Genomic DNA, 72,089 nt, shown 5'->3' on the forward strand with positions numbered 1-72,089 from the left:
TTCAAAGAACTAAAATACATTCAGAATTCTCTGAAGGCAAAAATAATTTTTCACATTTCAGAAAAATATGTATATTTGAGATGTTGAGGCAGAACACACTGTGCTTCATTGTTCATTATCAAATCAACAACTTAACTACCTTTTTGTATAGTTTCCTCTGCACAACCCGGGGAGAAACTGGGAATTACATTCCCCAGGAATCCTTTAGTCTCTATGGTTTCATGTTAGAGCCAGTCAAGAAGAGACATGGGATTTGGAAAAGTAAGAGCAGGAGAAGCCATTAATCTCTACAGGAAGTTGCTGGCTAATGAGTAGACAAATAATATATAAAATAACTCTCAGCTTAGCTTCTTGAGAACCACTCACATTCATGTGGCAGACTGAAATAGTCTTCCCTGACCTTCATATCCCCCAGCAATTTCAATGGTGATGTAAGCCTATAACTTCTGTATCAAGACCCTTCACAGTTAAATACTTAAATGCATACAGTGACATTTGTTTCACTAACTCAATGTATGTATACATATATGTATATGTATATGTGTATATGTGTGTATGTATATATATATGTGGATATATACATATACACATATATACACATATATATATGAAGCTATGGGTAATTCTAAGGGAAGAAATCCAGCACTAAATTCTTTTATTTACCTGTTATGATGTCACACACCAATAACAATTTACATAGCAAGAGAATATTTAACTAAAATGGCTTACTAACAAAAATGTTATTAATTCTTAAGCTCCAGTTAGATCTAGTGAAGCTGGATATATTAAAATTATACAAAAATGAAATTAGGAAGGCCATGATTAAACTTTTCCTCCTCTTCTAAATGAGCATGAAACTGGACAAAGTACATGAGGCAAGTGTTTTTAGGCACTTGGAAAACAAGCAATGATGAAGTGTGATGCTTAAAAGAAAGGAAACTGAGTAAATTAGGCTTGTTAGGCCTGTTTTCCCAGACTTTCTGCCAGGGACACTTTCTAGACCACAGTCCAAAGAAGTGGAGCTCAAACAAAGCAAGTCAAATCATTAAGCTAAAAAGACAAATATTAGTGCTCAGACTGTGGAGTATGAAATTTGTGGAGAAAGTTGGGTAAAAAAAGTCAAGTATAGAAAGAAGATAGTCAGAATACTGTGAGGTGTTCCTCACAAGTTTTTGACCAAAGACTGTGCTGTCCAAGTCCTTGGTCAAGACTAATTTGTACCTATGTGAGGTGATGAATATTAACTAAACTTATTGTGATAATCATGTCATGATATATACATATGTCAAATAATTATGTTATATAGCTTAAACTTATATAATGTTGTATGACAATTATATCTTAATAAAACTGGGAATTTTTTTTTTAAATACAGACTATAAGGTTGTCAAGACTTGATGTCAAGACTATATAGGACTCATAGCTAATAAGAGATAACATTAAAGAGATTATGCAGAAAGTAATTGTTTAGAAACTTCATAGTGAATCTCAAGCACTCAGCTGAGACCCCCCAAAAAGACCATGCCTTAGCAGTGACAGCTATGGCCTAAACTAAAAGAACAAAAATTAAAGAAAACACAAAGTTGGGGCGATTGGGTGACTCAGTCCGTTGAGCATCTGACTTTGGCTTAGGTCATGATCTCACGACTTGTGGGTTTGAGCCCCACATCGGGGTCTGTGCTGATAGTTCAGATCCTGAAGCCTGCTTCAGATTCTGTGTGTCTCTCTCTACCCCTCCCCCGCTCATGCTCTGTCTCTCTCTGTCTCAAAAATAAATAAACATTAAAAAAAATTTTTTTTAAACCACACACAAAGAAAAAAGAAAAGAAGCCAAGGCTTACCAGATTAAAATGATTCAACAGTAATTTAACTGCTTTCCAGGAAAAATAAATAAATAAATAACACCATTTAGAGGACAACTTTTTAATCCAGACTCACTATAATAAATCATGCATAACACCAATCAAATAATTTAAAATTACCACACATATAAAGAAACAGGCCATTGTGACCCAAAATCAAGGAAATAAGCAATCAGTAGAAACAGATGACAGAGATATCACAATTCACAGAAAAGGACCATAAAAGAGGTTTTATAAATATGTTCAATGATTCAAAGTAAAAGATGGATGTAATTGAATAAAAGAAACTCAGAAGATAAATATAATCCATAAAAAGGATCAAGCAGAAATTATAGAGCTGAAAATTACCTTAGCTGATGTAACACATTCACTTTGTGTGCTTAAGAACAGATTAGAGATACATAAGGAAGGGCTAATAATCATGAAGACAATATTACTACAAATTATCCAGTCTGAAAATCAGAGAAGAAAGATAACAATAAAGAATGAACAGAGACTTAGTGGCATATAAGAAATATTAAGCAGTATAGTATATGTATAACTGGATTCCCAGAAGGTCTAGAGAAAGCTACTACAGGAGAAAAATATTTTTTTAAGGAAATAATGGTTGAAAATATTTGCAAATTTAATGAAACCATAATCTTATTATAGATTCTAAAAGCTCAATAAACTCCATACAGAATAAATAAAAATATATTCTTTTCAGCAATAAATAACATTCACATATTTGTCAAAAACCATTTCACTGTATATTTTTATATTTATTTTTGGATTCCCTTGTCTTTCCTTATGCCAGTATCACACTTGAATACCACAGCTTTACAGTAAGTTGTGAAATTATACAGTGAAAATCTTCAATTTTGTCTTACATCTTCAAGATTACCTTAGCCATTCCTGTGCCTGGCATTCCCATATACATTTTAGAATCAGCTTGATGATTGGCCATTTCCCTGGAGTGCTGTGGGAAAAGACAAAGCCTGCCTGTGTATGCCACCCCAGGGGCTTGCGGCAAGGGCGGCATCTCTCGGTGTGCAATAGGAGAAGGCTGTCCTCCCTGAAGTGCAGCGGCACAGACAAATCCAGCTGGGACCACAAATTGGGCCACACTGAGAGGCGCTTCCCCAGTGCCAGAGCACATGGAGCGGGACTTTGAATCCTAGCCAAACGCAGAGTCAGGGGAGTTGGTGGAGCAAAAAGGACCGGCCAGTCTGCACCCACAGGACAGTGAGGACGACTCAGAGTCCACTGGGTCCAGCTGCATGGAGAAGAGACTGGGGTATCACCATTCTCCCCCTCCCCCACCACCAATACCAAGGCAGGGCCTCAGGGATCACCCCTGGGGCTTATAGTGGAGGTGGGTCCAGACTACACCAAACCACACCCCTTTGCACTGGGTAACTGCGTATCCACCCTAATGGCACAGACCCTGTGGACAGCTACTCCCGACAAGCGATGCAGCATTGTCTGGATTAACTCTAGGTCAATTCTGAATATATAGATGTATTCTCCCCCCACCCCCCACCCCCATTTCTCCTCCTTATCTCTTCCCTCCCCTAGGCTAGTTACTCTGGTTATTGGTCTGTCTAAACAGACATATTTAATCCATTGTCTTGATATATGTTCTACACCTCCTTCTTTACACTCCTATCTCTCTCTCTGGATTAATCAAGCCATACAGTTTCTTTCTCTCTGGGTAACTTTATCTTCTTTCATTTTCCCCGACTCCTTCTTTATTTTCCTTTCTCTCTCTCTGGATTAAGCCTTTTGGTCACTCTGCCTAGTCAATGTTTGTTTTTTCTCACCCCGCCCCACACTCCACTCTTGTCATTCCTCTCTTTGAATATGCTCTTCCATCAGCACTGCCTCCACCCTCTTCTTTATTTGTAGTTGGTGTTTTTGGGTTTTTTGTTTTTAGTTTTTAGTCTTTAGGTTTTGTTTGTTTGTTGTTTTTGTTTGTTTAATTGTGTTATTTGTGTGTTTGCTTGTACTTGTCTCCTGTTTGTCTCTGTTTTCCCTTACAGGGCTACTCCAAGCAACAAATTGAAGCACATCTGGTGGAGGGTCCAAAATATCACTACGAGTAGGGTAATGAAATAACCAAAGTCACAATAACAGAGAGTAAGTAACAATCTCCGAGAAACACCTCCCGAAGGGCGAGGCCCTGGACAGTGTATAACCCTCCTTTAATATAGCAGTGCTCACAGGTGTGGAACGTACAACAAGCTTTTAAAATACATAAGGGACAGAAAACTAGCCAAAATGACAAAACAGAAGAATTCTCCTCAACACAAATTACAGGATGTAGCGACAGTTAATGAATTGATCAAAACCGAATTAAGCAATAAAACAGAACAAGAATTTAGAATAATAGTAAGAAAATTAATTTCTGGGCTTGAAAAAAGGATAGAAGACAGCATAGAATCTATTGCTATAGTGATCAAGGGACTAAAAAATAGTCATGATGAATTTAAAAATGCTATAAATGAGGTGTAAAATAAAATGGAAGCAGCCACGGCACAGATTGAAGAGGCAGAGGGGAGAATAGGTGAATTAGAAATTAAAATTATGGAAAAAGAGGAAGCTGAGAAAAAGAGAGATAAAAGAATCCAGGAGTACAAGGGGAGAATTAGAGAACTAAGTGTTGCAATCAAACAGAACAATATCCATAACACAGGAATTCCAGAAGAAGAAGAGAGAGAGTAAGGGGCTGAAGGTGTACTTGAACAAATCATAGCTGAGAACTTCCCTGATCTGGGGAAGGAAACAGGCTTTGAAATCCAAGAGGCACAGAGAACTCCCTTCAGATATAACTTGAATCAATCTTCTGCATGACATATCATAGCGAAACTGGCAAAATACAAGGGTAAAGAGAGAATTCTGAAAGCAGCTAGGGATAAACAGGACTTAACGTCCAAAGGTAGACACATAAGAGTAGTAGCAGACCTATCTACTGAAACTTGGCAGGCCAGAAAGGAATGGCAGGAAATCTTCAATGTGATGAACAGAAAAAAATATGCAGCCAAGAATACTTTACCCAGAAATTCTGTCATTCAGAATAGAAGGAGAGATAGAGGTTTTCCAAAACAAAGACTGAAGGAATTCATCACCACTAAACCAGCCCTACAAGAGATCCTAAGAGGGATTCTGTGAGTGAAATGTTGCAAGGACCACAAAGTACCAGAGACACCACTACAAACATGAAACCTACAGACAATGACTCTAAACTCATATCTTTCAGTAATAACACTGAATATAAATGGACTAAAGGCTCCAACAAAAAGACATAGGGTATAAGAATGGATAAAAAAACAAGACCCATCTATTTGCTGTCTACAAGAGACTCATTTTAGGCCTGAAGACACCGTCAGATTGAGAGTGAGGGGATGGAGAACTATTTATCATGCTACTGGAAGTCAAAAGAAAGCTGGAGTAACCATACTTATATCAGACAAACTAGACTTTAAATTAAAGGCTGTAACAAGAGATGAACAAGGGCATTATATAATAATTACAAGGTCTATCCATGAGGAAGAGCTAACAATTACAAATGTCTATGCACCGAATTCTAGAGCACCTAAATATATGAAAAAAATTAATCACAAACATAAGCAACCTTATTGATAAGACTGTGGTAATTGCAGGGGACTTTAATACTCCACTTACAACAATGGATAGACAATCTAGACAGAGAATCAATACAGAAACCAGGGCCCTGCATGACACACTGGATCAGATAGACTTGATAGATATATTCAGAATTCCAAAGCAATGGAATATACTTTCTTCTTGAGTGCACATGGAACATTCTCCAAGATCACATACTGGGTCACAAAACAGCCCTTCATAAGTATAAAAGAAATGAGATCATACCATGCACACTTTCAGATCACAATGCTATGAAACTTGAAATGAACCACAGGAAAAAGTCTGGAAAACCTCCTAAAGCATGAGGGTTAAAGAGCATCCTACTAAAGAATGAATAGGTCAACCAGGAAATTAGAGAAGAAATTAAAAAAAAAATATATGGAAACAAATGAAAATGAAAATACAACAATCCAAACATTTTGGGATGCAGCAAAGGAAGTCCTGAGAGGAAAACACATTGCAATCCAGGCCTATCTCAAGAAACAAGAAAAATCCCAAATACAAAATCTAACAGCACACCTAAAGGAATTATAAGCAGAACAGCAAAGACACCCAAAATCCAGAAGAAGAAGAGAAATAATAAATATCAGAGCAGAATTAAACAATATAGAATCTATAAAAAAATAGTACAGCAGATTAATGAACCAAGAGATGTTTTTTTGAAAAAATAAATAAAATTGATAAAACTCTAGCCAAGCTTCTCAGAAACAAAAGGGAGATGACCCAAATAGATAAAATCATGAATGAAAATGGAACTATTAAAACAAATCCCTCATAAATACAAGCAATTATCAGGGAATACTATGAAAAATTATATGCCAACAAACTGGACGACCTGGAAAAAATGGACAAATTCCTAAACACCCACACACTTCCAAAACTCAAATGGAAAGAAATAGAAACTTTGAACACACCCATAACTAGTGAATAAATAGAATCAGTTATCAATAATCTCCCAAAAAATAAGAGTCCAGGACCAGATGGCTTCTCTGGGGAATTCTACCAGACATTTAAAGTAGAGATAATACCTATCCTACTCAACCTGTTCCAAAAAATAGAAAGGGAAGGGAAACTTCCAGACTCATTCTATGAAGCCAGCATTACTTTGATACCTAAACCAGACAGAGATGCAGCAAAAAAAGACAACTACAGGCCAATATCCCTCATGAATATGGATGCAAAAATTCTCAATAAGACACTGGCAAATCAAATTCAATAGCATATAAAAAATTATTCACCATGATCAAGTGGGATTCATTCCTGGGATGCAGGGCTAGTTCGATATTCACTAATCAATCAATGTGATACATCACATTAATAAAAGAAAAGATAAGAACTACATGATCCTGTCAATAGATACAGAAAAAGGATTTGCCAAAATTCAGCATCTTTTCTTAATAAAAACCCCTGAGAAAGTCGGGATAGAAGGAACATACTTAAAGATCATAAAAGCCATTTATGAAAAGCCCACAGCTAATATCATCCTCAATGGGGAAAAACTGAGAGCTTTCCTCCTGAGATCAGGAACACGACAGGGATGTCCACTCTCCCTGCTGTTGTCTCACATAGTGTTGGAAGTTCTAGCATCAGCAATCAGACAACAAAAGGAAATCAAAGTAATCAAAATTGGCAAAGATTAAGTTAAGCTTCCACTGTTTGCAGATGACATGATATTATACATGGAAAACCCAATAGACTCCACCAGAAGTCTGCTAGAACTGATAACATGAACTCAGCAAAGCCACAAGATACAAAATCAATGTACAGAAATCAGTTGCATTCTTATACACTAATAATGAAGCAACAGAAAGACAAATAAAGAAACTGATCCCATTCACAATTCCACCAAGAAGCATAAAATACCTAGGGATAAATCTAACCAAAGACGTAAAAGATCTGTATGCTGAAAACTATAGAAAGCTTATGAAAGAAATTGAAGAAGACACAAAGAAATGGAAAAACTTTCCATGCTTATGGATTGGAAGAACAAATATTGTTAAAATGTCAATACTACCCAAAGCTATTTACACATTCAATGCAATGCCAATCAAAATTGCACCAGCATTCTTCTCGAAAGTAGAACAAGCAATCCTAAAATTTGTATGGAACCACAAAAGGCCCCGAATAGCCAAAGTAATTTTGAAGAAGAAGACCAAAGCGGGAGGCCTCACAATCCCAGACTTTAGCCTCTACTACAAAGCTGTAATCATCAAAACAGCATGGTACTGGCATAAAAACAGACACATAGACCAATGGAATAGAATAGAAACCCCAGAATTAGGCCCACAAACGTATGGCCAACTAGTCTTTGACAAAGCAGGAAAGAATATCCAGTGGAAAAAAGACAGTCTCTTTAACAAATGGTGTTGGGAGAGCTGGACAGCAACATGCAGAAGAATGAAACTAGACCACTTTCTTACACCATTCACAAAAATAAACTCAAAATGGATGAAGGACCTGAATGTGAGACAGGAAACCATCAAACTCTAGAGGAGAAAGGAAAAAACCTCTCTGACCTCAGTCACAGACATTTCTTACTCAACACATCTCCAAAAGCAAGGGAATTAAAAGCAAAAATGAACGATTGAGACCTCATCAGGATAAAAAGCTTCTCCACTGCAAAGGAAACAATCAACAAAACTAAAAGGCAACCTATGGAATGGGAAAAGATATTACAAATAACATATTGGATAAACGGTTAGTATCCAAAATCTATAAAGAACTCACCAAACTCCACACCCAAAAAACAAATAATCCAGTGAAGAAATGGGCAGAAAACATGAATAGACACTTCTCTAAAGAAGACATCCAGATGGCCAATAGGCACATGAAAAGATGCTCAGTGTCACTCCTCATCAGGGAAATACAAATCAAAACCACACTCAGATACCACCTCACGCCAGTCAGAGTGGCTAAAATGAACAAATCAGGAGACTATAGATGCTGGCGAGGATGTGGAGAAACGGGAACCCTCTTGCACTGTTGATGGGAATGCAAACTGGTGCAGCCACTCTGGAAAACAGTGTGGAGGTTCCTCAAAAATTAAAAATAGAACTACCCTAAGACTCAGCAACAGCACTAACTAGGAATTTACCCAAGGGATACAGGAATGCTGATGCATAGGGCCACATGTACCGCAATGTTTATAGCAGTGCTTTCAACAATAGCCAAATTATGGAAAGATCCTAAATGTCCATCAACTGGTGAATAAAGAAGATGTGATTTATATATATAGTGGAATACTACATGGCAATGAGAACGAATGAAATCATTCCATTTGCAGCACATGAATGGAAGTGGAGGTTATTATGCTAAGTGAAATAGTCAGAGAAAGATCCACACATGAGTGAGAAAGATATATCTGTCTTTCTCTGACTTACTATTTTCTCTCTCTCAAAAATAAATTAATTAATTTAAAAAATAAAATAATTTTATTTTTTTTTTTAATTTTTTTTTTTCAACGTTTATTTATTTTTGGGACAGAGAGAGACAGAGCATGAACGGGGGAGGGGCAGAGAGAGAGGGAGACAGAATCGGAAACAGGCTCCAGGCTCCAGGCTCTGAGCCATCAGCCCAGAGCCCGACGCAGGGCTCGAACTCACGGACCGCGAGATCGTGACCTGGCTGAAGTCGGACGCTTAACCGACTGCGCCACCCAGGTGCCCCAAAAAATAAAATAATTTTAACTAATAAAAGTGAGAAATCTACATCAAAATCTGTTAGGTAACTAAAATAAACTGAAAGGAAACTATATAGCTGCTTGCATAAAAAAAAAAGAATATATACTCAAATTCATACATTAGAATAAATTTCAGAAATAGCTGTTATCTAAATAATTTTGGCAGTTGTGAATTAACACTATCAGATATTAAAAAATACATTGAAGGTCACTATGATAAATATGGTACTAAACAAACAAAAAAAATGAATTCAATTCTCAGAAACAGCTGAATTTATAAGCAAACTTGATAGATTTTAGAGTGACACACATCTCAGTATGGAAAGGATATTTACTAAATAATGTTGTAAAAACTTACAATATTAAAAAAATAAAGATAGGAGCAACTGGATGACTTAGGTGGTTGAGCATCCTAGTTTTCATTTCAGCTCAGGTCATGATCCCAGGGTCATGGAATTTGACCTCAAGTGAGGATCTGCACTGAGCCTGGAGCCTGCTTAAGATTTTCTCTCTCTCTCTCTCTCTCCTTCCCCTCTCTCTTGCTCATGAACTCTCTCTCTCAAAAATAAAATAAAATAAATAAAAATGAATAAAAATTTAAAACATAAAGTTGGATTCCTCACATGATAAACATGTGAACTCTAGATGTATTATAGCTCTAAAAAAAAAAAAAAAAGGTAGAATTACAAAGCTAAAAAAAAATGTAGGAGAATCCTGTATGTTTGTGACTTGCGGGTGAATAAGGATTTCATAAGCACAAAACAAAAGCAATTTTTTGTCTGTGTATGATTACGTCAAAATGAGGTATTTCTGATCAACAACACACATAATGGATAAGTGACAGACTGGGAACTGATATTTGACGTGAGTGACATCAACATGAATAAAGACCCAGTAATCAAAGAAACACAGATTAATACAAGAAAGCCTTATCTCTTTACATGAGTGAATCTGGCAGAAATGAGTATAGTCAGTACGTAAGGGATAGGAAAGTTAATTTTTTGTGGGGAGGGGATGTAGGTAGGGGACTTTCATGGACTAATGGGGAGTAGAAATGTTGCAGCTATTTTGAAAGTAACCTGGCAATAAAAACAAACATAAAAACACTACCAGAATAAGAATCATGTGTAAAAGCACAATGCCACAATATAATTTGCACAAACTAAAATACAATGAAACAGCACAAACTTTATTTAAGATCATACACATACAGCATACAAACACTGAGGTAATAAATCGTAACTGCAACAACCTATAGGGGAAAGGAGATAAGAAGTAGAAACAGATGATCAAGGGGAAAATAAAAATAATAATATAATAAAACTAAGAGATAGCCCTTGCAATGATAATGATGAGAATGTATTGTATAGTGAGTAGGATAATGCCCCTTAGAAGTGTGATGCCACTGACGTTAAGAAGAAGAAGAAGAAGAAGAAGAAGAAGAAGAAGAAGAAGAAGAGAGAGAAGAAAATTCAATGTATAGTCTATTCAAACATTTTTATCAACTCTTAATTATCTGTTGGCTCTGCATAAATTAGTTTCAGTATTTTTATCACTTTAAAAATATCAATTTGGGGCGCCTGGGTGGCGCAGTCGGTTAAGCGTCCGACTTCAGCCAGGTCGCGATCTCGCGGTCCGTGAGTTCGAGCCCCGCTCGGGCTCTGGGCTGATGGCTCAGAGCCTGGAGCCTGTTTCCGATTCTGTGTCTCCCTCTCTCTCTGTCCCTCGCCCGTTCATGCTCTGTCTCTCTCTGTCCCAAAAATAAATAAACGTTGAAAAAAAAATTAAAAAAAAAATAATAAAATAAAATAAAAAAAATAAAAATATCAATTTATTTCAGATTCACATTGGTCTGGGGAATGTTGGACAGTATGTATACTACAGTGTCTAGACAGGATTATTATGATTACAGGAAATTTCAGTATGGTTTTTGCCACCAGCTGTTTGCTTTTTGTAAAAATAATAAAATAATTACTTACATGGTTATTAAACTTTTTCAGAACACCCAAAGTATAACTTATAATCAATCAGTAATGAGAATATTTTAAATTTCTACTAAACACCAGCAGCTATAGTGTTTTTAAATTAAATCACACAAATCAGCTACAACATTTAAAATTATTCATGTATTGGTAGTAATAGCATTTATGGTGTTAGCTGTCTTGACTTTGAACTGTCATTTGCAGAAATTTATAACACAAATTAGAGGCAATAGTCCATACAAGAAGAGCCTTTTGTTATTTAATAGAGCCCTTCAATTGCAAAGAGCAAAGAACTCAACAATGTCAAATAGTCTCATAAGCAATTGGGATATATATCTTGTAGAAGCTGAGTACTTCATAGTGGTTTCCTATTTGTCTCTGACAAACAACTATTATAAATGAACTCCTTCATCATCATAAACGGTAGTTGTTTCTCTCTAAAAATATTTTATTTCTTATTATAGTCTTTTTCATTTTAACCAAGTGTATTCTTTTTTTTTAATTTTTTTATTTTTTAAATTATTTTTTAACGTTTATTTATTTTTGAGACAGAGAGAGACAGAGCATGAACAGGGGAGGAGCAGAGATAGAGGGAAACACAGAATCTGAAACAGCCTCCAGCTCTGAGCTGTCAGCACAGAGCCCGACACAGGGCTCAAACTCACGGACCATGAGATCATGACCTGAGCCGAAATCGGACGATTAACCGACCAAGCCACCGAGGCACCCCACCAAGTGTATTCTTTTTACTCTTTGCCTTGAACACTGTATTATATAATATCAGAAAGGGTTGAGGCTATTTAGAAGATCAGATTTACAAAAAGCTACAGAAAATTTAGTAATAATGGAGCTTTGTTGGATACTAAACTAACTATTCTCAGTTGGTCTAAATAATTTTTAAAATTATTAATGCAGAGGGGCGCCTGGGTGGCTCAGTCGGTTAAGCATCTGACTTCGGCTCAGGTCATGATCTCACAGTCCGTGAGTTCGAGCCCTGCGTCGGACCCTGTGCTGGCAGCTCAGAGCCTGGAGCCTGCTTCGGATTCTGTGTCTCCTTCTCTCTCTGCCTCTCACCTGTTCATGCTCTGTTTCTCTCTCTGAAAGACGAATAAATGTTTAAAAAAATTTTTTTAAAGTTATTAATGGAGAAATCGCCACAATGGGTTGTAGCCATTCCCTCTATCACCACAGCTATCTTTAAATCTCTCTTTACTTTTGTTCTCTCTTGGTTGGGCATCTCATGAATATTTGTTATCAATAATGATGATTAAGCACTTTTTAAAAATTTCATCTTTCTCCCTTTTCTACCTTCGGTAAGGGAATAAAAGAAACATAAATCTATCTACAAAAACAAAGATGAGGCTCCAAGATAATGACAGTGGAAAAAGAGATACACACAAAATTTGAAAGCTCAAAAGTAGATATAAGAGTGGTAATAGACCTAACTGACAAAGGAAGCTGACCCCTAAATATCACTGAAGGCAGGTGTGTAAGTGTTAAGAGCTGGAGGATTGTTTGAGTCTTTATAGGTAGTAGTGAGATTCCCAAAATGCCCATCCAACACAATCAGGCAATTCGCACCTTTCACCACCATAACAGAAGACCAGAGCTTTACTCTCTAGAGCACTTGAAGTAGACAGACTGGACTCTGAAACAAAAGTCACAGCAGAAGGAGGTGGGTTTAAATGGGTTGTAGTACTCAAAAGCCTAGGATTAAGTGGAAATTGACCTACTGAACATTGAAAACTATAGTCTATCTTAACAGACTGACTACAAGAATGCTGGGTGGTCACATTTACAAGTGTACAGGCAGGAAACTGGAAGAATCCTCTCTGACTTGCCTCAAAGAAAAGATCCACAGATACTCACATTTAAGAATACTCTCATCAGGGGCGCCTGGGTGGCGCAGTCGGTTGAGCGTCCGACTTCAGCCAGGTCACGATCTCGCGGTCCGTGAGTTCGAGCCCCGCGTCGGGCTCTGGGCTGATGGCTCAGAGCCTGGAGCCTGTTTCCGATTCTGTGTCTCCCTCTCTCTCTGCCCCTCCCCCGTTCATGCTCTGTCTCTCTCTGTCCCAAAAATAAATAAACGTTGAAAAAAAAAAAAAAAAAAAAAAAGAATACTCTCATCAAACGGACATATTCCCTACTGCTAACACTATAATAAAGTCCAAAACAGCGTTTTAATGCCTCAAGGATAAGTATAAACAAACAAAAAAGAAGATCACACAGATTTGAAAAAAAGGTTTGTTATTCTAGAAAAAGACCAAAATAAAATTAAATAAAGGAAGTCAATTTTAGAGTTTAGAAAACAGATACAATATAGGGAACGATAGAAAAGTAACTAAAATCTTCAAAAGAAAGAAGATACATATACAAAAGATAAAAAAATTGGTTGTTAATTTGTTTTAAATGAGAGTGTTCAAAAAACAAAAACTAGTTTCTAAAAAATATTGGTCTTATAAAATAAATAAAAATTTAAAAGTTGAGGAAATTTTCCAGATACTAGAAACAAACAAACAAACAAGAAAAAAAAAAGTGGGAAGTTGGAGAGAAAATATTTAAAAATTAGAGAACCTGTTAAATCCAAATAATAAGTTAGGTGTTCCAGAAAAGGAAAACCTAGATTCATTGGGAGTAATTGGGTCCTGGGGTAACAGGAGCCAAGTGAAGGGACTCAACTGCCGGGGCAAGGTGGTTGGGTTACCGTGATGGACAGCAGAGTCAAAGCAGCAATCAGAACAATCTGACTTGTAGACCTATATAGCACTGGCTAGTTAATCCTGATATTCTTAGAAATGAAATGGATAAGAAGCCTACCAAATTCTTACTTGATCTGTATAAGTAGAAAAGTTCTAGGTCAAGTAAAACAAAATCTAACTTGAATCACAGAAACAAAGTCATGGTTTCTCAGTCAGTTTTCGAACTTGAGGCAGTTTATAGACCTAGAAAACCTTTGAATGAAGGGGAGGCCTGGTCCCCTTGAGGAAGGACTTGAGTAAACTACCAAAAGTATATACTGTTACTCTTTCTCCCAGCCATTTCCCAAAGGGATCCAAGGCCTTTAACCAAAAGAACTATATATCAAGGAGAATGAAATAATCTGATCTTTCTGGGATTACCACATACTTGCTCTGAAACAACGCTGATTCCAAGGGACCCAAAATATTGCTGTGGCCTTCAGTTAGAGTAGGGGTTTATGGAGATCTGATAATCTGTGGAGTTTTCACTCAGGTACATCTCACAGCGAATCCCAGAATCTGTCCTGTGGTTATTTCCCCAGTTCTACAATGCATAATTGGAATAGACATACTCAGCAGCTGGCAGAATCCCCACACTGGTTCCTTGACCTGTGGAGTAAGGGTTGTTATGATGTAAAAGGTCAAGTGGAAACTATTGGAACTGCCCTTACCTGGGAAAATAGTAAATTAAAAGCTATACCACATCCCTGGAGGGATTGCAAATATTAGTGCTCTTATAAAAGATATTCCAGAGAGATCCCTCTTACCTTCCACCATGTGAAAACACAGTGAAAAGATGGTTATCTGTGAACCAGTAAGAGGCTGTCACAAGACACTGAATCCGCCAATGACCAGAAGAGTTTTAACGTGCATGCCGGAAAAGCCTAGATTGCCATGAATGGACCTTTAAAGTAAGGGCTCAAAATATATTCTGGTTTCTCTTCAGATCGTATAAATCTTTCGCCTTTTACTAAAGTAAGGGTTCAAAGATAGCAGCTACAGAGAAAACTTCAATATTATTCTTAGAGAACAAATACCCACATAGTCCTGAACAGAATCTTGGTCAGAATATGTACCAAAGTCCATTCTGATGCTATCTCAGATGGAAATGAGGAGCATGTTATTGGACACTGGAGGAAAGGCCATTCTTGTTTTAAAGTGGCAAGGAACTTGACTGAATTGTGTTCTTGTTCTAGTGTTTTATGGAAGATAGAACTTGCAAGCAATGAAGGTGGATATTTAGCTAAACCTATCTCTATTAAAAGTGTTGAAGGAGTAGCCTGGCTTCTCTTGTCTGCTTACAGTAAATTGGGAGAAGAGAGAAATGACTTAAAGTCATAGGGTTAATCAAAAAAGAAACATAACTTATAGATTTGGAAAACCCTAAGTATATCCATGTTATTAAAAAAAAATGACAAAGTATGATCAAAACTTAACACTAAGGGTGTGGCCAAGAGACTGTTTGATAAGATCAGTATGGATCAGCCATCTCTACAGAGAAGCCAGAAGCTATTTCCAAGACTATGGAAGAATGACCTTGAAGGAGTCTCAGAGTTCAGCAAAGTGGTTTCAAAGGAGAGGCTGCTAGCACCTGTGGAGCACTGTTACCCATCAAGGGCTTTACTCCTTGGTGTGGTTTCAGCAGGACTAGGTGTAGCAAGGGCCACGGTGGCTACCCTTCTAAAGAATACACGTGGTAATGACACCTAGGTGGCTCAGTCAGTTAATTGTCCAATATCAGCTCAGGTCATTATCTCACAGTTTGTGGGTTAGAGCCCCACATCAGTCTCTGTGCTGACAGCTAAGAATCTGAAGCCTGCCTCAGATTCTGTCTCCCTCATTCTCTGCCCTTTCCCCATTCACACTCTGTCTGCCTCTCAAAAATGAATAAACTTTAAAAAAATTAATAAAAAAAAAGAATACAGATGGTAAATTTTGGCAGCATCCATGAAATGCCCTTTCTGCCAGTGTGCAGAGTACCCAAGCTGAGGAGTGTGTGGTTGCTTTAATTTGGATCTCAAAATATGCCCAGCAGACCTACAGGCAAGGGACCCTGCTCTGGGAAAGTTGTAAGCCAGGAACCCCAGCTGGCATGGGTAGGGCCTGGATAGAGAGGGACTGCTGGCTGATCCAATCAAGCCATAAGGGCAGGGATTCCCAGAGCCTTGAGGGACCTAACAACCACCCAGCAATGTGGTGGGGGCAGGACTTCTGTCCAGTGGGGCCACAAGGTGGGACCTCTACTCTAGTCAGAAGGCAGGACTCCCACTTCAGTGTGCCCAGAAGGTGGAAACTTTGCCCCAGTGGACAAGGTGGCAGAGCATCAAGCCAAAAATTAATCTAGAAATTTAAAGTCTAAAGAAATTTATGCTGTTAGGGTTTGGATTTGCTCAGAACCTATCACTCCTTTCTTTTTTCCTGTTTGTCTCTTTGGATTGGGAATTTCTATCCTATGCCTATCCCATCATTGTATTTTGGAAGGACATAATATATTTGATTTCACAGGTTCACAGCTGGAGGGGAATGAATCATACTTTGAGGCTCACTGATATGTGATTTAGAGGATATTTAGATGAGACATTGGACTTTAGACTATAAATTGATACTAGAACTAGCTAAGACTTTGGGGTTATTGGGATAAAATGAATGTGTTTTGCATGTGAGAAGAACATGAATTTTAGGAGTTATAGTTAGGATGCTAAAGACGAAATGTTTGTGCCCCCCCCCCCATTCATATATTAAATCCTAATGCCCAGTGTGATAGCAGGAGGAGGAGGAGGCTTTGGGAGGTGATTGGCTCATAAAGGTAGAGTTCTCATGAATGGGATTAGTGCCCTTATAAGAGACCCCAGGGAGTTTGCTCACACCTTCTGCCATGTGAAGATAACACAGAAAACAGGGCCACCTACAAATCAGGAAGCTGTTTCTCATCAGACACTGAATCTGCTAGTCTCCACTTCCCAGCCTTCAGAACTGTGAGAAATAAATTCTTATTACTCATAAACCACGCAATCTCTGGTATTTTGTTATAGCAGCCCAACAGACTAAGACAAAGATCAAGGAAAATACTAGTTTCATCAAATGCATTTAAGGAAACTATAGGAAACATTTTAATTCCTAATTTTGTAATATGTCAGGAACTGTGCCTGTTCAATGAAACTATTAGGTGCAAAAACTAGAAAACTAAAAAAATAGAAGTATGAACATATTCTTTAGATATATGGAGGTACATTCCAAAAAATACATCAGAAAAATTGGAAAGTGATTGCCTCATCTGGAAGAAATGGACAAATTCCTAGAAACATATACACTACAAAACTAAAACAGGAAGAAACAGAAAATTTGAACAGACCCATAACCAGTAAGGAAATCAAATTGGTAATAAAAAATCTGCAAAAAAAAAAAAAAAAAGAGTCCAGGGCCAGATGGCATTCAAGCGGAATTCTACCAAACATTTAAGGAAGAGTTAACACCTATTATCTTGAAGCTGTTCCAAAAAAAATAGAAACAGGAGGAAAACTTCCAAACTCTTTCTATGAAGCCAGCATTACCTTGATTCTAAAACCAGACAGAGACCCCACTTAAAAGGAGAACTATAGACCAATTTTCCTGATGAACACGGATGCAAAAATCCTCACCAAGATATTAGCCAACCAGCTCCAACAATACATTAAAAAAAAATATTCACCAAGACCAAGTGGGATTTACACCTGTGAGGCAGGGCTGGTTCAATATCCACAAAATAATTAATGTGATTCATCACATCAATAAAAGAAAGGACAAGAACCATATGATCCTCTCAATAGATGCAGAGAAAATATTTGACAAAATACAGCATCCTTTCTTGATAAAAACCCTCAAGAAAGTAGGGATAGAAGGAACATACCTCGAGATCGTAAAAGCCATATATGAACGACTCAACATTAATATCATCCTCAGTGGGGAAAAAATGAGAGCTTTCTCCTAAGGTCAGGAACAAGACAGGGATGTCCACTCTTGCCGCTGTTATTCAAGACAGTATTGGAAGTCTTAGCCTCTGCAATCAGACAACACAAAGAAATAAAAGGCATCCAAATCGGCCAGGAGGTCAAACTTTCACTCTTTGCAGATGGCATGATACTCTATATCAGAAACCCAAAAGATTCCACCAAAAAACTGCTAGAATTGATCCATGAATTCAGCAAAGTTGCAGGATATAAAATCAATGCACAGAAACCGGTTGCATTCCTATACACCAACAATGAAGCGACAGAAAGAGAAATCAAGGAATCGATCCCATTTACAGTTGCACCAAAACCCATAAAATACCTAGGAATAAATCTAACCAAAGAGGTGAAAATCTATATGCTGAAAACTATAGAAAGCTTATGAAAGAAATTGAAGAAGACACAAGAAAATGGAAAAAGATTCCATGCTCCTGGATAGGAAGAACAAATATTGTTAAAATGTTGACACTACCCAAAGCAATCTACATATTCAATCCAATCCCTATCAAAATAACACCAGCATTCTTCACAGAGCTAGAACATATAATCCTAAAATTTGTATGGAACCACAAAAGACCCTGAATAGCCAAAGCAATCTTGAAAAAGAAAACCAAAGCAGGAGGCATCACAATCCCAGACTTTAGCCTCTACTACAAAGCTGTCATCATCAAGACAGCATGGTATTGGCACAAAAGCAGAGACATAGACCAATGGAATAGAATAGGGACTCCAGAATTAGACCCACAAAAGTATGGCTAACTAATCTTTGACAAAGCAGGAAAGAATATCTAATGGAATAAAGACAGTCTCTTCAGCAAGTGCTGCTGGGAAAACTGGACAGCAACATGCAGAAGAATGAACCTGGACCACTTTCTTGTATCATACATAATAATAAACTCAAAATGGATGAAAGACCTCAATGTAAGATAGGAAGCCATCAAAAGAGAAAGCAGGCAAAAACCCCTTTGATCTTGGCTGCAACAACTTCTTACTCAACACGTCTCCAGAGGCAAGGGAAACAAAAGCACCTCATCAAAGTAAAAAGCTTCTGCACAGTGAAGGAAACAATCAGCAAAACTAAAAGGCAACCGACAGAATGGGAGGAGGTATTTGCAAACGATATATCAGATAAAGGGTTAGTATCCAAATTCTATAAAGAACTTATCAAACTCAACACCCAAAAAACAAATAATCCAGTGAAGAAATGGGCAAAAGACACGAATAGACACTTTTCCAAAGAAGACATCCAGATGGCCAATGGACACATGAAAAAATGCTCCACATCACTCATCATCATGGAAATACAAATCAAAACCACAATGAGATACCACCTTACACCTGTCAGAATGGCTAACATTAACAACTCAGGCAACAACAGATGTTGGCAAGGATGCGGAGAAAGAGGATCTCTATTGCATTGGTGGTGGGAATGCAAGATGGTGCAGCCACTTTGGAAAACAGTATGGAGGTTCCTCAAAAAACTAAAAATAGAACTACCCTACAACCCAACAATTGCACTACTAGGCATTTATCCAAGGGATACAGGTGTGCTGTTTCAAAGGGACACATGCACCCCCATGTTTATAGCAGCACTATCAATAATAGCCAAAGTATGGAAAGAGCCCAAATGTCCATTGATGGATGAATGGATAAAGAAGAGGTGGTATGTGTGTGTGACACACACACATATACATATATACATATACATACATATATACATATACATATGTATACATACATATGTATGCATACATACATATATACATATATATACATATATGTGTATATATATGTACGTACACACACACACACACACACAATGGAGTATTACTTGGCAATCAAAAAGAACGAAATCTTGCTGTTTGCAACTATGTGGATGGAACTGGAGGGTATTATGCTAAGTGAAGTTAGTCAGAGAAAGACAAAAATCATATGACTTAACTCATATGAGGACTTTAAGAGACAAAACAGATGAACATAAGAGAAGGGAAACAAAAATAATATAAAAACAGGGAGGAGGACAAAACAGAAGAGACTCATAAATATGGAGAACAAACTAAGGGTTACTGGAGGGGTTGTGGGAGGGGTGATGGGCGAAATGGGTAAGGGGCACTAAGGAATCTACTCCTGAAATCATTGTTGCACTATATACTAACTAATTTGGATGTAAATTAAAAAATAAAATAAAATAAATTAAAGAAATTAAAAAAACTATAATCGTATTATCAGCAAAAAAAAAAAAAAAAAAAAAAAGATCAACTGATTTGGGACCTTAATTACATGTGACAAATCCATTATGCCACTTAACATATCATCATGTTTATAATCCTAGGAATCATACAGGGTGTGTACATCAAGGATCAGGAATCTTGGGGGCCATATTTGAATTTGCACCATCACTCATACTAACAATATAATAAACTGTAATAAATAATAAAAAAAGGAAAGTGATTGCCTCTACAAATAGGAATCTGGCACTAGAGAGCTGGGGATAGAGTTGCTGGTTTTCATTATATTGTTATTATAAATATTAAAATCGATAACCCTGTATTATTATACAGCATAATTTATCTCCTAAAACTATGCACAAGTATTGATTTGATAAGGATGAAAAATAATTAGAAAATTAATTTTTAAGAAGTATGGGAAGAGCCTTGATACCACGAAGTTGGATGAAGCTCTATGGCTGTATCTACATTTCTAGTAAAGCAACAGGTTCTCATGCACAGTATATGACTAATGTTGTAGGTGACAAGGAAACTCCAATCTTACCAAAGACAGCAAAAAGTCACAGAACCTTAGGCAAGTCACAAACTTGGAATTCAGATTCTACATTTGCAAAAGGAGAGAGTTGGACTAAATGATGTCTCTATTTTTTTCAGTTCTATTATGTAAACGTTTTGTGATTATTCTGCAGTGGTTGGTATTTCTGATAGACTAGCTTGACACTCTACCTCCTTTTTTTCCTTCATATCTGAAGTATTTTATGTGTATGTGTGCATATGCATTTTATTCTGTTTATTGTCTGCCTCCCTCCCAATGTAAGATCTGTGAGGGCCTGGAATATCTCTCATTTATTTGTCACTGTATTGTATATCTTATTTATCATGATACTGTAAGGAACTAGAATAATGCCTAACACATAGTAGGCACTCCAAAAATATTTGTTGAATAAGTACATTTTCTCAATTTCAAAAGTGTGGTTGACACTACCACTGCATGACATTCCATTTTCTTTGCTTAAAACATTGATAACAATGGAAGAAGATATAAGGCAATTTGTGACTGAAGCTTTGCAAATGAATAAGCTAGAAAAAGTAATGTATGCAAACATACATCTCATTCGTTTCAGCCTTCTAACATAATGTCGATAACTTAATTTGATTGCAAAATATTTATCTTTCCTGAACACACCTCAGTCCTGTGTGCAATATTCTTACAAAACAGTATTCAGGTTACCCTACGGTTTTTGCTTCACCTTGTCTTTCTTTGCTTTCAGCTTCCTTAGCTTTCAGAAGAATTTGGTAAGGAACTCTGCTACATGGTCAAAAGTTAGATACTTCAGCTATTAGCTTTAAATTCTATTTAATATCATTTATTACACAATAGAGAAGACAATTTTAATTTCATTATGTTCTATCAACTGGGAATCAAATAAAAATGCTCTGGATATCTTTGATGTGCTGAAAAAGAGCCTCATATTCCTGAGTGAATACAACTCAAAAAATCAAAAGTCAGTATTCTGGATAGTTAACATTAATGCTTGAATATCATTTAAACAAAATTTATGACATTAAAATGAGTTAAGGATAGTCCTAGGTATACCAGATATCTATCTCTAGAGATTTATGCAGCTCTGATCAAATTGTAAAGGGAAAAATAATGATTTGGAGATAAACTGCATGAATTCTCAGATCATTTCACATGACATTGGCCTTCATTATTAATCAAAGACCTGAATCTTGCTCTTTGGGAAGATGTTTTTTTTTTTTTTTTTTAATATTATATATCTAGTCTGATCCAATTAAAACCACTCAAAGAAAAACTGAAAGTAAAGCTGTTGTTGTTTTAATCAAAAGTGTTTATCCATTAAAACACATAGACACCCTCCCTTTCTTCCTTCTTTCCTCTCTCGCTTTCTTCTTTGCGTTAAGTTAGTCAAAAAGCCATTAGCAACCTTTCACGTTGACTCTTTTCTTTGTCATTCGCTTTCTCCAATACTTGCTGGAGGCAGCTGAGGGAGTAGACACCATTGCAAAATGACAACCAGGCAAGATTCCGGACAAGTGCTCTGTGCATTTAGGTGTTTTAATTTCAGAGGTATTAAAAGCAAGCAAATGGAAGTCAGGATTCTCACTTTCAGAAAAGGGAACTGAAAATATGGTAAGAAGAAAAGCTAGAATGAATTCTGTGAATATGAACTGGAATTACAGGTATTGTGGGGAACTTAAGATACTGATGTGAGTTTAAGATGTAAGAAAGAGAAACAGAAGTGCAAGGATGTACATATGTGCATGTATATACATATACCACATGCATGTTATTTTTTTGCTAGTTTAATTAATTGACCAGTTGAGTAGGACTACAAATAGTCAACTCAAGTATCAAGCACACTCAGGTTATTCCTCCTTAGTTTCTAAATGCCATTATCCACTAACAGGAAACAGGGCTCATCAGAGAAATGGCTTATTCAAGGACTGAGGCAGGAAAAATACAAGAAAATCTAGAACATATTGATGTGTTGGAAAATAAAGGAGCCCTCAAAGAATGATAGGGAAATAGAAAAATGACCCAGAAACCAGCTACTGTTGTTCCACTGGCCAGATTTGCAGCAATTTGAGCATCAAAATAAAGAATGGCACCATTAGTTGTCATTTTATACAAAGAATAATGGAGGTTAAAAACCACCATCTGGCAAATATCATAGTAATAAGTGTGTCAGGCAAGAATCTTCAACAGATGCTAAAACTAGTGGGTGGAAGTTTGATAAGGAGAACTAAATTCGCAATGCTCTCAAAATGCTTTACCACAAAATGCAAAGTAATTATTCATTACAAAAGAAAAATAGTAACTTTACCAGGGAGACATCACTTTAATCAAGTGACCGGAGTTAAAATCACCAGTAATGACAATGGGAATATCGTTATTGGAGCCACCTACCAGATGTAGTATAATAAAAAGAACACAGCATTGCTTAGGTGATATTCCTGCCAGATACACAGCTATAAATAGGCGGGAAAGTAGAAAGAGATGTGGGTAGAGGATATAACAAAATGAATGAATGAATGGGGTTCAGTGTTATCAATTATGGAATCTAGGTCATCTTCTGTACTATACTTACAACTTTCCTGTAAATTTGAAATTATTTTTAAACAAAAAGCCAAAAAAAAAAGCTATAGCTGCAAATTCTCCTTTAGAAAATGACAAAATAGTTTTACATAAAGGAAATCAGTTAATGATAGTTGCTTAGCAATATTATGTTTGTGAGCAAAATACAAGTTTGGGTCATTATTTCATTGTGTTTCTAGAAAAAGTAGCTAAGTCATAGGAGCTTTGCTACAAATAGGACCTATGGTGAAATTATGGCCAAACAGAGAAAATTAGTAAGATGCTTACTGTCAGCAGGCCTGCTGGGAGTGGCATCTGTGCCTGTAAGTTAATTCTTTTACTCACTGTTACAATATACCCTGCCTTGATGTGTATTACAAATGTGATCACATTGGGGCACATTATTCTGTGTTTGGGTTCTTCTCAGACATCAGGAGTTCAAGTACCTTAGAAAGTATAGATAGACATAATCTTTATATATTCCTGCCCTTATTTGAAAAATATACCTGAGCAAAGCTTTCACTCACCCCCTACCCTTTCCCTCACGCTTTGCCAATAGAAGAACTGGAGTGCTGTATGAGATCTGTCTTTTACATATTAAAGACGGTCATGAAATATAGAGTTGAGTATATAATGTATACAAATTTTTGCCATGTAAGCGTTATATGGCAACTAATGTAGAAAATGATTTTCTGAGATAGACTTTTGCCATATATTGTCTCAAACACACACACACAAAATCATTGTAACATTGATTACAATGGTCAAGTTTAAGAAATATAAAATGTATACCTGGTCAGATTATTTTTCTATGTACATAATTAGAATTATTTGCAGCTATTAAAAGATTATTAGAAGCTATGAGAAGATAAATTAGTGGCTTTTTAAGAGCTCTCTATATATTATGGGGGAGGGGATGCAAAAGCATATTAGATAAATATAGTCAGTATGGTCCCACAAATAAACAAACACAGATATACAGCTCTAAAAGTTGTTTTCTTTGAGTAATGGAATTATGCGTAATTCTTACTTTCTTCTTTGCATTTTTTTCATTTTCTCAATTTTCTATTATGAATTTGCCTTGCTGTCAAAATCAGGGGGGTATACTAGTCTCATTTTGCAAATGAAACATATTTTAATGTGTTTCCTCTCTGTTGGCCAAGGTATCATCACATTTCTTGGAAGCCTTTTATAGGCTGAAAGGAAATTGAGGTTGTATTTACTCTTAGAAGTAAAATCGACTCATTTTAGTTCCTATATTTGTATCAGGTTGGCTGAATGCCAGCAGAGATTAATGGGTGATTCTTTATCTATGGTTTTCCAGGACTGCTTCGTTTTGGAAGCAAAGAGCTCTGTGAAGCATCTTTCCATTTTATGCCCCCGCTTCACCAAGAACATCTAACTTCTTTTTTTTTTTTTTAATTTTTTTTTTCAACGTTTATTTATTTTTGGGACAGAGAGAGACAGAGCATGAACGGGGGAGGGCCAGAGAGAGAGGGAGACACAGAATCGGAAACAGGCTCCAGGCTCTGAGCTATCAGCCCAGAGCCTGACGCGGGGCTCGAACTCACGGACTGCGAGATCGTGACCTGGCTGAAGTCGGACGCTTAACCAACTGCGCCACCCAGGCGCCCCAAGAACATCTAACTTCTTAAACAACCTTCTGATTATGTCTATCTTCACAAATATTCTCCATCAAAAATATTTGACTGACAATTAGCTGTTTCTGCCAACTTACCAATTTCTATCTGGTCTTAAATTCAAACGAAAGACATTTACTTAAAATAATTTAATTCTATGAATTTCTTATTTAAATTCCTGAATCAATGGGGAACACAGTGGTCTCTAGGATTTTAAATTATTACTTTGGCATCCCAAAATTTATCTTAAATAAGGAATACCACATCTAAGTACTTAAAACATAATTATTACCTGAAGTTATATGACTCAATAAATTAAAATATGGACAATAATAAGAGACACAAATGAATTTGCACTGCTTCCATAATAAAAAGTGTAGTCATGATATCTTGAATTGTCATTAATCTAATAAGTTCTTATTGAATGGCTATTTATGCATATTATTATATTGCTTGTCAGGGAGTACAATAAAATATTTAGGAACATTGAATTTTTCTCCCTTTGCTGATTAAATTTAGATGAAAGCCAAAGTAGTGGAATGATTGCTTCTAAATTAAACTGAAATGCACCTTTGTTCTTAAAAGTAAAGGTAAACATTAAGTAACATAGATGTGCGATCATACTTAGTTTTTCATATGCAATGCTAATCATTTTTCAGGGTTGATCCTCATTCCTCCTGTGCAGTTATCACAAAGTTAATCGTGATGGGGAACTGATAAATGAAAACAAAAACTATTATGTATGTTTTTTATACTGGTAGTGGTTTATGCACTCACTCCAAATGTAATCACATTTTCATAGCCTCCTAAGTCCTAGAAGCATTCTGTGGTCTACAATCCAAATAGATGAAGTTAATGAGTTGTGTCTTAGACCAATAAATAGATAAATAAAGAAAGGAAGAATTGTTAGTATGTCATTATGATGAACCTATTACTATTAGTGGAGTGCCTGAATTAACCATAAGGTGACCTTGGCAATATATCCATTTCCTTCCTGTAACAATATAATGATTACACTTCCGTCATTACTGTAATGTTGCTTTGTCATTATTACAGAGAATATGGAGCATTTTTCACTCATCAATAGGAGGTGGGGTTAAAATGGGAGGGAAAAGTCTCACAGAAATTTTCAAAGAAAAAATTTCCCCTTGAAGGAAAGTAAATGTCTGCAAGAGCTTTGTTAATAATGCAAGTTTCATAGCCCCATCTGGTGGTCAGAAACTAATTTACTGAACGAATCATCTAGATCAGAGGTCTAGTTTTAAGATACGTATGATGTTAGCAATCACTGACTATCATTGTGTTCCTACTAGTAGGAAATGAGATAACCATGCCATGTTAAGCAGAAGTTGAATAATAAGCAAATATCTATACATTTAATAATTCATAATAGAAACACTCATCTCCAGAACTAAACTCATTTAGGAGTTACTTCATCTATTTTAGAGCTGACTTTTTGTTTAACAATTATATCTAGTATTTACCTAAGCCTTAAGTGGCACTCAGTAAAAAGTTTAATAACAGGATCATATAAACATTCTTGATGTTTGAGGTAATATTAGCATTGCCTCAATCTTATAAGTGAAATAAAATGTCAGTCTTTATAACTCATTCTGTGTGTCTTGATCAAATTGGAATATTTATTATAATCCTTCTGGAATCTTGGGATTCAAATAAAACAGACTGAGTCTATCTCCAAGCTTAATCCATGCATGTCCATCCTCACCAGAGCCCAAATATTCAAGGATTCTAATTTTTAAGATACTCATATGCCAAACTTCAACAATGGAAATATTCTTTAAACACTTGTATATAGCCGGGAACATTTTGAAAACCATTGTATTACAGAAACAAACAAAAAAAAATGCTAGTGAGTACACAGATATACTGAGAATTTCTACTTAGGCAGCAATGTGAACAGAAGCTGAAAAGTAAATCCGTCAAGAACTGCATGTCCTTCAGGAGGTTATCAGGTGCCGTGTCACTGATACAGCATCGTGTAGTGTAGGAAGCAGAAGTGGTGCTCAACATACAAACCAGCTGTGAGGTTTCCACTGCTCAGAGATGTTACATCTGGCCCCTTAAACAGTTTCACAGGCATCATCAATAAACCATAATCAGGATGTGATGATTCAAACAAGATCACCAACAAGAAGAGCCTGGAAGCCAGCCAGTCCATCAGCACTGACATTTCACTGCAATTTAGTCCACCTGAGTTGGGCATGTTTAGAAAAATGGATGACCACAAAAAGTACAAAGAGCAACTGTCAGGCAGGCAAAAGTGGAGAGAGACCAGCAAGAAGTGGAGGAAATATGCCCTAATGGTGAATTGAATCTCTTGAATAAGACTGGAGCAGCCAGACTGTAGGTTTAGGCAATTGGATGATTTAGTTGTTTCTAGCCATGCAGATATGTATCAATATGTGAAAAAGTCCTATGATTCATACATCAAGAATCATAAATCATTTGCAGGACTTAAGTATAGAACTATAAATGATAGCCAAAATATTCACAGGTTAGTCTATTTAGGATTCAAGGATGCAAAGTATTCCCTAACTTTTCAATATTGATAATCATTATTAATTTTGACTGTGTATACCTTCCCAGAATATGTCCATGAGTTTGCATCAACCATGGATTGAGACTTTTGATTCTCTTGTTACCAAGGAACAAACGTGAATTTATGAATATCAAGAAAAGCTGTACCAATTATGCTGAAAAGTGGAATGCCAAAGGTCAAAGCAGAAAAAACTTGATTCTTTCTGCACACTGTCCTACAAAGATAGCTTTCTCCACCCTTGAGTGAAACTGGGGCTCATCCTGTGACTTCTAATCTCTCTGACAGTAAAAATTTCCTTGATCACTTTTAGTCACAAGACAGTCATCATTCTCTAATAGAAGTATCAAGTCTGTGTCTATCATAATCATAACTGAAGTACTTCTCTTCCCTTAGCTTAGACCCATGAACTCATGGAGGTGGGGAGGGAGAGGAAGAGATGGGTTAAGAGAGGAACATAGCTGGCTTGACTCTGTGGCCCCTCCTTGGATTTAAGTGAGGGCTAGGTGGGGAATAAACTTCAGAAAATTCCTCTCCTTGGTGGCATTGATCTAATCGCACAGTGCTTTCTACTGGTACTTCCATGTTTGAATTTGACTTTTTCTCTTCTTTTTACTTGGGAAACTTGGGAACTTTGAAGTTTATTTGGGAGCTTTAAAGACCACTCCTCCCCACCTTCTTTCTCTCCTCCTCTTCTTGGGACCCCTCTGCATCTTTGGACATCTGTTACCTGCAATTCCACTAAAGCAAGGAAATCTTTCCTCCCACCATCAATTTATGAGCCTTCCTTTGCTCTCATCTTCTGCCAGGTTGCTGTGTTTACCACTCTCCTCTCAGCAATCTCTTAACATAGCTCCAGGCCAACTTAGTCTTCCAAGTGATGCTCTGAGCCATGGAAAATCAATGTCCTTTTCCCTCAGAAATTCTGGGATTAAGTTCTGTCTATTCTTGAGGTAGATACATCTTGCTCATCCATCAAAACAGCTAACAAGCCACAGATCAACCTCTGTGCCCCCACAGACTCCCGTGGAAACATAAGTTCCTGAGATGTTTATCTGAAATGCTAATCTCCAGAAGCACAACCCATCCTTCCACGATGATGGGATTCAACTCAGCACACCCACAACTCTCTCCAAAGAAATTCTTTTTTTTTTTTCCGTCAAGTTCATTCTTGGTCCCCTTAGTCCTTTTTATAGTCTGGTAACAGGATCACAAGTTGTTCTTAGCCACTTCCTTTGCACATTTTTTTTAAGTATAAGTGACATGTAATGTTACATTAGTTTTAGGTGTACAACTTAGTGATTTGAAAAAGTTTATACATTATTCTTTGTTCACCACAAATGTAGCTGACATCTGTCCATTACATCCCTATTACAATATTGTTCACTATATTCCTTATGCTCTTCCCATGAATTATTTTCTTGCCATGAATCACTCAGTCCATAACTGGAGGTTTGTATCTCCCTCTCCTTTCATCCATTTTCCCATCCCCCCACTCCCTACCCCTGGCAACCATCAGTTTGTCTTCTGCATTTATAGGTGTGATTCATTTTATGGTCATTTATTTTTTTCTTTTTAGATTCCATTTATGAGTTGAATCATATGGTATTTGTCTTTCTCAGTCTGATTGATTTCACTTACTTTGCAAGTCCTTTAAATTTTTTTAATCTTTTATTTTTGAGGGGGGGGAAAGGAGGGGCAAAGACAGAGGGAGACACAGAATCTGAGGTAGGCTCTAGGCTCTGAGCTGTCAGCACAGAGCCCGATGCAGAGCTTGAACTCATGAACTAGAAGATCATGACCTGAGCCAAAGCTGGACGCTTAACTGACTGAGCCACCCAGGTGCCCCATTTTGCAAGTCCTTCTTAAGTCATCTAGCAAACTTCTATCTGGAAAGTGTGGATGATTGGCACCTCTTACCTTAGGGTTCTCTTAGTTTGATTTACTTGTGATAAGTATCTGAGGGCACATAGAACATGTTTTACTTGGGAGGTGATCTCGGAAATACCAATGGGGAGCAGAGAAGGGAGACTGAGAATGGAAAGAAGCCAATAAAGCAAGTTTTTGCTATGGGCACGGAGTCTAACCCTGTAGGGGAACTTTGGGAATCAGTGTAGAAATGTGCCTCACATTTATTTCTACTAATAATCAAAGAAACCAGGATATTCATACAACCATATTCTTCAGTCACTGGTTGAAGGTCTGTTCTCAGAGGAGTGGGAGTCAGGGTTAATTTTCCAGGTATTTTAGAATAGAATGTCATATGTTAGGGGAGAACGGGTTCTGACCACAAAGTACTCAGACAAAAAGATACAAATGCTGTAATTTTAAATTTGAACTGATGGTCCTAAAATAGGAAGGACTGAGTACACATGGACAAAATAGTGGCTGTTTCAGGGCCCAATGATCTGAGACAGAACAAGTCTTGTTTTAACATACAATTAAACTGACAGATGATAATACTGAAATAGAAATCAAGGGGTTTTGTTTGTTTTGTTTGTTTTCTTTTGTTCTGTTAGAGAGAGAGCGTGTGCAAAAGCAGGGGAAAGGGGCAGAGACAGAGAGAATGTTAAGCAGGCTCCATGCTCTGTGTGGAGCCCAATGCAGGGCTCAATCCCATGACCTTGAGATCATGACCTGATCCAAAATCAAGTCGGATGCTCAACCAACTGAGCCACCCAGGTACCCCAGAAATCAGATTCTTTAAAGAAGACTGTCAAACTCCATTTTGTGCCTTTCATGATAAGAGTGGTCTATGAGACCTATAAGCAGTGATCAGTAACACCGAGATCTACTCTATAATTGAACTATGTCTCATCAGAGCTCCACTGAAAACTTGAGGCCAGAACAACAAAATGAGAATCTCTTTCCATTCCCTGTCTCACTAATGCAATCTCTGAAGACATTTCTATGTTTTACACATTCTCCTATTATGTCATCAATGTTTTCTTCCCAATTTTCTTTCTGCCTCCTTGTCAGAGCTGATATCTGCCCCCCACCCCCAGTGGCAAGATACCCTCTGGTGCCCTTGTCTGAATTCTGCTTTCAACTGCCATTTTCCCTTTTATTTAAAGTCTTTTTTCCTCATCCTGTACCATTCACTGTCTCTTTCAATTTGGTCATCTTCCAAAATTCATTTAGAATGTTGGCACATGGTTCATATGTCCATGTAAGTAATATATAGAATGCCTGTTTTGTACGGTTCTTGAATGCCTTCAACATGGCCCTCAGTTCACTTCTCCTCTTCACATCCACAGATATCTTGCCAAGTTTGCCATCACCCAGAGTGACTCCACCTCTGAAATCTTATTCTATAATATTTTTTTTTTTCTCTAAATAAAATCCCTGTCATTCCAGTTTGGCTTTTTTTTTGTACTCATCTCCTACAGTGTCATGTTTTTCAAGGGTCCTTAACTTGCCGTTTACTCCTAATCTCCAAATACCTCATGTCCTCACTTTCTTCTTATTTAGGCTAACCTATGGTGAATACCTTCAATCCGCCTGCCCTTATGTCACACTCAGCAAGTAACCCCCAATCCTAATCAAACCTGTCTTTTTCACTCCTATATCAGAGTTGTTTAAAATTGTTAAAATAAGGAAAGGGAGGAAGAAAATTATGATAAAGAGGAGAGAAAAGAATTTTTTTTAATTCCAAATTGATACATACACATTTTCTCCATTATTTGTTCTTTCTTGGTGTTTCCTCTTCCATTTTCTATAAGACTCTCTCAGATCTCTACTATTATCTTCAAACTCCCTACTTCAATGCCTACTCAGTAACTCTTAATACATGATCATGCCCACCATAACACAGAGAAGTTGGAAATTTTCATGAAAATGTGCATACTTCATAGGATTAATCCATAAAAAAAATTAATTTTAATCATATTTATTCACATATCCTTGCCTCTAAGTTTAAAGTATAATATTATAAATAATGATAACAAAACTGTACTAATTCATTTCTAAATCAGAGCACATCACATGAAACACCTTCTTTAAGTATGATAATAACTGAATTGAGGGAGGCATTATTATTAATATTACTAAAGTCTACACATTTAATAAGTGGCACAGCTGAAATTCAAAGTAAGGTTTAATTAATTCCAGAGCTCATGCCTTTAATTACTACAATATAATGCCCAGAAAAACCTTGGTTCTCAATTCTATCTGTATCCACCTCTTGAGGATTGAGACCCCATCCTGGGTCTCCTCTGTCTTCTCTCTTCTGTATATATAGCCATCTGATCTTTTCTCCTCAGCAAAGAAATATGACCAGATTTTTTTCATCGTTAAAAAAAAAAAGTCCTCTGGGGCACCTGGGTAGCTCAATCAGCTAAGTGTCCAACTCTTGGTTTCAGCTCAGGTCATGATCTCACGGTCTCTGGGATGGAGCCTTGCCTCGAGCTCTGTGCTGACAGTGCAGAGCCTGCTTAGGATTCTCTCTCTCCCTCTCTGTCCCTCCCCAGCTCACTCTCTCTCTCAGTAAATAAACTTTTTTACAAAGTCCATTTTAACCTCATCTACTGTTCTATTAACTGCCTTTATCTCTTTTCTTGCACAACTGTACTTTCAAAGTCCCGTTCTCCTCACTTTCTTAACCATTAACTTGTTACCAATGGTGTACATAGACTGATTCACAACAACTGTCCATATTTTTTTCAATATTTTTCTCATGTTATTTCTTTATTACCTGAGTTCCTCCTTCTCAAAGCCATCCTTTTCTTTCCAGGACATATAAACTCCTTCCCTACTTTCCTTATGGTCAATCCTTCTTATCTTCCCTCTTAGACTCCTCTTCCTCTGCCCAAACTTTAAATATTAGAGCTTGAGTTCCCCAGGTTTCTGTCCACAATTTCTTTCTTTCTTTCTTTCTTTCTTTCTTTCTTTCTTTCTTTCTTTCTTTCTTTCCTTCCTTCCTTCCTTCCTTCCTTCCTTCCTTCCTTCCCTCATCCCCCCTCTCTCCTCCCCCCTTTTTTTCTCTTCTTCCCCACCCTTCTTTTTCTCTAGCTCTCACTCTTGGTCCCCATATCATATCACTTGTCATACTTTGTAACTGCCTGTGATTGTATATTTTCTCCAACACTAAATTTTAAGTTCCTTGACTGCAGCAACTGGATATTTTACCTCCATTTTTATCCTTAGCACCAAGTAATATGACTAATTTGTGTTACTTATAGGAAAGTATGACCCCATATTAGTCTTCTCTTTGAACATATGTGATATACTCAAGCAAATCTCAAATAGGTCCTAAGCAGATTTACATAGAATTTTCAGCTCTAAAATTTTCTCTCTCTACTCCTTATTCCCTAGATTCAAGTCTTTCATTCAGAATATTTTCAACAGTTTTTAAACCATGAATGACCATAATTTCAATTCACTTAACTAATACTGACATACCTTCTTGGTCATTGTTGTTTTTAATGTCAAAGCCCACTAACCAAAGACAATCCAAGAAGACATCTATAGTCAAATAAAAGTTAGATTTATTGAGTGACAATACACAAGAGAACTTACCCTAGAAGACCTGTGGAAACTCTCAATGAGACAAAGTTGGGAAGGACTTCTTAAAGGGTTTGAGCTCATGCTAGATAACTGCACAGGACTGGGGAATAGGGGACCAATTCTAGGTTGAAGGCTGTTAAGAATAATGACAATTTTGGGGCACCTGGGTGGCTCAGTCGGTTAAGCGTCCGACTTCGGCTCAGGTCATGATCTCACGGTCTGTGAGTTCAAGCCCCGCGTCGGGCTCTGTGCTGACAGCTCAGAGCCTGGAGCCTGCTTCAGATTCTGTGTCCCCCTCTCTCTCTGACCCTCTCCCATTCATTCTCTGTCTCTCTCTGTCTCAAAAATAAACATTAAAAAAATTTTTAAGAATAATGACAATTTGGTGATTGGTTATCTCAACTCATTTTATCTAGAAAGCATGATGATTAAGACATTATTAGTAAATTGTACCTTTCTTGCTTCAGATGCAGTCATGGAGTAGCACTGTCTATGCCTTCTTTTGAACACTGTTTATATCCCTTTTGGATCGTTAGGAACTAGTTGTCACCCATCTTTTTTATTTTTATTTTATTTTTTTACTTTCTCAAAATTTTTAACTTGAAAACATAATTGTATGACTCTTTTTATACTTCAAAATAAGAATTCCTCCCCTTTTGGGGCTGTTTATTTACTTATATGTTTGTTTCTACATAATAAACTTTATGTTTAATCAAAATATAGCATACATTAAGAAAAGTATACAAGTCGTATCTGTACGACTTAATGAACTTTTACAAATTGAAAATACCTATGTAACCACCACCTGGATAAAAGAATCAAATATTACCAGCATCAGACAAAACCCTTCATTGCTTCCCCTAGATAATTGCATCCTCTATCACCCAAAGGTAATCTATATTCTTTCTTGTTTTGTTTTTCAGATTTACTGATGTATAATTGACAAGATTGTAATATATTTAAGGTGACAATATGATGACTTAATATAAGTGTCAAAAGAATATTTTTAAGGGAAATTCTACTTTTTCAACTTCATGTTTGTAATGTTCTAAAATTACATTGGATTCATTTGACACACATCTCTCTGTTGGACATTGTATGGGGTACCTAATAATTCACCCAACACTTAACATTTCTACACTAATACCTCCATTTATTTGGTCTTTAATTAGTTATTACATTACATTTCACTTGGCCACTTTTGATGTGCATGTCTTATCTCAGGAGTCATGGAACTTAAGGAAGACATCTTGTACTTGAATTTCCTTATTAGTACTGTACAAATTTCCCACTCTTGTATAGGTTATTTTCTCTTAGCACACACTTTGCTTACTGATCTTAAAGAATAAAAACTTCTCTCTTCTAAGAATCTTTTTTCCTACTCCATATTGTGTTATAACCATGAGTTGTAATAGCTTTATGTGTTGACAGGTGATAACTACCCTTGTGGTGAGCATAGCATGACATATAGAGTTGTGGAATTGCTGTGTTGTACACCTGAAATTAATGTAACATTGTGTATCAACTATACCCAAATTAAAAAAAAAATAACCCAGTAAAAAAATGAGAAGAATAGACACTTTACCAAAGAAGACATCCAGACGGCTAACAGACACATGAAAAGATGCTCAACAGCACACATCATCAGGGAAAACCAAATCAAAACCACAATGAGAGATGCCTTGGTGGCTGACTCAGTTAGGCATCTGATTTTGATTTCAGCTAGGTCATGGTCTCATAGTTTGTAAGATTGGGCCCCATGTCTGGCTCTGCTCTGACAGCAAAGAGCCTGCCTGGGATTTCTCTCTCTACCACCTCACACATGTTAGAATAGCTAAAATTGCCAACACAAGAAACAACGGGTTTTGGCAAGGATGCAGAGAAAGGGGGATCCTCCTGTACTGTTGGTGGGAACGCAAACTGGTGTAGCCATTCTGGAAAACAGTATGGAAGTTCCTCATTAAATTAAAAATAGAACCACCCTACGATCCGGCAATTGCACTATTAGGTATTTATCCAAAGAATACAAAAATATGGATTAGAAGGGGTACATGCACCCCAATGCTTATATCAGCATTATAAACAATAGTCAAATTATGGAGAGAGCGCAAATGTCCATCAACTGATGAATGGATAAAGAAGATGTGGTAATATACAGTGGAATATTACTCAGTCTTCAAAAAGAATTAAATCTTACCATTTGCAATGATGTGAATGGAGCTAGAATGTATTATGCTAAGCAAAATAAGTCAATCACAGAAAGACAAATACTATATGATTTCATTCATATGTGGACTTTAAGAAACAAAACAGATGAGCATATGGGAATGGGGGTAGAATAAGAAAAGGAAACAAACCACAAGAGACTCTTAATGATAGAGAACAAACTGGATTGACTGAGGGAGGTGGGTGGTAGATGGGCTAGATGGGTGATGGGTACTAAGGAGGGCACTTGTTGTGATGAGCACTGGGTGTTGTATGTAAGGGATGAATCCTGAAACCAATATTGTACTGTATCTAAATTAAAATTTAAACTTAAAACAATGGGTAAAAATGACTAAAAATGTAAATTAAAATTGCAACTTTTTTTTATTTCAGGAGTAACCCTCATCCCAACAAGTGCCCTCCTTAATGCCCATTATTTTTAAAAAATAAATGACTATGAAAGAAATTTTCTTGCATAGATGAATATATTTAACCAATATTTTCATTTAATCAATAAAATTAACATGTGTACTGTATTTTACTAGTAGCATATAGACATGTTATACACCATAATTCACTTTGTGGAGTTATCAGGACGCAGTAATTCAGAAAGAGTAAGAGACCAAAGTCCTAGTGAGTATTTCAGTCTCTATACATCAGCCAAATTTAAATAAACTTAAATTCTCAAATTTTAGGGTCAGGATCTTTTTTGTTTTCACTTATTATTAATTTATCAGTAGAGAAGTAGTATATTTTTGGAAGACCCATATTTGTTTTAACAGAGATTATATTTTAGAGGCAAATGCCAAGAGTAACAGTGCAAATTGGAGGTAATAAAGGCCTAAGCCATTGTGTATATGACATCCAAATACAGGTATAGTCGCACTACATACTTGTGGGAAACTATTAGTGACTGGTTGAGAATAGAATATGAAGGAAAAGGACCTCATATTTAACTTTAAGAATTTTAAGCCAGGGAGGATGATGCAATCATCATTGTGTCATTAATATGAAGAGGAATAATATAAATCAGAAATCTTTGTATGGGGAAGAATAAATTTAGTTTTAAATTCATTAAATTCAAATTAGTGATTCATATCCTGCTGGAGATCTATGAGGAAATAGAGAAATGGGACCAGAGATTTCTGGGCAAATCAAAGTGAAAGTATTAAATGATAATCTTCATTATAAAAGCAAAAGTTGCAACCCAGGAACAGAAAAAGTGGGTAAAGAGGGAGACATAAATATATTATTATAGAAAAATATTATCATATTCTTATTTAGACCAATATCTCTTTGGGATAGGGCAGGGGGCTTTACTGTCAGTATAAACAGTAAGAAGACATGCAATTCTTCAATAATGTTACTAAAAATATCAAATGAAGGCTCTTTTAAAGACTCTTCCTATTATGGACTCAGTGAATGCCTTTTGTATTTATAAGATTTATAAGATTATTTAATAGTTCATAATCAATTTTTTTCTCCTTTGCAATGGTAAAAATTTTTATTTCTGATATCCTTGTTCAGCCTTGTGGGTGTGCCATTCTGCTTATTGACTTAATCATGCCCACCTGACTCTGTTCTTCCTTCCTTTTTTCTCAACTAGTTAAAATGCACCATGCACAAAGTGCCTGATGTCACAATAATGTGAAAAGATAAGAGAACCTGTTAAAGCACAGTCAGGGGAAGCAGAGTGTAACTAACACCAAGAGTGCCACAGGGGAGCATATCAAACACAGGAAAAGAAACCAACATTTTCAGTATCTGTCACATACTGTACTACATCCTCATTTCTACATATGCTGCTATTTGCCTGACAGCCCCTAAGAGCTCTTGGGGAACCACTGTGATTTCTCAAGTAAATATGTATTTTAGTTTATGTGCTTATCTTGAGAACTCATTTTAATTACCCAGTAGATATAAACAATGTCTTCCCAGCTGTTACTTTCTATTATGTCCTGTAAGTGAGCCTTTGGGCTCTTTTTAAAAAAACATCTTTGACCTAAAGATGATGAGGGTGCTCAAGGAGTCGTGACAATAGGCAGTATAAATTCTCCTTGGTTGAGAAATGAAATGGGCGGCGTTCTTAAAAATTACCCTGGTCTGTGACTTCCATACTGAACACATGCTGTGTTTTAGATTTTTATGAATTATGTCCCTAAAGTATTTAAAATAAACCCCATGTAGGCTTGATGAGAATCCCTCAGTACTCCACTTTGAATCTATGTAAGAAAATTCTTCAGCTCACTAAAAGGGATAAGAACAAAAAAAAAAAAAAAAAAGATTTAGTTTTAAACTGCTTTTCTGTTTAATGTTTCATATTATTATGCCCGTTCGGCTACAGGTGACACTTTCATGTTGAATAAAATAAATTTTTCCCCTCTATGATTTCAAAGATCTAGTGATTTGATACATCAAATTTGAAAAGGTTTCTGTCAAATAGGAATAAATGCAAGTATATAAAAAATTATATTGTAACATACTCATATGTATAACTAAAAAGATGGCTTTCTTCTAATTCAGTTACTTTTACAAATCCTTTTTTTTTGCAGACAACTGAAAAGAAATTTAGAATTGGGTAGTCCCTCTCTTCATGAGAAACATCAAAAAAATTTTTTTTAAGAAAACTCTGATTATTCTGTTAGTCTTCTTTTCCCTTCCAAGATTGTATTTCTAAAACAAAGAAATCCATCTGAGAACACTTTTTTTTTTCATTTTGTAACAAATAGAAATTTATCCTGCAACTCCCTACAGAAACCTGAGAGAAAATCAATGATCACTCTGACAAGAACAATGCCACTTTCTTTTGAAGAGGTCACCTAGTTCCTAGTAACGTATTCTCCCAGGACATTTTATTTAGAAAATCGGACCAATCACCTCTAAGTTTGCTCAGTACTCTGGTTACCAATCACACACAGCACACAAGAAACCTAAAACTTAACAACTACTAAAAAGCTGTTTCATATTGTGCGGATTTCATGAGGAAGAATCATTATATTCATCTAATACAAAGAGCTACTGTGACCATTCCATTTAGATTTGTCTGTTAAATCTGAATCAGTAAATGGAGTGAGGCACATTATCCTTTCTTAGAAGATGAGTCACCATAGGATATTGTTTGAGAACATGGTCTTTTAAGGCAGACTAATGGAGTTTTGAATCCTGATTCCACCACTTACTTTATATCTTTATATTCTTGGATGTGAAAATCGTGGACTTGCAATTTCACCATATGAAACATGCAGATAATAATAACAAAAAGGATGGTTCTGTTCATTTGTTTAGATGATGCTTACAAAATCTTTAGTACATGGCCTGATACTTGGTTAGATCCCAGGAAAAGTGAGTTATTCTTATTGCTGTTGTTATAGTTTTCCATGTCACTTAGAGAAATAATCTACACATTTATGTTGAAAAATTTTCAAGGATAGTGTCAAAACCCGAATGCATAATGACCATGATGCTATAGTCATCTTTAAAATTTTGAAACATTTTTATGTATTTAGAAAAATTAATGGATTTATAGCCTAAATCTGTAACTCTACAAGATCTTAAAAGTTTTTATTGACTTAAAGGGAAGTAGTATTTGAATCTGGGATAAAAACTCAGAGTATCAGGAGCAGGTAAGGCAGAGGTCGGGGTTTACCTTCTCCAGGTATACTAATGTCTGTGCTTGTTCATTACTTAATCCTCAGCAGAAACTCCACTTCTAATAGTGGAAAAAACTATGCATGGGTTGACTCTTCTCCCCATGAAGTTCTTTCTTTTCTCTATCAAAGTTATTTCCAGCTATAATGCAAGACTTGTGAACTGGCCACTTCTTAGTAAATCTATGTCATTATAGCAATAGGTAATAGGCAGGTAGTTACAAGAGAAGAAGAGGAATTACCACATGTTAGTACTGCTCTAAGTGCTTTTCACATAATGACTCATAATCCTCATGACAACCCTATGAGATAGATACTATTGTTACCCCTATTTTATAGAGGAGGGAACACAGGCACAGGGAATTTAAGTAACTGGCCTGAGGTAATGGCTCATAAATGACAAACTCAGGCAGCATGGCTCCAAGGCACTTAAATAGGACACTACACTGTGTCAGTGAGAAAGAAAAGAATGACAACTAATTTAGTATAAAATTGATTTTTAAAATTTTACCTTGTAATGATAATAAATCCATTTAATAGATGAGATAATTGGAAACAGATAAATTAAATGAACTATTCAAGATCTCAGAGCACTTTAGAGATGAAGGCTGGATGACAATCTAGATTTTCTTTCTACAAATACTCTTTTTGTTCTTCTGAACTATAGCACAATAAGTGCAAGATGGAATGGTAATGAGTGTGCAAACTGCTTTGATAACTACATTTTACCTAGATTGCATAGATTTGTTTACTTCTATAAATAAACAGAATATTGAAAAACTGGCATTAAAACCCCACCAAAATGCAAAACTTAAATAATAAATATAGATATTATGGTTGCTTACATAATATTTAAACAAATTCATTGAATTTGGGTAAAGAATATCAAGATAAAAACCAGTTAGGAATATACATTTGAAATAACTATTTGTAAGAACTCGCCAAGAAAAAAAAGAGTCCAATTTGCTCTAGTCTTGGTTATAGCTATTGTACCTTTAAAATACACTACAAGAGGGGCGCCTGGGTGGCGCAGTTGGTTAAGCGTCCGACTTCAGCCAGGTCACGATCTCGCAGTCCGTGAGTTCGAGCCCCGTGTCAGGCTCTGGGCTGATGGCTCAGAGCCTGGAGCCTGTTTCTGATTCTGTGTCTCCCTCTCTCTCTGCCCCTCCCCCGTTCATGCTCTGTCTCTCTCTGTCCCAAAAATAAATAAATGTTGAAAAAAAAAATTTAAAAAAATAAATAAATAAATAAATAAATAAAATACACTACAAGATAGATGAATGTTTTCATGTATATATTAGGTATAGAACACGCTAGTAAAATAATCTTGAACTATAGATCATTACTGGTTAATTAAATTCTGTTTCATAGATTCAAAATTGATAAAGCAATGTTACCACAACATTTTGTTATATAAGAGAAAAATGAAAGAAAATAAACTATTAGTGTGTTGAATATTATGCAGGGTTTATTAAGAAACATAAATTTAGTTACTGTGATAGGGCTCAGATGAGAGGTAAGATAAATATATAGAAGTTGGCTCTTTGCTGTTTACAGCCAAGTATCAACTGTAGCATAATTAAAATGAGTATAATGCTTAACGAGGATTACAAATACTATCAACAATCAGCTGTGAAATATAGGTCAAGTTACTTAATTTGGGGAGAACAGTTTCCTCATTATTCAGATTAAAGAATTGTACAAGATGATATCGTAGATTCTTCTTAGTTCTAAGTCTATATTCTACAGAACACTGGTTAATACAGTTGCAACAATACCAATTAACACTGAACATTAAGAGGGTCCAACCATTTATACTATAATATTTATACCAGGGTATAGTTTATGAGTTACATAGATAAATAATCAAAGTCTAGTTAGGAATGTTGTTTAAAACCTACTTACTTACCTGCCTCTATCCAAAGGGCTGGGAATACAAAGATGAGTAAGACATAATGTCTCCCCTAAAGAAACATATAACCTTACCAGGAGGCAACGCAGTAATTTAAAAATTTCTGTTTTTACATCCAAATGCTATTTTAGTGCTTTCACTATAGAAACAACACACCCATCGGAAGGAAGTCCTGCATAAGGAGTACAAAGAAACCTCAACAACGAAGACAATATATGAGTTAGATATTGTAGGCTAAATGGGAGTTTGATAAGAAAGAAAGAGCACTGAAGATAGAAGGAAGAACCTGTAAAATTACACTAAATAAAAAATGGCCAAAGGAGCCTAAGGTTCAGGGTCAGAAGAAGAAGATATGAAAGAGGAAAAAGAAGAATAGTATTCTATTCTTGAATTATAATTCAAGAATTATAATGCAATTATAATTCAATGAATTATAATTACCACGCCCCAGCCTGGAAGAATGGATTAAGAAGATGTGGTACACACACACACACACACACACACACACACACACACACACACACAATGGAATAATAGTGGTGAAAAAAATGAAATATTGCCATTTGCAATGACGTGGATGAAGCTAGAGAGTATTATGTTAAGCAAAATAAGTCAATCAGAGAAAGACAGATATCACATGACTTCAATCATATGTGGAATTTAAGAAACTTAATAGATGATCATAGGGAAAGGGAAGGAAAAATAAGATAAAAAAAGAGAGGAAGGCACACCATAAGAGACTCTTAAACACAGAGAACAAAATGAGGCTTGAAGGAGGTGGGGGGTGGGGAAATGTGTGATGGGCATTAACGAGAGCACTTGTTGGGATGAGCACTGGGTATTATATGTAAATGATGAATCATTGGACTCTATTCCTGAAGCCAAGACTACACTATATGTTAACTAACTTGAGAATAAATAAATTTTAAAAAAGAAATAAAGTGGATTATATAATAGTGAATCATAAAATTAGAAAATGGTTATGTTCTCTTGGTTAGCATAGGAGCCTCTCTGGTGAGCATCCACAAGGGAAACAAAAGACTTTAGAAGCAGAACTGTTTTTTATCCAAATGTCTCATCCCCATCCATGGGGACTTGTTCTAAATGTAAGTCTGAGGCTTGTCAATGGCCAGGCTATAGCCCATGAGTCTGGTAGGTTCACAGTCTTCCATATGCCCACCAAAATGGCCCTAACTGCAGCAATTCCTGTCAGGGCTTGAGGACAAAGGCTAGCAAGAGCATACATAGATAATACACCAATGCCAATAATACAATCAGTAATGGGGGCCATAACAATGGAGGCTCATAGAGACTCAAAGAGGCCCATTCATTCAGTCAGCTTTGATCAAGGATCTTGGTGGTGATGGCCTCAGACCAAAACTAGACATTATTATGTCTTCCACTCATCTTGGTGCCAGGAGTTTCAGGATCCATAGTCACTTGTCCACTGGTGTCTGCAACGCCCCAAAACTGCTGTTCTCTCCCACCACCCCACTGAACCCCAACCTCTGGTCAGTCTTAGGGACTAAGGGCTATTGGCTTATTCCCTAATCATGTCCTTTTTTAAAGCCAAGAGGTCTGGAGCAATGTGAGCAAAGCCCTCAGACCTATCCCCACGCTCATAGAGAAGGTTGGAGAGAACACCTATATCAGTGATAAGGGCTACCTGTCAGGATTTTGCCACAGATTTTGTTGGGTAGGGAGCCAGGTTGAGCAGCTGGCCAGATGCAGACAGCTTTTTTGTTTAAGTTGGTTTGAGAGGAGTCTGGACTTCCTCAGAGATGGGGGTGATATCCTGAAAGTGGTGGTTCTGCTACTGCTTGAGTTCTGTTATCCTAGCAGTGGCTGCTTTCAGGGTACTCTGAAGAGAGAGGGTTATAATAATATGTCATATGCCATGCCACTCTAACTTGAGCAAAATTATCCCTAGGGAAAATCTAGTTAAGTCTCTAAGGTCTCTTTGGGACCATTGAGCAAAGCAATTATAAAGAACTCTACACTTTTTTTTGTTTGTTTTTCCCCTTAAGAAGTTTTAATAACTTACTGCACTTTAAAGTGTTTATCAATGCCAGGGATTTGCTTAGAGTTATTCAGCTCACGGGAGCCCACTGACCATCTCTGGTCCCATGCAGTGAAGGGCCCTAAGCAGTAGATAGGGAACTGTTTCCTGGTCTTTTTCTGAACCTCTCTGTTTTATACCTAATCTGGCCTACTGAGCGAGGTTGGCTGGAGTCAAGAGCTAAGGAGAAAACCCAAAGGATTCCCCCCTCAGAACCCAAAAACTTACATAAAGCAATACCCAAGCAACATCTAAGGATGCCCCATGGCTAATACTTCTCAAGAGCTATTGGCAAAATGCCACACAGAACCCTCAAACTCTTGCAAACAATGTTTATGGATTGCCCCCATGGACTCCTCTACCACCTTACAAAGGTGCCCTGTAGGATTTTCAGCTTTTGCTCCTCTAGAATGGTATTATTCTTAATCAACTATCCTACTCACAGAGCCAATTCAACAGATGATCAGGTTAGCGACAGAGGGTTTACTTAGCAAGTGTCAGAACAGCCAATTGAAAACAATGAGCCAAAAATAAAGTAGCAGTAAAGACTTTAATCACTTATTGTGATAGCATAAGAGGCGTAAACCAGAGAATGTATCAAATCCCCACCATTCCATTTTCCCCCATGGAATAGCACATCAGTCAAGGGTCAGATAAATGAGCACAGAAGTAGGAGCGGTCTCACTTTTGAGGGAACCCAAATAAAAGACTCCTGCACTTTTATGGACCCAGGACCAGGACAAGAGAGTGAGAGGAAGTGAAAAGTAAATGTATGCCATTCATATCTGAACATTTATAAAAGCCTGATTTATCACTTGAATTTTAGGAATAATGACATAATTCCTCATTTTTTCCATATTCATAACTTTAAAGGGAATGCCATTTAAATATGAAAATGGTTCTAGAAAAGAATGGTGAATCATTATGATAGCATGCCTATAAAGTAATAACACAGATATACTGTTTAATTGGTGAAAAAGATGGAAGGAAGGGAAGAAGGCAGGCAAAGCAAAGAAGGGAGGGAGAAAAGAAGGAAGGAAGAAGGAAAGAGGAAGGAAGGAAGGGAAAAGAAAGTATATATACAGAGAGAATTACCTGGGTGGCTCAGTCAACCAAGCGTCCACCTTTTGATTTTGGCTTAGGTCATGATCCCAGTTTTGTGAGTTTGAGCCCCACATTGGGCTCTGTGAGGACAGTGTGGAGGCTGCTCGAGATTCTTCCTCTCCTTCTCTGTCCCTCCCTGCTCACACTCTCTGTCTCTCTCAAAAAATAAATAAATAAAATTAAATATACATATATATATATATATATATATATATGTATATGTATATATACAGAGAGAAAGAGATTGAGAAAGACAGAGAGAGAGAGAGACATTATATACTATGTTTAGGATACACTGTATGACATCAGCCTAAATGCCAACAACATAAAATTGGTTCAGGAAGAAAATAAAGGAAAAAAAGAATTGTTTCTTTTTTAACAAGTATATATTTTTTTAATTTTACAATAACTGTCTTAATTTGTTCAGTGTTCTTTCTCAGTCATTACTTTTTCAATAGACTATGCTTGCCTCTTGTGACATTGTTAATCTTATCTACCTTCGAACCTACATATGCCAGCACTTATCCTATACTTAGTGTTATGAGTTACCTGAGGACAGAGATCTTGCCTTATTTACTTTGTATTTCCAAAAGCTTGGCCAAAAACCATTTGTGAATAAATGAATGGAGGGTCAACATTTTTTGAATGTACTAAGAGTTTTAGATTCTCGGCTTGAGATACTTCCTCCTACCTTAAAAGTTGAATTATTTTGTTAAAATAAAATCCATTCACTCTCTTCTTGCATTTGGCAATTTGATCATACCTTTGGAGAATGGAATCCAAAAAATTATTCCTTACTTCTCAAATTAATATACAGATAACACATTAAACTATATCCGAAAAGTGTTACCAAATAAAAATAAACAAAGATGCTTTGATATTTTTTTTCTTTAAAAAAAAAGAGAGGAATTAAAGATATGGCCATTGCATTTCTGAAAGTGAATAGAATTGAGATAAACTAAGAAAAGCAAGGCACTATGTGTTTGACTATCACTTCTGATTTCTGAAATGAATTTCATTCTTACAGTCCAGGCATTAAAACTGTAACAAACTGAAATGGGTTCTGCCTAAACAAAACAAAATGATAAAAATAGTTCCAAAAGATGTTCAAATTATTCTTTCACCTGTACTTTTATTAATATTCCTATAAAATAGATTCTCAAATTTGAGTATATTGATGTATAATTTGCCTTGGAAACTTAAGTATAAATATTCAAACTGTAGGAGAAAGAGAGGGCTCATGGGATTTGGAAGTGTGATATTACAGGCTTAGCCCTACCATGGAGGAGAAAATGAAACTTTCTTCCTGCAGCATTTCATGGTAGTTAACCATAAAATAAAATTGACAGGTTGCCAACACTGTAAAAATCCTATACAAATATAGGTCATGGTGTTCAGCCCCCAGTTACGTCTCCTGATGACAATATTTCTGAAAATTCAATTGGTTTAAACTCTGCTTTGGAATGTCAGCCTGGGTTGGCAGACACTTAGAACAGCCTGACATAGAAAGTCAAAGCTTAATAAGAGTACTCAAAAAGCCACAAATCACAGGGGGCTCATTATTGCACCAAATATGTAACTATCAATTCCTCAACAAAGGCCGTTACCTGGTCCGTTTTTGAACAATTTCCTGGGGTGGATAAGGCAATAAAAGACTCTGGGTGATATGTTCCTAATCAGAGTTTACCATGTAATAGTAATATGACCCCATTTATCATTTGGCCTGCTTGTCACCCACTTAGTATATATTGTATCAGACATTCTTAGCCTACTACATGAAACTGATTTTACACTCTATCATGATGAATGACTAGCTCTAGACTTTCCAGGCTTTCCTTTCTTGGATCAGAGTTGCATGCACACTTGCTGCCAAATGGATTTCAATTAATCCACTGAGAGGGGAAAAACTGTTTGAAAAAAGAAAGATCAATTAAGCAAGAATTTTAAGCATCTTTTAAGTGCTTATCTTTGTACAAGGCAATGCTGAGGGAGAAAGAAAAGTTTTATATATAGTCCTTGCCCTCCAGAGGTTTATAACCTAACCAAGGAGAAGTATAAAATTAAAAACAATTTAAGTACTAAACTGTATGATACACAAATAAGAGTTAAGCAAATATGAGAAGAATAGTCAAACTATTAGACAAATTCCTAGAGCAACAGGATTCCCTAGAATTCCATCTCTTTTCCATTTTCCTAGATTCTATGCTATCTGGTGGTTTCACATCTACTTAACTGCTATTATTTCTTATATCCTAAAAGCTAAGCACCTTGAGGCCAAAAGGACTCTCTTTTGTTTAATTCCATTTTGACAGATTGGGATTTGGGAATTTAATTTTTTTTATAAGTTCTAACTCAGAAATTCTGACCGAAAAGTAGTTCTTAAGTAGTTCTTACAAATACTGAAGCATCTTTGGAGTAAGTCATACATAGGAAAAACGAAGGTGGCAAAAGTGTGCTTGGCTATCTGGAGACAATGCTATTAACTGACACTAGAAACTAATGAAAAATATCATCTAATCTGACATAGGGCAGAATGGATTTAAATTGGTTGAAGACGTACTGCATTCATTCAAAAATATTGAAACGAAAATTCAGTCCACAAAGCGAAAATGCCTGTCAGGTCTTATAAATCCTATTTCTAGAGCTTAAGAGAAAGTGTGATTCAAATGTGATTTATATTATAGGTGTGTACATATAACTCTTCACAGTGATAGATTCGTAAAGGAAGGCAAAGACACTGCTTCTAAGAACACTTTTTCAGCAACACACAGATATTATATAATTTAAAAAGCTCAAAGCCATGATTTCAATTAAGATTTGATATTTACGGGGTGCCTGGGTGGCTGAGTCAGTCAAATGTCTGACTCTTGGTTTCAGCTCAGGTCATGATCTCACAGTGGTAAGACTGAGCCCCACATCACGCTCCACACTGAGCCTGGAGCCTGCTTAAGATTCTCTCTCCCTTTTTCTCTGCCTCTCCCACTGCTCACACACACTTGTTCTCTCTCTAAAATAAATACAAATTAATTTTTTTTTTAATTTGTATTTAGCTGAGAGACTGAAATGCCAACAGATGTTCCTGGAACTGTGTTGGTTCCTGGAACTGTAGCCCAAGAGATGGGCTATTCACTAATTTAGCTAGTGGTTCTTTGTAAGTGTATGAATGTGTTTACACATAGGTGAATGCATGCATGCATATGTATACATACATATTTGTGTGTGTAAACTTTTAACCATTCTGAAACTCCACTTATAATAATCTGATAATGGAATTTCATTGTAAACAATGACAGACAGCTAATGTTTTCTTTATAAAATAGTGTGAATTCCAAAGGAAAATAAAGCATTCAGCATTATTAAATTTACATGCCAGACTCCAGAACAGCACCACAATTTCATTGACCTACTATAATGAAGATTTTTAAAAAGCAATCAGAAAACATTTAGATATAATTAATATCATCATCATTATTATATTATTTTAATCCACTAATTTTGAGGATTCCTGATCCACTCCTATAATAAATTGTTGCTGGCTTGTAAAGGGAAGGACGAAAGACCTACAAAGATTTTAAGCATACGAATATTTTGAAATGATCAGTATAACAAGGAACTACAGAATGTGGTTAGACAATCCAGCTTCATTTGAGACAATGAGCTGGGGTCAAAACATCCCAAAATTTTTCTTGGAAAATTAAAATTGTCCAAGAGTCATGAAAAGCTCCCCTAGTTTGGCTATTTAAAATAATGGTGTTCTGGAATAAAGCTGAAGATAGGTAATATTGGATGTCAGGAAATTCAGAACAAAGTTGGAACTAAAAGCACTAGTTAAAACTTGAAGATCTAGGATCAATATGGATTAGGACTTTGAGGACATATTCCCATGAAGCAAGATATCAGAGACATCTGGGTAAATAGGTCGTCTTCCCACATTCCCTAAGAATTCCCGCCTCCCACTAAACTTGGTTCAAGTCAGTTGGTGTATGTACCACTTTTTTTCTGTACTATGGGATGGTTATAACTAGAATGTCTGGCACCACATGGAAATTAAACCCTGTTAACAAAAATCTTCCATTCTGTTTGGGGGAGCAAAATGCAAAGGCCTCTGTGTAGCAATACTCTATTTTAATTTGTGAAATTCGGCCATAGTAAATTCCTACCCTAGTTATCTAGAAAGTGAGCTTGGGCGAGGAAAAAGTCATCAGGGGAACCCCCCTTCTTAAAAGAGAAATAAATCCAGATGGGGGAGATGAAAAGGACAGGCATACCCAGTTATATTTTATCCTAGTGTTGAAAGATCATGAACATGGCAGTAAGCACTGTTTCTGAAAGTAGAGAATATATTACAGGAGAGGTAGACTGGCTTCTGATTGCTTTTTAAGTCTTCTTTAAATCCTCTCTAAAATAGTGACCTCCCCCAGCCACCCAAACATATAAAGACTTCTGGAGACACAGAAGAACCTCTAATTGATGGACATATAGTAAAGGTGGCCTAATGGGATGGATTTGCCCCTTGGAGGTAGGCAAGCAACCCTTTCCAGGACAGGGCCTTAAAACTGAGTGAAGAAATTATACTCGAAATGGGGCTCTTCAATAAGTCTTTTCATAGTCTGCAAAGTAGGAGACTTGAGAATCAAGTCAAAGGAAACCTGAAAAACTAGTTTGCCTGAGACTCCTGGAGTTTTAACCATGGAATGTCTGTGTCTTAGGAAATTCTCCAGTTCCAAGAAAACTTAATGGTTGACTAAGGGCATGTAAGTTTTAGAATTCAATATTGTGCCTTGAGCCCCCTCACCTATGATTTAAATGGTATATTTGTGAAGTAACTTCAAATAACAATACACAACATTTTTTTTTTTTGCTATGAAATGATATGAAGAAAGCAGTATTGTCTAAATAACTATTACTAGGATTATCTGTAGGGAAAACCTGCTTACTATGAGGAAAAATGCAATAATTTCATATTTGGACATGATAGAAGGTAAGCCTTGCCCCACGCTATACCCCAATTTTAGGGACTAGCAGTCAGTTAGTTTCTAGCTGTACATGGGTGAAAGGTCCTGCACTTTACAAAGGGAGAAAAATTGGAGTGGAGTGGAACATAAGTGGAGAGAGGAACAGATAGTCCACTAAAGGCTATAAAGCTATACGATGTGACTCCACTATGTGAGCATGTACCTACTTCCAGTAAAGTCAACATAATTTACCAATGCTTGGTGTGATTTTTGTCATCGTGAAAGTGCAAAGGTGGTTGAGTGTAAAAAAGGAGCCAGCCCTAAGGAAGTCAAGGTCCAAAATACAGAGAAATCCTGGGGAAGATAAACTAACACCTAAGAATTAGAGTGTGAACTTCCATGGGCCAGTGAATTCAGGTCACTTCAAGAAGATTTCTGCTTGGGCACCTGGGTGGCTCAGTCAGTTGAGCATCCAGCTTCCACTCAGGTCGTGATCTCATGATTTGTGAGTTTGAGCCCCACATCAAGCTAACTGCTACCAGTGCAGAGCCCACTTTGGATCTTCTGCCCCCTCTCTCTGCCCCTCCCCTGTTTGCTCTCTCTCTCTCTCTCTCTCTCTCTCTCTCAAAAATAAAAATTAACATTTTTTTTTAAAAAAAGATGCTTTCTGCTTAAAATGCCATCTTTTCAGGGGCGCCTGGGTGGCTCAGTCGGTTAAGCGTCTGACTTCAGCTCAGGTCTTGATCTCGCAGTTCATGGGTTCAAACTCTGCATCTGGCTCTGCGGACAGCTCAGAGCCTGGAGCCTACTTTGTATTGTATGTTTCCCTCTCTCTCTGCCCTTCCCCAGCTCACACTCTGTCTGTCTCTCTCTCTCAGAAATAAACTTTAAAAAAATTTGTTTTTAAAGTCAACTTTTCAGAGATGTATCTCTTGATAACACTGTACAAAGTAGCCACCACCTATTTCCATCAACCTGTGTCCTTTACCCTGCTTTCATCATTCTTCATAGCACTCTTCTCCACCCAACATATTATGTGAAGGAATTTTAGAGTGTATAAAATGTAATACCTGTTATTTATACTGCCATGCTCAGATAAAATTGCAAATTAAAACACAAGGAAAAGGCAAATTAATTTAAAAACTTGCCAATTGCATTGCTGATGAAGCCAATATTTGGGTCATCTGCTCCTTCCTTTTCCATTTCATAGGTCAGTTTGGTTTGGATCTGTTGTGCAGACGTACATATCCACATGGCTGCTTCCCAGTGCTCTGCTGCAGAGAAAGAAAAAGAGCAAATCTCCATTGTGGAGACAGAGGTCAGGAGAGTCACACTATCTTTTTTTTTTTTTTTTTTAATGTTTATTTATATTGAGAGAAAGAGAGAGACAGATCATAAGTGGGAGGGAGGCAGAGAGAGAGGGAGACACAGAATCAGAAGCAGACTTTAGGCTCCAAGCTGTCAGCACACAGTCAAAGGCAGAGCTCGAACTCACGAGCTGTGAAATCATGAGCTGAGTAGACATTTGACGCTTAACTGACTGAGCCACCCAGGTGCCCCTAGAGTCCCACTTTCTTGAATTCTTCCATGGAAATATGGGAACAGGAGAAAAAAGGAGGTTACCACCTCCTAAAACATTGTATATTTGATTATTTAAAATGTAAGCTCAATTAGGGTAGAGACTTTGTCTACTTTGTGAACTAATAAATCCTTAGTGTCTAGAACAAGGTCTAGCATTTGTTAGGTGTTCAATAAATTTTAGTTGAATTTATAAATTAACTGGAAAGATTTAAATTAATTTCAACCAAGAGGAAGTGGAGACATTAAATGACATCAGGAATATGTTAATAGAGTTAATTAGGAAATATTTAGGAGGAACACTCAACATGGTGATTGATGTGCAACCCACCTTCTTTCCTTCAAAGGAAGACTTGCTGCCCAGCCATAGGGAATGCTGTCAGCATTCAGGGTTTGTATCAGCTGCAGAGCCATCCAGGATCACACTCTTCCCAGCATGGCTTATATCCAATGACTGAGAAGAGTGAGACTAAAAATCTGGCCATTTTTAGCCAGGGCAGGACTCCTCTGAGAGCAGCAATTGCTATAAGCACCCTGTATGATCAGCTGAGACTTTGTCAGGCCTGCACCAGGGTCCAACATTTCTCTCTGCTCAAGCCCTCTTCCTCTCTTGTTTTTCATGAGTGTTGATGTTTAATGATCATTTTACACATCTAATTGTATTCTCTGCATTTGCTCCTGTAGAAGCAAGGGTGTGGCAGAAGGGTTACACCACAGAGAATAGATATATAACATGGAGATATCAATTTGGGAGTGACCACCAAAGGCATAAACAGTGAAACCCTAAGAATCCATGATATCTTCTAAGAAATGTGGGAAGTAATAATAGAAGTAAGAGATAGCAAGAGAGAATCCAATGGAATGTTATTGGAATCCAATGGAATACCAACATTCAAGAAATGGAAAGAGAATTCATAATGTAGCTGAATGATTCAGGAAGATAGATTGGAACAATATCCAGTATACTTGGCAACTTAAATGACACTGGTGTCTTTGAGGAAGGTGCCGATTTGCAGGAGGGTAGATTTCAATTACTGCTTTGTGAACTGAGTGAACAAAAAATGGAGGCAGTTAAGGATATTTACACTCAAGAACTTTGGGAGAAAAAAGAAATAGTTGCTATGATGGGAAGAAATAAGGAATAAGAAGGGTGTAGAGAAGAAAAACAACAGCAAAAGGCAGACATGTCAGGGAGCACAGATAGCACCAGAGATTAAAAACAGCAACAGGAAACAAGTGACGGTCACTGCCAAAAGTGATATGTAAGAGAAGAGCAGAATGTCAGCTGAGAGAATTCAGAAGGAACAACAACAAAATATAAATAAATAAAATAAAATAAAATAAAATAAAAGAAAAGAAAAGAAAAGAAAAGAAAAGAAAAGAAAAAGAAAAACACTTCTGTAGAGCCTGCACAATCAGTTACAACATAAGAACCCTTTTAGGAAACATGAACTGTTCCATGCTATGGAGCATACCTAAAAGAGACTTTTTTCCCAAATGGAAAAAAAAATGAGGTATTAAAACAAGGCATCATCAATCCATGAAAACTTTAATAGGCTTCTGCCCTGCTGGTGCAGACACTAAGTCTAACAGAGAGGTGACATTTTGTGAAGGGCTCAATGTGTACTGAAAAAGGCATCTGTGTATCACCTATCAATGACAAAATAAGCATCTATTCTTTGATTTTTTTCTTTCCCTTTGTCTTCCTTTTATTTTCTTTCTGCAGAATTTCTGTTATTTTAATTTAGCTATATTTTACATAGAGTAATGTACAGTTTAAAGTCTTAATGTTCGGAGACCACTTTAACTTATCATTTTAAGCTAATCAAATCACATGATTACATGTGTAATACTTCAAAATGACTAGTTTCTTTAAGTGTGAAATATTAGCCTAGACAAGAATGTTGTATACTACCCAATATGTTATTAATTTTAGAATAGGTTGGATGGTAGGAAGGGGGAAAAACATACTTTAAATTCTTTTTTTTTTTAGTCCCATAGTTATAAAAGGACACTAAAACTATGTTTTTCTCTGAAAATTGATTTTTTTCAAAGAACGCCTTACACTTTTCCTCTGTTGCCTTAATAAAATATAAACAGCTGATGTCTTAGGTAGAATTCAAGAAATATCTCCCCAAGATTCCAATCCCCTAGTTATTCAATAAAATCTACCTTAGGTACTTCTGTGAAGAAAATTGCAGATGTAATTGAAATTACTAATCATCGAAGTATAAAAATGGAAAAATTAATCTGGATTATTTGGGGGGTCTTGACGTAGTCACATAAGCCTTTAGGAGCATAAAAGGAAGGCAGAAGAGTCAGTCAGACAAATACCATGGAAGAGGAAGGCAACAGAAAGATGAGGCAGAAGAGAGTCAGAGAGATATGAAGCATGAGAAGAACTTGATTCACCATCATTAGTTGTGAAGATGAAAGGGACCACAAGCTAAGGAATGTGGAAAACTTTTACATACTAAGAACAAAGTCCACTGACAACCAGCAAGGTAATAGGAGCCTCCATCCTACAATGGCAAGGAAATTAATTCTGTCAATAACCTGTGTGAACTTGAGAAAGAATTCTTCCCTAGAGCTTCCATAAAAGAATGCTGTCTGCTGAAACCTTGATTTCAGCATTGTGAGACCAAGCCAAGAACCAGCTGAGCCTCACTGTGCAAGACTTCTGACCTATGGAAACTGCAGTAATAGATGGGGGTTGATTTAAGCTGGTCAATTTGTGGTAATTTTTTACATCAGCAATAGATAACTAGTATAGCTAAATAGCATTGCAGTTTTCACTTCCAATTAAGTCTTTCTTGCCCAATGTAGGTGGAGTTTCCATTTAATAATTCTGGATTTCAATCCCAATTTGTCTAAACTTTATATGTATCATGCATAATGCATTTGAATTGATAGGTGTTGTCTCTCCTTTTATAACAAGAAAAACACTGTCTGTGCTGTGCAAAATAATGAGTATCACTGGGAGAACAATGATCTATAAACTGAAAATATTATCAAGTGAAAAATTGTAAATACCAATTAAATATACTCCCACCATGGGATTAATTACAACTTTATCAAGTACACCAGGTATCACTTAAAATTTCTTGGAGTCTACTAAAAAAATCCAACCTAAATGGAACAAAAGTCTAAAGTATAACTTGTAAAAAGGACAACTTGATAATAACAATATAATATTTACCATTTAAGCAAAACTTTAATTTGTAAGGTTTTACAACACTTAAAAACACTGGGGCACCTGTGTGGCTCAGTCATGTAAGCATCCAACTCTTGATTTCAGCTCAGGTCATGATCTCACAGTTCATGGGATTGAGCCTCGTGGCAGACTCCATGAGAGAGATTCTCTCTCTTTTTCTCTCTCTCTCCCCCTCCCCCGCCCCTTCCCTGCTCTTTCTCTCTTTCAAACAAAACAAAACAAAACAAAAACATTTAAAATCATTAAGTGTTCTCTCTCACTCCTTGGCAATAAAGGTGAAAACATTTTGTATGAACATATTAGAACAGAAGCATTATAGTTTGGCAATGATGTCGAATACATACACTCTGAATGCACTGAGATTATTCTATGGTTCTTAGATTTATTGCTGGTTTACTATCTACCTTTAGTTTTTAATTTTTAAAACATTTTTTAAAATTTATTTCAAGAGAGAAAGCATGCAGGAGCAGAGAGAGAGAGAGGGAGAGGGAGAATCTCAAGTTGCCTCTACACTGTCAGTACAGAGCCCAGCATGGAACTCTATCCCATGAATTGTGAGATCACGACCAGAGCCAAAACCAAGAGTCACACGCTTAACCAACTTACCCAGGTGCCTCTTTTAATATTCTGATTCCTGATTCTAAATCCAGGATGGTAATCACTAAGCATGGTAATTTCTTAAATATACTTCATGTCTTAATGGTCTCTAGGGGGCCATTATGTTATTTATTAGCCATCTTGAAAGAAAAGAACAAATGTTGTCAGGCTTCATCTATTTGGAATTAATTGACTGTCTGCTCAGCTATCCTGTCTAAATATAATTCACTTTGGATTGATTGGCAAATAATTAATATGATTTACTCTATATATGTCATAATTCCACATTCTCTCATATTCTTATATTTTGTTCTAGTAAAACAACTTGCTTCAGCTACATCTTTTCACAGCTGAAAAGCCATGGTCCAGGGCTTTCTAGCACACCCAACCCTTTGACTTTGAATGTTAGTCACTCCAAGAAAAGAGGATAATGACAATGCTAAATGCAACTGCAAATCAACTGTATCTTCTCTGCGTTGTCATAAAACTGTTTAAGATGGTTCCTTCATTTGAAGCAAGATAGACACCTGATTAAAATAGACATTCCTAATGAGATTCAGAGGAGCTGCCAGTTGAAGACAGGATCCTATTATAAGATACAATATTCTATTTAGATATGACGAGAATTTTAGATATGATGAGAAGGGCAATGAGGACATAATGAGAGCTGGCACTGGCAATGATTCAATTGTTAAAATACCAATTTCTTAACAGTATATTAAATAATAGGATGCTGCCAATACATTGAATCATAAAGCTTAAAAAAATCAGCTTGTACCCTCTTGGTTTTTAATTTAGGAGTTATAAGTCATGGAAGCAATATGTATAATGGTTAAGGACTCAGGCTGAGAAGTCCGTTGCATCTGCATATGAATCTGTATTTGACCACTTTTATTAGTTGTATTATAATGTTCATGTCATTCAATCCCTCTGACCCTCAGGTTTCCTATATTTAAATTAATATAACACCTATTGCTTAGGGGTGTCAAGAGAACTAAATAAGGTATGGTATATAAGGCACATAGAATGAGACTTGATACACAGTGCCTGGAAAAATGGTATTTACCAACACTGTTGTCATTTTTACGATTATTATGCTGTTTGATAAAAAGAGAATCATCTTAGGATTTGAGTTACTTCTGGTATGATATTGGACAGGTCATTTGACCACTTGGAATATATTTTTTCATCTCTAAAAGATAATAAAACCTCACAGTTGGCTGCGCAATATAAGTAACATAATGTAAAAGATGCTCAATGACTATTAGTTTCCTTCTTTTTCTTTTTATAGCTTCTTTTATCAGAGTCCGTCATTGATGCTAAAGTGGTGGTTGGTAATGTCTTTTTTCTCCTAGGTATGGTATTTATATTTTTCATAATGAAAATCTTGGGACCCAATTCTTAACCAAGAAATGGTAATGCTAAAAACTGGTACTGTGGCAGATTTGGTGACACATATATCTGAGGGAATTCCTGAAAAGAATTTCTCCATGTTGTTTTCATGGATTACCTTCAGATAATTTACACACTTTCTCCCAATAATTTTTGCCATTGGCTTAAAGTCTTCTCCATTTACCCAACATCTCTCACCTTGCTAGTCACCTTATACTTTGCTGTGAATGAGCCACTTAGGATCACGACCTTACAGTTGTTTGGCCTGTTTAATTCCAGTGACTTTCAATCTCCATCTCTCTCTCTCTCTCTCTCTCTCTCTCTCTCTCTCTCTTTCTCTCTCTCTCTCTCTCTCTCTCTCTCTCTCTCTCTCACACACACACACACACACACACACACACACACACACTCACATGCTCCTCATTTGGTTTAAAACTAACTTATTCTTGGGACGCCTGGGTGGCTCAGTCAGTTAAGCATCCGAATCTTGATCTCGGCTCGGGTCATGATGTCATGGTTCATGAGATTGAGCCCTGCATTGGGCTCTGTGCTTACAGCATGAAACTTGCTTCGGATTCTCTCTCTCCCTCCCTCTCTCTCTCTGTCTCTCTGCCCCTGCCCCAACTCTCTCTTTCTCTCTCTCTCTCTCTCTCTTTCTCTGTTTAAATAAACAAAAAACTAATTCATTCTTTTTCTTCCCAAACCTACCTCTCCTGCTATATTTACCTTCTCCATTAATGTTACTGTGTAGTTGCCTACTCCAAGAACCTAGAAGTCATCCTTAATTCTTTCATCACTATCCTTCCCATATCAAATCAATGACTGGACTCTCTCTGGCATTCATAAAAATTAGCTGCCAAATCTATTCCTTCTTTTCTATCACTGTTGTTACTTTCTTAGATTCAGCTTTGTTATTTATTATTTGTGTTTAGCTTTCAACCTCGACATTTAAAATGGACTCACTGTCTCAATGATCAGACTCCTAAGAAACACCCTTCAAATAATTAAAGAGTATAACTTTGGAACTTAAAATTCTTCAGCAAATACCAATCACCTCTAGGATAAAATCTAAATACTATATGGTATGCAGGGCTTCATGCCATATATCTAACCCTTCAGCTCTCTCTCTTCATCTCTCAGGAACATCTTTGTTCCTATGTTACTGAACAATTTGCTTACCTCAAGTATCATTGAACTTAAAACATTACATGAGAGCATGTGTAGTCTCTCCCTAGTGTATTAGCCCTTCAGAACAAGAACTCTATGTTTCTGTTTCTGTCTCTGTAACTGGGCCTCTTTCCCCTCCCTCTCTTTTTCTCTCTCTCCTTTTCAACTTAATATCCACAGGGACTTGAAAAATTCATAGAGCATAATGAGTTTGCCAAGTAATAAGTGAATTATTAGATGAATATATAAATGAATGACTCTGTTAGCAAGGTAGGAGCAGAGATCCATGATGTATACAATAATAAAAAGACAAGGCCTCTTAGTCCTCAGGAGCACATTATTTTAGAGATTAGTAAGAAATATACATTAATAATTATTATAAAATATTGAAAGTAATAATTTACAAGTGATAGGCTTAAAAAAAGAATCTACTTACTCTTTTCCTACAAGATAAATGGAGAAGAGAGAGGAGAAACAATTTTCGCATGTAATTTCAGTTGAGCCTTGAGGGCTACACACACTTTTATAAATAAACAAGGGCAAGTTTTTCTAGCATGCCCCTTCTCATCCCCATCCTCCTCCAACCGAAGAGGTGGGTTTGAGAACAGTGGTACCCTGATGGGTAAATAAATTACTGAACTTGTAAACAAGAGAAGTGGATGGGAAGGCAAGTTGGGTTCAGTTGTGGATCCCATTAAATTTTATGTTAAGGAATTTGAGCACTTTTAGGTAGACAGTTAAAATAGCTTTATGCCTCATTCTGACAAACATGTCAGTTTCTTTGAAGAATAAGTTAAATGACATGGCAAAAGAAATGTACAATTTCACACTAATCGATAGCCTAGCATTCCATAATAAACATTTTGTCACTTGAAATTCATCTTATGGCTTGTTTCTGACAGATAAGGGCTATTTCAGGTATTTCTTCACACACATACTTTCTGAGGACTTTTCTTCAGCTAAATTGTATGGTTGCCAAGGGATTCTACCTCAGTAAGGGTTATATATTTTTTATTTTATACACATTTTTATTCCAAGTATATTGACATCAAAACACCATCCAGCTTTGTTTGGGACTTAAAATGTCTAAATGATTAAGAAACAGAAAGATATTGGGGCACCTGGGTGGTTCAGTCGGTTAAGCATGCAACTTCAGCTCAGGTCATGATCTCATGATTCATGAGTTCAAGCCCCATATTGGGCTCTGTGCTGACAGCTCAGAGCCTGGAGCCTGATTCTGTCTCTGGCTCTCTGCCCCTCCCCTGCTCATGTTCTTTTTGTCTGTCTGTCTCTCTCTCTCTCTCTCTTTCAAAAATAAGATAAACATTAAAAAAAGAAAGAAAGAAAAGAAAAGAAACAGAAAGATATTTGTATTCTTCATGCCCTAATCCTGCCACTACCTTTCCACTAACTGGATGAGTTCAACCAGCTTCTTAAACAACATTGCCGTCTCCCAGATCCAAATATAATTCCTTTCAGCATGTCAGCTACATGTCTTAGATGAACCTGTAGTGATTAAAATTTAATGTGTATTCTGTCATTTTATTCATGTCTTCTTTCTCTTTAATCAGTCTGTTGCATTTTGATGTTGAGTAGGTGAATAAGAAGCAGTTTTATTAATATTTCCTAGTTCATCAAGCATTCTGAGTGCAAAATGAATCCCCGCTTGCAAATCTAAAAAGAAATACAAGACAGACTAACTGCTAGAAATGGGAATCGGGGGGAGTGGGGTGTAAGTGGGAGGGGAGGATGATTTTTAACTCAAGTTCTGCTAGAGCCATGAAAGTTGGAATATATATTTCTAGAAAGATCAAAATATATTAATAATAACTACCATTTATTAATTTGTATATGGATGAAATTGGTTCTTTAAATTGATTGTGTTTTTAACATTATCATTAATTCTATAATGTGGGAACCATTTTATAGACTAATAACCTAGACTTAATGATTGTAGAGTGATTTTTCCCAAGGATGACTATGCTCCATATTTATAGCTATCAATGGTTAGAGTCAAGACTCCTAAGACCTTGTTGAAACCATGTTAAAATCTGAATGATACCTACTTCTTATATCTCTTGCCTTTCTATCTTGACATTTAACCAAACTATGAAAGGCTACAAAACACATTATCTGAAAGGGGATAATTTTTCAACAAACATCATGCAGGCTACAAGACAGTTACGAAAACAATTATGGCTGCATACTATACCTTTAATCATTATGTGGAAGGAACTCCAAATGTTATCAGTTTGGAAATAAGATTAGTGCTTCCATACCATCTGTTGAATTACATATGAAAACTTTATTTTTTTAAGTTTATTTATTTATTTTCAGAGAGAGAGAGAGAGAGAGAGAGAGAGAGAGTGTGTGTGTGTGTGTGTGTGTGTGTGTGTGAGCAGGGTAGCGGAAGAGAGAGAAGAGAGAGAATCCCAAGCAGGCTCCAAACTGTCAGCACGGAGCCCAATGTGGAGCTCAAACTCACAAACCATGAGATCATGGCCTGAGCCAAAACCAAGTGTCAGACACTTAACCAACTGAGCCACTCAGGTGCCCTGACATATGAAAACTTTAATGCAAAACCACATATGATATTAAAACACAAGCAATGGGCACAGTAAGAGGATGAATAGCAGACAAAATGAGTCTCCACCAATCTCTAATACAACCAGAGCCAACTGAAAGGAACTGAGAGTCTGCAACTTCCAGTATGTTCTACAACTGGAAACTGGTATCTCTTCCTTTGAGCACTCACTTTTCTCAGCTCTGTTTCCCCTACAAAGCACACTGGCACATACATCAGTAGTAGCTCAGGAAGGAGCTAAAGAAATTTCTGTAGGTTATGTCTTTTGGTGGGTTTCTGGATTACAAACCCTACTCAAGATTTGGGTGTTAAGAAACAGTAAAAGATAGTACAGAAAGGAATTATTAAAATAGGGTAAGTCTATCATTGGTTTCCTTCTTTGTGATCCAAAGAAGATTCTTTATTAAGTTCAATTAGGCAAGTGAATGATGGTTGTAGGATATAGATCTAGGTTGATAAAAAGAGATATATTTGTTATTTGTCAGTTATCTACCTGTAAACAAACACCACATCCAGATGTGTAGGTCAAAGTCCTGTAAATTAGGCTGTAATTCAATGAGGCCAAAATTTTTCTTTATAAAGACATTTGCATCTCCAATAGCATACTGCTATTTTTTATCTGGCAAATGCTGAGATGCTAAGAATTACAATTATACTCTCAAAAAGAAATAGGTATAAATCTTGAAGTAGTTCAAGAAAAGAGTCCAATTCAAGCTCTAAGCAGCCTTTCAGGTTACTTTTATTCTATTTTAAGCTCGTTGTTCCTTCTAAGAGACACCATCATTCACATAGATTAGCTCTCTGATGAACCTGCAGTGTCACCAAGTTCAATATTACCAACTATTAGAAGAGTTCCTTGTGTGAAGTTTATTACTCAATGAAATATTTACATATTCAATTACCTTTGTGATGGGTTTAATTAAACCGTGCAGAACAACTAGAGTATCTTATTTTTTACCTTTTCTGTAATACTGATGGATATTATTAAAATAGGTCAAACCTCAGAAATGCCCCACAAAGACTTTACATACATTCAAACTAAGGTGGTCTCAATAATGTGATTTATTGACGAAATACATAGATGTTCTAAAACTAGTTTAAAACCACCAATATTAAAGTTAAGCAGCTATATAGGTCCCCTTGATACCTTTCCATCCTGAATAAATTTAATTTTTCCTGGTCTCAGAGAAAAATGTTTCACTAAATTAAATTCATTTATTAAAAATGAGCAAAGCAAGGATATAATTTAATTACATTTTCAGTTTTTAACCCATGCATTGGACTTATTTTCTTCTACTAGATGTTATCACTATAATTGAAAAGTATGCCCCCAAATACTCAATTTTATCTTATATTCTTTAAAAATCTCTAAATGTACAAGCCTGTTGATATTGTAACTCTCTGATGGATATCTAAAAGCACCTTTCAGATTCTAAATCGCTGATGAGTAATTATATATCTTCTTGCATATTGTTTGAAACATTCATCCTTCCAGTGAAAAGAAACAAAGAAAAGATAAGCAGTGAGTGATAATGGATGGCAGAAGATTTGGAGATTACAAAGCCTGAAATCTCTCTTGCTGACACAATTCTGAAACTCTGTCCTTCAATCACTCTTTTAGATAGTAGGAATACAGTCATTCTGAAATGAATATTCTGTGAAAACTCAGGCAAAACATCTGTAAAGTCATTTTTTTCCTAAAGATACTTTGATTTATTAGACCCAAAAACCTTTTTGCAGATTATTTTTATTGATACCTCTATATATGACCTTATGATTAAATTCTAAGGTGCATGCCTCTGGATTTTGTTAAGAGGAATCCTTGTGGTACTTCCAGTAGCTTAACATGTGGAAATAGTTCACAATATATCTGGGCTACAAAGCTTTAAATTCCTACATTTTTGAGTGCAGTGTCTTTCATCATTGAATTCTAACGCCTAAAGTCTTAATAAATGGTTGACAGTGTTGTCATTATTATTGTTGCTACATACAGTAACAACCATTATGTGTCAACCACTAAAGTTCTTGTGTGTTGTTTTGTTTTAACCCAGGACCTCTCTAATCTTAACAATAGATTGTAATATTGATATTATTATCCCCACTTTACTGATGTTGAAACCAGAGTTCTAAGAAAATAGATAAGTTGCCCAAGTCACACAGTCTTTAGGGATCATAGCAAAAGTGAGCCCAACTCCATGCTATGCTTTTTCCAAGGTATCTTAATGAATTGACATAATTTCCACTTTAGTAATGCTCCAATGTAGATGGAACAAAAAGAGATTTGTTTTGTTATTCTGATAATGATGATGATAGATAGATAGATAGATAGATAGATAGATAGAGAGATGATAGAGATAGAGATAGAGATAGAGATAGAGATAGAGATAGAGATAGAGATAGAGATAGAGAAAGAGATATAAATAAATAGTTTGAATAACCATCAATAAACCGTAAAGCCATCCTTTGGTAAACCAAAGCCATTTACTCTCTAATAGGCATGAATCTAGTTAATGCCCAAGCAGCATAGCAGTCTAAATCATGTCCTGTTGCTCTAGCAGAACTAATACAAACCATGGAGACAAATAATAATACGCTTAAGTAAGGACAAGATATGATATTAACTGATTTTAATAATGACACTTTTCTAGAATCTATAGTTATGGGTTGAAGGGAAGAGGTGATAAGTCTTAGTAAATTAATCCCTGCTCTCTTGAAACTTAGCACTACCGCATTTCAGCCAAAGTTGAGAATAAAATGGATTCCACTTTGTCTCCCAATCTGGTGAGAATCATGTCACCCCCATGAAAAAGCCACACACCAATCACTTCCCACATTTGTTTTCACACATGCACCCTCTAATTGATGATCTGTCAGCAACATCGAACTGACTCTGACAAGATCTGTGAGTTTTATAAGAGCAGTCAGAGATTTGTTTATTTTTCTAAGGAGACCAGCTTCAACTCTGCTGATAATGTGTTTTCTTTTGAAAATGAGCAGACAGGCTGCTGGAATCATCCCAGAATCCACGGCAACTGACAGCTCTAGCTTGTTAGGTCCACGATGCCCACATTCTAGCAGGTTTAACTTAATGCATATCTTAGGCAAGTAACAAACAATTGCAGAAACAGCAAAGATGCGGTGGAGGCTGTAGGGAAAGGACTTCACAAAAATAAGAAAAATCCTACTTATTGAATGAAGATTTTAAGGAAATATTATGTTGAAAATGAAATAGGTAGAGAAGGAAACTTTGTAAGCTGTGACTGTGACAGATCTAAGAGTTACACAGAAGACGATAAATAAGCAAGATCATTTCTTTGAAAAACACCATTCAAAAAATCACATTTTAATGTTTCTGCCAAAAGAAGAAAGAACTCATCTTGGGGCCAGGCAACAGGGCCTCAGAATCCTTCTGAGCATTTTATTCCTACAAACCAGAAAAACACCATGAACTGACCATCACTAGTACTCAGAGTACTCACTGCCACATTTTTCTCTTTCCTACCTGGCTTGCCCATGACCAAAGTAGACCTACACTCTTTGTGTTCCCATTCACCAAATTAAAACTTACTTGTGTGTGCACAGCTGTGAGACCTGAGCCACCGACATTCAATAGCAAATATAGAAAAGGTCAGATGTCAAATTATCTTTGTCCTGAGACATGACTTCATCAGTTCTGACTACAAATGCTACGATTTTCCACTATTCAACATTGTAGGATTCTTTCTGCTGCTCATTTGACATGTACAACATTTTTTATATAGTGTAAGTGATATCAAAATGAACACCCAAGGAGCTGTTGAAGGGCATAGCAAATCATACAGTGATACTGTGAAATCTGAGGGGGTGTGTGGGTGTGTTTCCAAAGTGGAGAAGTGACCCACCAACCTCTACTATAGCTTGGCAAAATGGGAATTCATGTGTACTATTTAATGTGTTGTCAACTTTATGCATTTTTAGGCAAAACTTGTAGGGCTCCCTCCTTTGCCATTGACTCCTGGTTCCATAATCCTTCAACTTCATCCTCTCCCCACCCCCCTGCCTCATCTGACCAACTATTATAGTTGAGTTACTTTAAACCGAGCAATAATCCTCTTTGTACTGGTGTTTTCTCCTTTGAAAAATGAGATATATGAGCTAGATGTTCTGTTGTGTCCTGTTCAGACCTAGAGTTCTATATAAAACAGAGAATTGGCAAAATATACTTTCTATATATAAGTGTGATGGTTCCAGATATTTGCTCACAGTCAAGACTTGACAGTGCCTAGGCTGGGTGATCAGTAAATATGTACTTCTTGGCCAACAACCTTAATCAAATATTCTAAGAAACAGGATTACAGCTGGATGACTGGCTCAGTCCATCTAATCTAAATAAGGTAATTTTTTTAACCACAGATAAATTGTTTTTTTTTTTTCTTTTTTTCAATTGAGGACTTTAGAAAGGAAGACATTTTTCAGGAAGAATTGAAGTATTTAGGCCACTGTACATAAAATTATTTTTGTAGATTAAAAAAACATTTGAATATTATAAAGTTCATATAGCTCAGCCTAACAAAATCTATATTGTTTGCTTTTCTAAACAATTATTTTAGACATATATACCTATTAGGAATCAAACTGAGTAGATCCCAGAAAGAATGAAGTGAGAACTACAAGCTACAATTTTAAGAGAAAACATTTTTAAAATACTGATTTTTTTTAACATTTATTTATTTTTGAGACAGAGAGAGACAGAGCATGAGCGGGGAAGGGTCAGAGAGAGAGGGAGACACAGAATCTAAAACAGGCTCCAGGCTCTGAGCTGTCAGCACAGAGCCCGACGCAGGGCTCAAACTCACAGACCAGGAGATCATGACCTGAGCCAAGGTTGGATGCTTAACTGACTGAACCACCCAGGCGCCCCTTTAAAATACTGCTTATTAAAAATAAGGCTTTTTCCCTTTTCTACAACTTTTCCCTTTTTCCTAGGCATGAGGAAAAGGGGGAAATGACAGTATCTGGGGCAAATCCCCTCTAAACCCAAATGTGGACTCAAAATACAGATATTTGTGGAACTGCTATGTCAGGGTCCTGGATTCCCTATACAGACTTCCATTGAAGTAGAAAGGCATGAATTTGCATTTTGGATGAAGAAAATGGAGGAATTTTGTACAAAATTACTAGAAAGAGAGATAAGAATAAAAGATTCCAGACTCTGCCTCCACCCCCAAATAGGGAATGTTCTCTAAGTTCCAACAAAATGAAGAATTTGAGGTAGAGACTAAGGGACCCATTACTCATGTAAATCTGTGGAGGCTGAAAGGTAATAGTACATACTGGAACATTTGAAAGAACTTTAGCTTTGGGATCATTTCAACCTCAAGAAACACTGGGAGAGAGCACCCTGGAAAGGTTGCCTCCAAAAGATGGACAGGGCAACTGCCAAGCAGATGTTTTGGTGGCCCACCAGCTGAGGCTTGCAGGCAGAGCACCAGAATGTAGCCTAATTGAATATAAGCAACAGACCTTCCAGTAACTAATAGAAACATTGGGATGGAGTGAATTGTAAGGAACTTTACTGAAAGAACAGGTAGGGATTTGATTCAGGGAAATGTGTGTCAGACTGAAACTTCATCCAAGCTGCTGCTATTCTAGAAAAAAAATTAAAAATTCCTTTTAGCATTTAAAAATCTTTTAATTCATTTTTGCATTCCATGTATTGATCTCACTTATGATCGTTTTTGTTTTCAAACCATCATACTTTATCCCAAACAAGTTAGACATTAATAAATCCTCTAATAAAGATTTTTTTAATGCCAACTTGATTTAAAATGAAAATCAATACAGAAAATATCACCCCTAGCACCTGTGTTTTGAAAGTAGTTCACAGAGATTGATTTAATACCACAACTGTGGAGAGCAAGATTGTCCTGCCTCCATGTCCCATTTTGCTTGTGGCCAAGATAAGGCACAGAGGAATTATGTGATTAGCCCAAAGTCACATAGCCAATTGGTGTCTGGGCTAAGATGGCCTATGCTTAGCCCATAGGGCTGGACTCTCTGCAGTTCTCATTATTTACTGCCGTTTTCATCCCCTGGCTAGCCGTCCTAAATAGCCCCGCTGATCTACACCAAAATGGCTAAGGTCTTGGTCAACAAGCAGCCAGTGCTGCTATAGATATTGCTCTGTGAACCTGTTCTCTTTAACACTCCAGGGAGAAAGAGGAAGTTTTCATTATTATTGATTTGCTCCTTTGCTGGATGATGTGTTGTCAAGTGAAAAGAAAGGCAAGACCACGAGCAAGGACTCAATCATTTTAATCCCAGCTCTGTCTGTGGCTTTGGGCAAGGGCCTTCATCTTATAAAACTTCAGATGTAAAATGAGACTCAAAATACCCATTTTAGTCATATGTGAAAGAAACCCAGGAAGTTTGTAATATTAAATTGTAAAGGATTTACCAAGGTTATGTGATTTCCAATTACCAAAGTTTATTCTTAGTATTCTGATGCTCTCATACTATATTGACTAGAAAACAATGATTAGAATTCTTCAAAGAATTTCTAGTTATTGAAGTAACAACTACCTATAGATTCATCTAATCCAGTCCTCCTTCTTCTCAAGAAATAAAGCATTCTTGTGAAGACATAAATAACAGCATTTGCCTCTGTTTGTAAGAGTTTTGTTACTAATATGCCAAAAAAAAAAACAAAAAACAAAAAAAAAACCACCCTCAGAAGTAGACAAAGACTTATTACTAAAAAGAAAGAGGTTTTGGTTTGGGTATTTTCATTTTCACATATGGGTCTAAGTGCTTTTCAGCTTTCTAAATCAGAAGTGCTAATAAAAGATGCACAATCCTTGCTTTTATGGCTATGACAGCACTCTAAAAAAACACCCCTCTATGCTTTCTGAGGTGAAAATCCTTCTCTTCAAGTCACTAAATATGCTTTTAGATTTTTCTGATTATTTGCAGATGTGGTTTTGTGTTCATTTATTTTTTATAATACATAAAAAATGTACAACACCATAAAACCCCTACATTCAATTCTTACCCCTAAATGGACTCCTTTACTGTCTGCTCAGCCTGTGAAAATCTGTTCCCTTGGCCAGGCACACACAGTGAGCCAGGCACACACACAAAGCTGTAGTTCACCAGATCAACACGAAATGGGCCCTATGCAGGGTTGTACTGCAAAATAAGCCTTGATTCCCTACCAGCCTGACTGTCAGAGAAAAACATGAAAATAGTAAGCATTTTCAGGTACAGTAAGAAGAGAGAACCTCAGATGACAGAAGGAAAATTCGTGAAGGATAACTGGATCAAGAGAGTGAAATCTATTGATGTTTAGTTTAGATTCTCCCTCTGCCAAGAATACAAATGTTTGTGTCTCTCTTACTTCCTCAATGCTATTCCCCTATTTCTTTCTTTATCTGCACTTTCCATGAATAAGATAATAGAAGTCAAGTAAGGAAGGTGAAGGAAGAGGTTTATTTTATTTTTTTAATAAGAAAGAAATCCTTTGCCCCTATCCCCTCTTCCCAATGTCTATTTGTCCAGTTGCAATAGCCATGATTTACCCACTCCAGTGAGTTAATTTATAGCTACAGCAAATGTACTTTCCTTCTCGTGCAGTTGTGGAGCGACTGTTATCAAATGAGCAAAGGCCATCAACAAGACAGATAAGTACCTTCCATTTCCCAATTACATGTGAGTAGGCCGAAAGCAGACGGCCAGCAGACTGGATGACAATCCTACAGGACCATTTAGAGTCAGGTCACATTGCAGAGGGCTCTGGAGTCATTTGTAATTGGATTTGCTACCAGGAAGCCATAATGTTTTCTCATTTCCTATCAGATATTTCAGGGCAGATTGCAAAAGAAGTGATGCCTTTTAGTGGCATATTTCTACCTGACGATCTAACATAAATGTTGAATACAGTAAGCACTCAGTTTTTTAATCAACTCAGCAAAACTCTTCTCCTATCCAACTTTCCAACTTCAATGATTTTTCCATCCTACCCTTAACCAACCTCAATGTGTAAATAGAGTTTCAATTTTCATGACCAAGGTCCTCAGCATTGGACATCATTTTATTCTGGTCTATGCCAAATCATTATTCAAAGCACTAATTGAAACAAAGCTATATAAAAAGTAACTAGATCAAAGTAAGAAATCAGATATATAACCAATCATCCAGTTTTATGTATGTGTGTGTTCATATATGTGAATATCCATATATATTATATACATACGTTATGTAATATATATACATGTTAAGTACAGATGGTATATTACACACACACACACAGCATATTTACATATCCTCCCCCATAGCCATATACTTATTTCTTCACAAGGGAAGCAAGAAGCACCAAATCTAACACTTCACCATTTGTACACAAACTGTGTGTCCTTTGTTGCACTTCCTCAATCTTTGCATTGTGAAAGAAATTTAATTCTTTATCTCATCTTCATTGGTCATGTTAAGAATACATAACCAAATGCATGTTTGATCTGTTTCATTCTCTTATGTCCACTCCAGGACTGCTTTGTAAAAGGCCAGTTCTGCTTTGTAAAAGGTCAGTTTTTCTTCTCAGCTATTTTTCTGCTCAAGAGAAACTGCAGATTTTTATAGAAGTTCCAGGCCTACCAAATCATCAATACAGATGTGAGGAAGGGGTGTATATGAGATTGCTGGAGTTTTTTAATACAATGGAGTTTTGAGTTTGGGAAGTGCCCAGGACACAATAACACTTTCTATTGTTTTTCAAAACAAAATGTGTATGATATTAACAGCTAATATTTCAGCTTCTATTACCAGTCATGAAAATGGCAGAAAGACTTTGCTTTTACAGAAGGACACTTCAACACTCATGGATGATGTGGTTTCCTATGGACTAAGCAGGCATATTCCTTGTAGCATTATTTATTGGGAAGGGAGCAGGCACGGCAGCTTGAAGATGGTCCAGATTTCACTCCAATCAGTATATACGCTGAATATACCCAAAAAGTACAAGTTGGTAGTAAGGTGGCACATCCATAATAGGGAATTCCAGAAACTCATTGAGAATGTGTCTTTTATTTGGATGGGCCTTAGACAATGAATGGTTTAAAGCAAACTGAATTTAGTTCTTTAAACCACTATCACGAAGTAATCCGAACTCACTGACAATATTTACAATAGCCGAGACAGTTTGATTTCATCCTGAAAATAAGAAGAACTTGGGAATTCAAATCATAAGGTATTGATTTATGGTTCCCTGTAAAGTTTTTCCAATTTTATCCACCAACTTTATATGCCAAATTTCACTTCAGATATCAGAAACATCTGCATTTCTGGCATCAGCAACTCAGGTGCTTAGAGGGAAATCTGCAACTTAGAAGGTAATTTTTTCATTGGTTAAGAATATGAATTTTGAAATAAGACATGGCTTAAACACTAACTTTTTAATTTCTAAGCTATGTGACTTTTTTTAACTTATCTATAAAAAAATGTACCAAAATGTGGGGCATAATAAACACTCAATAAATGGTAGTTCTTATAACTAGTTTTTAATAATATTATTTTAATGGTTTTGTTTTAAATACCCCCAGTCCAGTTGCAATACTAAGAAAATACAAGTAAAAGCACTGATACTTTAAGATGTACTTAAATACTGTCTAATCTTAAGATGTGGTAGGTGCCAAATCCATATTCTCATGACTTCTTTGTTCCACTTTGTGAGAAGGAATAATAAACTTACTATAAAGGAAAAAAAACCTCTTTATTCTTCATTCTTGCAACTGAATGTTCCATAAGTGCTAATATACATTACCTTCTTTAATCTTCACAAGAAGCTGATTGAGCAAGTATCTTTATTCATTTTACATGTGAGAAAATTGACAGAGAAGTTAGCAGACTTGTTTAGGAACAAGCAGTTATTAAGAAAGAGAATTAAAGAAGATAGAGAAAGAATAAAGATTTAGGGGTGTCTACGTGGCTCAGTCAGCTAAGCATTTGGCTTCAGTCATGATCTCACAGTTTGTGGGTTCAAGCCCTGCATCAGGCTCTGTGCTGACAGCTCAGAGCCTGGAGCCTGCTTTGGACTCTGTGTCTCCCTCTTTCTCTTTGCCCCTCCCTGTCTTGTGCTATGTCTCGCTCTCTCAAAAATAAATAAACATTTAAAAAAACTTTTTAAAATTTAAAAAAAGAAAGAATAAAGATTTAAAACCAACCGTTTCTCAATCCAAAGACCAAAAATCTTAACTGTATGATATACTTTATTCTCTGGCATGTTACATATCATGAGAAAGCAGAAAGTAACAGGGAAGATGACTTTAGATCTTTCTTGCTTAAACGATGGTGCCTCTTTTTTTTTCTTTTTTCATTTTCAAGGGTTTTATTATCAATAATCCATGATTTATTCAAATAATGTTACATGGAATACATGCATTAAGAGGACGAAAGTATCTAAGAACAATACTCCCTGCCAAGCACCGTCATCTTTTCTTTTAGTAACTGGACCTTGCTCATCAGCCATCTTTTCCTAACAATATTCTAAACACTGACATCTTGTGGTCGCTGCAAGCTATAGCAGCCCTAAGAGCAAGCATCAAATCTGAGAAGTCACTTGTTTTTATTCGTGTTTCCTCCTCATCTGGCTGAGTCACAGTGGGAGACAGAGGAGCTATTCACTTTCATTATGTCAAGACTGATGAGACTGAACAGCCCATGGCTTACTCTTGAGCTCTAACTTTTATTTACTTGAGAAAGGGTAATGTGGCAGGGGGGAAATGCCCACTCCCCTTTTTGCCAGTTTTCACTGCAACATCAAGCATGAAACAAACAATTCTAATTAGGTTCTTTGTCATTTGGGTAGCAGTAATTCCTCTTCATAGGTAACAGAAATGCTGCGCTTTCAGAATCAGGTAGCTTTCTTTTCTGTCAGAAACAAGCAATCTATACTCTCTTATCGATTTGTCCAACCAATTAATCCATTGATCTTTTTTCCCATCTATAAAAACAACAGCAACAAAAAAACATGCATATCCAATGGAAAAATATGAGGGAAATTAAAAGTGGGCTATGAATAAAAATCATTAATAAAAAATGATACCTAACTGATATTTGCATTTTCTCAGTGGCTTTTTTTTCTCTCATTTTTCCAACAGAATATTTCATAGTATGTTGTTGAGCCATAACGACATCCATGAATATAAGAAACTCCTTAGTAAGAGAATAAATAAGAGAGTTTTTATTTTGTGTACATTTGGCTTCAAGTTCAAAAGTTTATGGTTTTCTTTTCACATTCAGTTGACACACTAATATATCCTAAGCTGAAAGATCTGCACTACCACCAGCCGTGAGCTGCAAAGGCCAAGACATTTGGAACTTTTACTGGATTTATAACCTAGAAAAACAAAAATAGAGCAGGACAAGGAAATGTATGGAACTGTAAAGCAGATCTGAATCTATCTTGCAGGAAAAAGGACTGAACTAAAAAAGTTAGACGATTCTAGAAGTTAAATATTTAGCCTAGGCAATGGTGATGGACCAAGTGGATTAGGTGAATGAATGTGTTTATTTCTGGCTGACTAGCTATTACATATATCTTTGTTTAAGGAAAATAGGGGTACAACAAGAGTTTCAAAAAAGCTTTAAAGAAATTTCAGTCCAAGTCACAGATGTAAATTATAAGACAAAGATCACATTATGAGAGAAAAATGTGTCTCTTATTCTAGGAAGCTTTACCATCTTAATGAACCCTAACTACTAAGTATCACACTAAGCAGTCAAAAATTTTTAAGTTGAAATCACCCTGGAGGCATATATGTCAATTGTGTAGTTATTATTCATCTTGTGTAAGAAAACCTACATTATATGAGACATCAAAAGCTGGATAGAATTTTAATTGTCCAATCACAGAAACTTTCTACTGAGTTATTATCTCAAAATTATAAGACATTAGGAAATAACTGGCTTTCATAGAATGAAATACCCACCCATCTGAAGGCGAGCATAGCTAAGAAATAGTTCATGCCTGATCTCAAGCAGTGTCAAAGGAATTGACAAGAATATCTAATAAAAATTCTATACAAGTAACATCTTGAGATATTGGTAATTAATTGGATTTGTGGGCAGACATGTGGACTTGTGGAGGAATGTAGAATGACTCTTATAATTCCAGTTTAGATAACTAAGTAGATGGTGATAACATTTTTTGAATTTGGTTGCACAAATAAAAACAGACTGCAAACAAAACATAACAATTCATTTTGGAACATGTTGCATTTGAGTCACCTACGTAATGAGTGTGAAGATGCCGAACGGGCAGCTATAGAAATACATCAGGAGCTCAGAAGGGAAGTCTGAACTTAAGACATGCATTTGAAGTCATTTACATTATGAACAATATCTACGTCACAGAAGTAGAGAAACTTGACCATGGAGAATACACAGAGTTAGAAGAAAACAGGCTAAGTCAAAATAACACCAACAAAAACCTGAAGAACAGCAACATTTTTTAGAAAAGCATTAAAGGAAACTAAAAAGAAAGTGAGCCAATGAAGAACACATAAAAGTTATACGAAGGTGGGGGCAGGAAAACAACCAGAGAGAGCAGTAATTCAGAAGTCAAAGAGAGGAAAAATCTGCAAAATAATTTAGTCATTGTCTTAATCTGACAAGGCTGCTATAACACAATACCACAGACCAGGAGGCTTAAACAACAGAAATGTATTTGTTTCACAGTTCTGGAGGAGTCTGGATATCAAAGATCAAGGTGTTGATGGGTTT

The sequence above is a fragment of the Puma concolor genome, chromosome B1 (assembly GCF_028749965.1).
Source record: "Puma concolor isolate L17-30 chromosome B1, mPumCon1.1.hap2, whole genome shotgun sequence".
Classification (NCBI taxonomy): Eukaryota; Metazoa; Chordata; class Mammalia; order Carnivora; family Felidae; genus Puma; species Puma concolor.